This window comes from Mus musculus, chromosome 7, assembly GCF_000001635.26.
Source record: "Mus musculus strain C57BL/6J chromosome 7, GRCm38.p6 C57BL/6J".
In the NCBI taxonomy this organism is placed as follows: domain Eukaryota; kingdom Metazoa; phylum Chordata; class Mammalia; order Rodentia; family Muridae; genus Mus; species Mus musculus.
Window position 1 is genome coordinate 107,004,462 of NC_000073.6, and position 72,089 is coordinate 107,076,550.

Below are 72,089 nucleotides of genomic sequence, written 5' to 3' on the forward strand. Positions count from 1 at the left end.
GCCTCTCATTCGTTCTCCATTCTTTCCACCTAAACAGGAGGCATTTTTAGCATCTAATTGTTTCTAGAGTGATATTTAGTCAGAAATAACTAACCACAAGACTATCCAAAACCTTCCAATAAAGTTTCAATTTTTATTCTCACTTTTCCACCATAGTCCACCATAGTCCATCACTGATTCTTCTTTCTAAGTCTGTCAGGGTGTTCTTCCACTTTGTGACTTGGTACATATACTTTTCTCTGTCAAAAACACTGGTGCTCTCACAAAGAATCTTTATCATTCATGTTTTGTCCCTTATTATCTTCCTAAATTGTCCATATTTGACATAAAAGAATTATACCTCATTGTGCCTGCCTCACCTCTGGGATTTTTTTTGGGGGGGTTGGTTTTTTTGAGACAGGGTTTCTCTGTGTATCCCTGGCTGTCCTGGAACTCACTCTGTAGACCAGGCTGTCCTTGAACTCAGAAATCCGCCTGCCTCTGCCTCCAGAGTGCTGGGATTAAAGGAGTATTTCTTATGTAGGGTGTTTTAGTCAATGATTAACAAAAAGAATATAACTGCTGGATGGAAAATAAAGGTTGATATAACAGGGACAGAACAGGTAAACAGATTGAGGAATAGAATACAATCAGGTCAGGTATGTGAATAATTTGTGTGGAAATGATGATCTACATTTGGAAGTCTACATTGACTGTAGATCTGAGACACTCAGAGAAAACATTTTCACTCATGGGTTTCCCATATACCAGTGGATAGCCTCACACACACACATACACACACACACACACACACACACACACACACACACATGGCAGTACCAATTGGATTTTGTGGATATCAAATAGAAAAAAACCGACATTAAGTTTGGAGGGGAGCATACAGGGATATATATGTTAACTGAAGGAGAAAATGGGTGTGGATATGATTATATTTCATTGTATACCTGTATGAAATTCTTATAAAGAAAAATACAACTTAAAAAAACACAAAATTAGAGTAACCACACTGAAAGAAGACTTTATCTAGATTAAATGTATGATATATAAGTAAACTTACTTTGTAGGAACAGTGTCAATGAGAGAAGATTATGTGATGATTTCTAGAATATGGAAAACATAAAGTAAAAGCAAAGGTCATAGGGTTGAAGAAAGAAAGGTAAGCATATTATATCATAATATGGTAAGAAAGATAAGAAATTACCATCCATAAAGGTGACAGAGGTAGATAATATTAACTGGATTTTGGAGGTTTGTTTAGGTATAGAGAGAAATAGTTAGATAGGTATTCTTTATAGAAATAAATAAATGACAGGAGAATTGAGACTAGCACTACTTACTTTTTCATATATCTTTAACTTATCAGGATTACTTTAAGATATGGACATTTTTGCTAGAAGAGGACTTAGGGAATAAGTGACAAGTCAAGATAACAGGGTAAAAGTGGCTATGGAGACCCCACCTTCTCTTCCATCAGGATCAGGGAACTCTGACAAGCCAGGAAAGATTCCTCTATACACTGCCTCCCTCCTCTAGCCCTGATTCCTCCCTCCTCCTTCTGATGCTTTGGGATGATACTGAGGCAGGAGCCCAAGAGACCAGAAGTATTACAGGATGGAAAACAAAAAGACTAAGATAAATGACATGGAAACAATTTTTTTTTGGCCAACTTGGGAAATAGTTTCACAAGAAAGTTTTATGAAAGAGATGGTGTTTTAATTCTCCCACAAGATGTCTTATAGCTTCTCCCCTGGCCCCTCACTTCATTGCTTTCTTGCTTGATGTATTTCTGCTCAAAAGTTCCAGATGCTGTGATTCTGAGAAACTTCTATCTGTATGCTAATTCATTTGGTTTATGAGTTATCAGAAAAGTATTTAACTCGTTCATATATTGCAGGTGAGCATGCAGATGAACCATGTTAAAGAAATAAGTGCTGAAAGCCGGGCATGTTGGCGCACGCCTTTAATCCCAGCATTCGGGAGGTAGAGGCAGGCAGATTTCTGAGTTTGAGGCCAGCCTGGTCTACAAAGTGAGTTCCAGGACAACCAGGGCTACACAGAGAAACATTGTCTCAAAAAACAAAACAAATAAACAAAAAGAAAAGAGAAAGAAAGGAAGAAAGAAAGAAAGAAGGAAGGAAGGAAGGAAGGAAGGAAAGAAAGAAAGAAAGAAAGAAAGAAAGAAAGAAAGAAAGAAAGAAAGAAAGAAAGTGCTGAATCTAAATGTGCTGATTTAGAGACATAAAATATTAGTTGCAAAACAAAAATGAAAGATAAAAACTTTTTGAGATGCTGAGTGGTATTCTCTAAGTATTTGGGTAACAGTTTTCTGATTCTATAATCATTATATCAGTGATACTCATATATTCTCTCTCTCTCTCTCTCTCTCTCTCTCTCTCATGCACACATGCATGCATACACACACACACACAAGAATAAAGGAAAAACCTCAGAGATCTTGCTTTAAGAAAGTAATCAGTATTAAATACAAATACCAGTGTCAGGTGTGAGATACTTCCCCTTACACCATTGGCAAGGAAAGCACCAGAGATCTCCCTCCCACCCCCACTCCCCACCCCCGAACAGTACAGGTTACGACCATTGCAGCTCATTGCTCTACCAGAACCAGCTGTAAAAGCCCCATTGCTGAATACACTCTATACTTTGGTTGCATGCTATAGAGAGATCAAGCTAGAACTGAGCTAGAAATTTCCTCCTTGGTAGCTAGCTTTCACAGTGTTGGAAGACTGCTGGAAGAGACTAGTCATCTTACCTAAATGTGATCCCATGAGCTACAATAAGACCTGCCAGGGAAGATTTGCTCACTTTGTAATAATAGTATGACTATTTCATAGGTAACCAGATGCTTTCAGATTCAGTTTAAGGCCAGCTCCACATAAGGAAACTCATGCCTAGAACTGAAAACCCAGTCAAGAACTTATAACAGGAAGATCATAGGCCTTAGGAAGGAACCTACTACTATTGCTTTGTTAAATCAACATGTCAAAATACCTTCTAAATACTGGTGTTTATATACATTAATCAGTGCTGCTATTGAATTGCTCAGATAAAATGCCTTGTGCAGTGGACTGTGGTTAAAGCAGAGAGTAATAACTAGTCAAAGTGTTGAGAATAAGGGAGTACAGAATTCTCAGTCCTAATAAAATATCTATGTAAACCCTCTCCAAGACTTGGGAAATATTGGAGTGGGCAGAAAAAAATATAGCCAAAGGAAAGGGAGCAGTGATGAGAGACAGTGCCTTCTGGACGTGGCAAGGCTGCTGCACTCATGAGCTCACTACAGCTATTGATACCTAAATAAGACCTGCACAAAATTGGGCCTATGGCACTACAATATGCATGAAGAAGGCACTCATAAGACCCCACTCACCACTGTGAATCATGGGCAATTAATGGCTGCTGGAGAGGCAGCTATCATTTAGTTGTGTAGCCACTAATAAGTTGTTTGTGCTTTGGTATATAGCCCCTACCTATGCTCTTGAAAGCACCCTATTTAAACAAATGACAAAAATCACATCAAAATAGGAGGGAGATTTGTTAGAAAAAAAAGGCTTCAGCTGGAGAGGGTAATGGGAGGTGGGGGGCGGGGTCAGGTAAAAATGGCCAAAATTTATTTGGTCAAGAATATATATGGGCGTGTATGTGTGTGTGTGTGTGTGTGTGTGTGTACAATTGTCAATTGTTTTACGAAAGAAACTGGCCAAATCAGAGGGAAATGGTACAGCAGCAAGAAAAAGTAAAAACATATAGGATTATCTGAAAAAGTATCTACAGTAAAAACAGAGCTTTAAGCAAAGCACATTATTGGTGTTATATTTAAATACTACATTCTTGATTTAAAAACTATCAACACACCCTTCCTCCTGGTCCTTTCTGCTGGGGCAGACTCTTGGCTGAACCAACCAGAAGATTTCACCTCAGTGATGCTGGTCTCTTCTTAATCACTGCTAATTTCTTAGCTCCAGCTAACCAGCATCAATAGTCCCAGTAATGCAAAAGTTTCACTTTAGTAGTTCTGGTATCTTGTTAATCACAGCTGATTCTTCAGCCCCAGCTAACCAGAACCACAGAATCTTCCAAATCAAAATAACAATGACACTGAAAAGTCTTTAATTTTCCCTCTAAAATTTCACAAGCCAGACCTCCATCTTCTGCACTGTTTTCATCATTATCTTCCAAGCTCCTACACAACATCTGACAGATCTCTTAACAACGAATGGATCTTCAAGCCCAAAGTTCCAAAGTCCTTCCACGGTCTTCCCCAAAACATGGTCAGGTTGTCACAGGAATACCCCACTCTGCTGGTACCAATTTGTCTTAGTCAGGGTTTCTATTCCTGCACAAACATCATGACCAAGAAGCAAGTTGGGGAGGAAAGGGTTTATTCAGCTTACACTTCCATACTGTTGATCATCACCAAAGAAAGTCAGGACTGGAACTCAAGCAGATCAAGGAGCTGATGCAGAGGCCATGGCAGAATGTTCTTTACTGGTTTGCTTTCCCAGGCTTGCTCAGCCTGCTCTCTTATAGAACCCAAGACTACCAGCCCAGAGATGGTCTCATCCACAAGGGGTCCTCCCCCCTTGATCACTAATTGAGAAAATGCCTCACAGCTGGATCTCGAGGAGGCATTTCCCCAACTGAAGCTCCTTTCTCTGTGATAACTGCAGCTTGTGTCAAGTTGACACACAAAACCAGCCAGTACACAATGAAAGCAATGCTAAGTGGAAAGTTCATAGCACTAAGTACCCAGGGAAAGAAACAGGATAGATCTTACACTAACAATTTAACAGGACACCAGAGAGCTCTAGAACAAAAAGAAGTGAACTCACTCAATAGGAGTAGAAGGCAAGAAATAATCAAACTCAGGGCCAAAATCAACCAAATGGAAACAAAGAAAACAATACAAAGAATCAGCAAAACCAGAAGCTGTTTTTTTTTTTTTTTTGAGAGAATCAACAAGATAGATAAACCCCTAGACAAACTAACTAAAGGCAGAGAGGCAGTATCCAAATTAATAAAATCAGAAATGAAAAGGGAGATGTAACAGAAAAGGAAGAAATTTTAAAAATCATCAGATCCTACTATAAAAGCCTATACTCAACAAAACTGGGAAATCTAGATTAAATAAATGGTTTTCTAGACTGATATCACACACCAAAGTTAAATCAAGAGCAGGTAAACTATCTAAACAGGGCCATATTACACAAGGAAATAGAAGAAGACATATAAAACATCCCAATCAAAAAAGCCCAGGACCAGATGGATTTAGTTCAGAATTCTACCAGACCTTCAAAGAAGACCTGATACAAATTTTCCTCAAACTATTCCATTAAACAGAAAGAGAAGAAACACTACCTAGCTCATTCTATGAAGCCACAATAACTCTGATACATAAACCACACAAGGACCCAACCAAAAAAGAGAACTTTAGACCAATCTTGCTTATAAATATACAATGCAAAAACTCAATAAAATTCTTACAAACCAAATCCCAGAACACATCAAAACCATCATTCTCCAAGATCAAGTAGGCATCATCCCAGGGATGCAAGGTTGGTTTAATATAAGAAAACCCATTAACATAATTCACTATATAAACAAACTCAAAGACAAAAATCTCATCATCATCTCCTTAGATGCAGAAAAAGCATTTGACAAAATATAACACCCCTTCATATTAAAAGTATTGGAGAGATCAGAAATTCAAGGCCTATACCTAAACATAATAAAAGCAATTTACTGCACACCAACAACTAATGTCAAATTAAATGGAGACATACTTGAAGCAATCCCACTGAAATTGGGGATAAGACAAGGATGCCCACTCTTCCCATATCTATTCTGTATACTACTTGAAGGGCTACCTAGAACAATAAGACAACAAAAAGAGATCAAGGGGATACAAATTGGCAAAGAAGAAACAAAGATATCACTATTTACAGATGATATGATAGTATACATAAGCAACAACAAAAATTCTACCAGAAAAGTCCCTTCTGGTTGGCGCCAGCACCAGAGCACCTTGGGTGCAGAGTCTGCGGACACCTCCAAAGTCCCCAGAGGACTCTCCACGGGATCTTAGGAACTCTGGTGAGTGGAACACAAGTTCTGCTAGGAGGCAGGTTCGAACGCCAGATATCTGGGCACGTTCCCTGCAAGAGGAGAGCTTGCTTGCAGAGAGTACTCTGATCACTGAAACTCAGGAGAGAGCTAGTCTCCCAGGTCTGCTAATAGAGGCTAACATAATCACTGGAGGAACAAGCTCTAACCAGAGATAACTATAACAACTAACTCCAGAGATTGCCAGATGGTGAAAGGCAAACATAAGAATCTTACTAACAGAAATCAAGACCACTCACCATCATCAGAATGCAGCACTCCCACCCCACCCAGTCCTGGGCACCCCAACACACCCGAAAAACTAGACCCAGATTTAAAAGCATATCTCATGATGATGGTAGAGGACATCAAGAAAGACTTTAATAACTCACTTAAAGAAATACAGGAGAACACTGCTAAAGAGTTACAAGTCCTTAAAGAAAAACACAAAAATACAACCAAACAGGTAGAAGTCCTTATAGAAAAACAGGAAATCACATCCAAACAGGGGATGGAAATGAACAAAACCATACTAGACCTAAAAAGGCAAGTAGACACAATAAAGAAAACTCAAAAACGCTGGAGATAGAAACCTTAGGAAAGAAATCTAGAACCATAGATGTGAGCATCAGCAACAGAATACAAGAGATGGAAGAGAGAATCTCAGGTGCAGAAGATTCCATAGAGAACATCGGCACAACAATCAAAGAAAATGCAAAGTGCAAAAAGATCCTAACTCAAAACATCCAGGAAATCCAGGACACAATGAGAAGACCAAACCTACGGATAATAGGAGTAGATGAGAATGAAGATTTTCAACTTAAAGGGCCAGCAAATATTTTCAACAAAATAATAGAAGAAAACTTCCCAAACCTAAAGAAAGAGATGCCCATGCCATACAAGAAGCCTACAGAACTCTAAAGAGACTGGACCAGAATAATCAGAACAACAAATGCACTAAATAAAGATAGAATATTAAAAGCATTCATCTGGAAAGGCTAAAAAACTCAGAATAGCAAAAACAATTCTTAATAAAAGAACAGCTTGGGGAATTGCTATCCCTGACCTCAAGCTTTACTACAGAGCAGTAGTTATTAAATACTACATGGTATTGGTACAGAGACATACATATAGATCAAGGGAACAGAATTGAAGACCCAGAAACAAAACTACACACTTACAGACACTTGATCTTTGACAAAGAAGCCAAAAATATACAATGGAAAAAAGAAAGCATCTGCAATAAATGGTGCTGATCTAGCTGGCTGGCTGTATGTAGAAAAAATGAAAATAGGCCCATATTTGTTACCTTGCACAAAGCTCAAGTCCAAGTAGATCAAGGACCTCGACATAAAACCAAATATGCTGAATCTAATAGAAGAGAAAGTGGGAAAGAGCCTTGAAGTCATTGGCACAGGGGGAAATTTCCTAAATAGAACTCCAATGGCTCATGCTCTAAGATCAAGAATTAATAAATAGGTCCTCATGAAACTGGGAAGCTTCTGTAAAGCAAAGGACATAGTCGATTAGACAAATCGGCAACATGCAGATTGGGAAAAAGTCTTCACTAACCCCACATTCGATAGAGGGCTAATAACCAAAAGAAGCTAATCACCAAAGCTAATCAAGAAGCTAATCACCAAAAAACAAAACAACCCAATCAAAACATGGAGTATAGAACTGAATGGAGATTTCACAACTAAGGATTCTCAAATGGCTGAGAAGCACATAAAGGCTTGTTCCATGTTCTTGGTGATCAGAAAAATGCAAATCAAAACAACCCTCCAACATGTTGGAGAGGATGTGGAGAAAGAGGAACACTCCTTCGTTGCTGGTGGGATTGCAAACTGGTACAACCACTCTGGATATCAATCTGAAGGTTCCTCAGAAAATTGGAAATAGATCTAACTGAAGACCCAAGAATACCACTCTTGGGAATATACCCAAAAGATGCCCCACCATAACACAGGGACATGTGTTCCTATGTTATATATGTTCTATGCTCATAGAAGCCTTATTTGTGAGAGCCAGAAGCTCGAAACAACCCAGATGTCCCACAGGGAAGAATGGATACAGAAAATGTGGTTCATTTACAGAATTGAATACTACTCAGCTATTAAGAATGAGAACATCCTGAGTTTTGCAGGCAAATGAATGGAACTAGAAAACATCCTGAGTGAGGTAATTCAGACTGAAAAGGACATTCATGGTATTTACTCATTAATAAGTGGATGTTAGCCAAAAAATAAAAATAAAAAATAAAAATTTTTAAAAGGACAGAATACCCAAGAAACAGTCCACAGAACTCAAAAAGGTCAACAAGCTGAATTGAACAAGTGAGGATGCCTCAGTCCCACTTGAGAGAGAGAAGAATGCTATCACAAGCAGGGAGGGAGGGAGGGACCTAAGAGGGAAAGCGGGGGGGGGGGGTGTCAGGGAAAGGGGAACCTGATCTGGTATTGGGTGAAGGAAAAGGACTGAAGCCCTGAGGGCCAGCAGAAAGAATGGAAATAGGCAACCTAGGGAGATAGGAAGTTGGGGTGTCCCTCCAGAATGCACCAGTGACCTGGGAGGTGAGACACTCTCAGGACACATGGGGAGGAACCTTAGATGAAATGCCTGACAGTAAGGAGAGGGAATTTATAGAGCCTACCTCCAGCAGAAAGACAGGGCCTCAAATGGGGGAGGGGGGGGCTTTCCACAGTCACAACTCTGACCCATGATTGTTCCTGTCTGAAAGAAATAAGGGATCGAAATGGAGAGGAACCTGAGGAAAAGAAGGTCCAGTGACAGCCCCAAAGTGGGATCCAGCTCAAGGGGAGGTCCCAAGGCCTGACACTATTACTGAGGCTATGGAGCGCTCACAAAAAGGGAACTAGCGTGACAGCACTCCAGAAGACCCAACAAGCAGCTGAAAGAGTCAGATGCAGATATATGCACCCAACCAATGGACAGAAGCTGCTGACCCCTGTGGTTGAATTAGGGAAGGGCAGAAAGAAGCTGAGAAGGAAGGCAACCCTGTAGGAGGACCAGCAGTCTCAATTAAACTGGACCCCCAAGATCTCTTAAACACTGGACCACCAAACAGGCAGCATACACCAGCTAATATGAGGCCCTCACCACATATACAGCAGAGGACTGCTGAGTCTGTGTTCAATCAGAGATCATTCACCTAACCCTCAAGGGACTGGAGGCCCCAGGGAGTTTAGAGGACAGGTGGGGTGGGGTGGGGGCATACACGTGGAGACAGGGGGTGTGGAGGAGGTATGGAATGTGGAACAGTCAGAGGGTAGATGGGGAGTAGGGGAAATAAAATATGGAGTGTAAAAAATTAATTATTAATTAATTAATTTTAAAAACTATTAACACAAGCAACTAATTGAATTAGAATTTACTTGATGGTGATAGATGCACTGATTAAATGAAGAATGTGTGCAAAACATTACATTTCAGATGAATGCCAATTTTCCTTTATAACAAGATATTCATTGATTGTAGTGATGATTTTCATTCTTACATATAATACATTTTTAGCATGTACACCATCTCTATGTTCTCTCCCATCTTCCTATTTTCCCTGGAATTCTTCTCCTTTTGCTATGCCCATAATTTTGTTTTTTTTTTTAATACTGTCCCAAATAGCATATATTTTCTCTTCATGTGTCCTTTTGAATTTCTCATTTTCTTTAATCATGTGTTTCAATTTTTTTACTTTGTCTTCAAATCCTGATATGTGGACTTCCACATGTTCTGTCTTGTTTGTGAGGTTTACCCTAAGCTTTTTATTAGACATATTGAATTTTAAATATTCTTCTTATTTCTTTGAAAAATGTCATGCAGTGTATTTTGATCATATTCACCAGCTTTACCTAACTTCTCTCAGATCCACCTCCACATCTCTACCCACCCAAACTCATGTTCTTTATCCTTTTTAAGTCGACGAATCCCAGTTTGTATTGCCCTCATTAGTATGGGGCCTGCCCTGGAGTATGATTAACCCACAAACAGTCATATCATTAAAGAAAAAAGACTCTTCCTTCCCAGCAGCTATCAAATACCAATAGGTCCTCAGGTCGGAATAAGACTTTCTGCTCATCTCCTTCCATTCATGATGGGGTTTTGTCTGGCTCAAGCTTGCACAACTATTTACACACTGCTGCCATCACTTGGAGTTCATTTGCACAACTTCCCTGTTGTTTAAAGAAAACGCCACTTCCTTGAAATCATCCACCACTTCTGGTCTTGAAAATCTTTCCACTCTTTTCTTCTATAAAGATCCCTGTATCTTAGCAGAAGATAAGTGATATAAAATGTCAACTGTAGAGCTAAGCCCTCTTCAACCTCTTATTCTCGTCAGGTTGACCAGTTGTGGATCTTTGTGCTAATTGCTATCTAGTATAGGAGTCACTAATCTATGGATATAGCAATGCACATGATTTAGATATGAAAGTATATGCAAAGAAAAACAAAACCTCAATACCAAGAAAATAAGTAAACTAAAAGAGGTTGAATTCTTTGTAAAGTGATGTTTGTAGTAATTTTGGCTCCAAACTTTAGATATTTTTCTGATATCTTTCTGTTATTCATATCTAGTTTTATCCCGTTGTGTTTAGAACATATTTTATATAAGTTCAAGTCTTGTGTGTTGATGATTGTCCTTGGGCCAAGGACATAGTGTATTTTGTTACATTTTTAATTATTTTATTTACATTCCAACTGTTGTCCCACCTCCTGGTCTCTCCTGCCAGAGTTCTTCACTCCACCCCCCCACCCCCTGCTTTGTATCTGAGAGGGTGCACCCCCACCCAACCCCATCCCACACTCAGGGCATTTGCCTTCCCTGGGGCCTCAAGTCTCTAGAGGATTAGGTGCATCTTCTCCCACTGAGGCCAGACAAAGCAGTTCTCTGCTAAATATGTGCCAGAGGGCCACAGACCAGTCCATGCATGCACTTTGGCTAGTCGCTTAGTCTCTGGGAACTCTCAGGTGTCTGGGTTTGTTAACACTGTTGGTCTTCCTATGGAGTTGCAATTCCCTTCAACTCTGTCATTCCTTCAGCCAACACTTCCATAGGAGTCCCTGGCCTCGTTCCAATGGTTGCCTGTGAGTATCTGACAACTGTCTCACTTAGCTACTGGTAAATACTCTCAGGGGACAGCAATGCTAGGCTCCTCTCTACAAGCCCAACATGGCATCAGTAATAGTGTCAGGGTTTGATGCCTGCCCATGGGATGGATCCCAAGTTGGGCCAGTCACTGGATGGCCTTTCCTTCATTCTCTGCTCTACTTTTGTCTCTGCATTTTTGTTTTGTTTTGTTTTGTTTTGTTTTTATCGAGACAGGGTTTCTCTGTGTAGCCCTGGCTGTCCTGGAACTCACTCTGTAGATCAGGATGTCCTCGAACTCAAAAATTCAGCTGCCTCTCCTCCCAAGTACTGGGATTAAAGGCATGCATCGCCTTTAGACTTTCTTTTTTTTTTTTTTAATTAGGTATTTTCCTCGTTTACATTTTCAATGCTATCCCAAAAGTCTGCATACCCACCCCCTCAACCCCTACCCACCCAATCCCCCTTTTTGGCCCTGGGGTTCCCCTGTACTGGGGCATATAAAGTTTGCAAGTCCAATGGGCCTCTCTTTGCAGTGATGGCCGACTAGGCCATCTTTTGATACATATGCAGCTAGAGACAAGAGCTCCGGAGTACTGGTTAGTTCATATTGTTGTTCCACCTATAGGGTTGCAGTTCCCTTTAGCTCCTTGGGTAATATCTCTAGCTCCTGCATTGGGGGCCATGTGACCCATCCAATAGCTGACTGTGATCATCCACTTCTGTGTTTGCTAGGCCCCAGCATAGTCTCACAAGAGACAGCTATATCTGGGTCCTTTCAGCAAAATCTTGCTAGTGTATGCAATGGTGTCAGCATTTGGAAGCTGATTATGGGATGGATCCCTGCATATGGCAATCACTAGATGGTCCATCCTTTCGTCACAGCTCCAAATTTTGTCTCTGTAACTCCTTCCATGGGTGTTTTGTTCCCATTTCTAAGAAGGGGCAAAGTGTCCACATTTTGTCTTCGTTCTTCTTGAATTTCATGTGTTTGGCAAGTTGTATCTTATATCTTGGGTATCCTAAGTTTCTGGGCTAATATCCACTTATCAGTGAGTACATATTGTGTGAGTTCCTTTGTGATTGGGTTACCTCACTCAGGATGATGCCCTCCAGGCCCATCCATTTGCCTAGGAATTTCATAAATCCATTTTTTTTAATAGCTGAGTAGTATTCCATTGTGTAAATGTACCACATTTTCTGTATCCATTCCTCTGTTGAGGGGCATCTGGGTTCTTTCCAGCTTCTGGCTATTATAAGTAAGACTGCTATGAACATAGTGGAGCATGTGTCCTTCTTACCGGTTGGGACATCTTCTGGATATATGCCCAGGAGAGGTATTGCTGGATCCTCCGGTAGTACTATGTCCAATTTTCTGAGGAACCACCAGACTGATTTCCAGAGTGGTTGTACAAGCCTGCAATCCCACCAACAATGGAGGAATGTTCCTCTTTCTCCACATCCTCGCCAGCATCTGCTGTCACCTGAATTTTTGATCTTAGCCATTCTGACTGGAGTGAAGTGGAATCTCAGGGTTGTTTTGATTTGCACTTCCCTGATGATTAAGGATGTTGAACATTTTTTCAGGTGCTTCTCAGCCATTCGGTATTCCTCAGGTGAGAATTCTTTGTTCAGCTCTGAGCCCCATTTTTTAATGGGGTTATTTGATTTTCTGGAGTCCACCTTCTTGAGTTCTTTATATATATTGGATATTAGTCCCCTATCCGATTTGGGATAGGTAAAGATCCTTTTCCAATCTGTTGGTGGCCTTTTTGTCTTATTGACAGTGTCTTTTGCCTTGCAGAAGCTTTGCAATTTTATGAGGTCCAATTTACGAGGCTTTTCCCTACGTTCTCCTCTATAAGTTTCAGTGTCTCTGGTTTTATGTGGACTTCCTTAATCCACTTAGATTTGACCTTAGTACAAGGAGATAGGAATGGATCAATTCGCATTTTTCTACATGATAACTGCCAGTTGTGCCAGCACCATTTGTTGAAAATGCTGTCTTTTTTCCACTGGATGGTTTTAGCTCCCTTGTCAAAGATCAAGTGACCATAGGTGTGTGGTTTCATCTCTGGGTCTTCAATTCTGTTCCATTGGTCTACTTGTCTGTCACTATACCAATACTATGCAGTTTTTATCACAATTGCTCTGTAGTACAGCTTTAGGTCAGGCATGGTGATTCCACCAGAGGTTCTTTTATCCTTGAGAAGAGCTTTTGCTATCCTAGGTTTTTTGTTATTCCAGATGAATCTGCCAATTGCCCTTTCTAATTCGTTGAAGAATTGAGTTGGAATTTTGATGGGGATTGCATTGAATCTGTAGATTGCTTTTGGCAAGATAGCCATTTTTACAATGTTGATCCTGCCAATCCATGAGCATGGGAGATCTTTCCATCTTCTGAGATCTTCTTTAATTTCTTTCTTCAGAGACTTGAAGTTCTTGTCATACAGATCTTTCACTTCCTTAGTTAGAGTCACGCCAAAGTATTTTATATTATTTGTGACTATTGAGAAGGGTGTTGTTTCCCTAATTTCTTTCTCAGCCTGTTTATCCTTTGTGTACAGAAAGGCCATCGACTTGTTTGAGTTAATTTTATATCCAGCTACTTCATTGAAGCTGTTTATCAGGCTTAGGAGTTCTCTGGTGGAAATTTTAGGGTCATTTATATATACTATCATATCATCTGCAAAAAGTGATATTTTGACTTCTTCCTTTCCAATTTGTATCTCCTTGATCTCCTTTTGTTGTCTAATTGCTCTGGCTAGGACTTCAAGTACAATGTTGAATAGGTAGGGCGAGAGTGGTCAGCCTTGTCTAGTCCCTGATTTTAGTGGGATTGTTTCCAGCTTCTCACCATTTACTTTGATGTTGGCTACTGGTTTGCTGTAGATTGCTTTTATCATGTTTAGGTATGGGCCTTGAATTCCTGATCTTTCCAAGACTTTTATCATGAATGGGTGTTGGATTTTGTCAAATGCTTTCTCAGCATCTAATGAGATGATCATGTGTTTTTTTGTCTTTGAGTTTGTTTATATACTGGATTACATTGATGGATTTCCGTATATTGAACCATCCCTGCATCCCTGGGATGAAACCTACTTGGTCAGGATGGATGATTGCTTTAATATGTTCTTGGATTCGGTTAGCGAGAATTTTATTGAGTATTTTTGCATCGATATTCTGTTAGATTCAGTGTATCTGGTTTTATTTTGGGGCCCTTGATCTACTTGAACTTGAGCTTTGTGGTGGCTCAACCAAATCAATAGCCTTCCTTTATACAAGCGATAAACTGAGTGAGAAAGAATTGGGTCAACAGCACTCATCACAATAGCCACAAATAGTATAAATATCTTGGTGTTACTCATACCAAGTAAGTGAAATATTTGTATGATAAGAACTTCAAGTCCCTGAAAAAAGAAATTGAAGAAGACCTCAGAAGATGGAAAGACCTCGCTTCCTCAAGGATCAGTAAGATTAACATAGTAAAAATGGCCATCTCACCAAAAGCAATCTACAGATTCAGTGCAATCCCCATCAAAATTCTAACAGAATTCTTAACAAACATATTTTGTTATAATTTTACAGGTAATTAAAATACTCCCTGGGGCTGGGAAAATGACTCATTTGATAAACTAGCTACTTACTGCACAAGCAGAGTGACCTGAATTTTATCACCCAAATGGTTGTAAAATAAGCCAGGCCTAAAAGTATACCCTAGAAATCCCTGCCCCTCAGAGGCAGAAATGAGCTCATGCTGGTTGCCAGCCTAGTAAATAAATTTTCTGGATTGTTGGAACAGTTGCCATTGATTATCCATATCCTTCTTGAGCCCTAGATTCTTTGCTTCCCTTTCATCTTTTTTTTTAGATTTATTTATTTATTATATGTAAGTACACTGTAGCTGTCTTCAGACACTCCAGAAGAGGGCATCAGATCTTGTTACAGATGGCTGTGAGCCACCATGTGGTTGCTGGGATTTGAACTCTGGACCTTTGGAAGAACAGTCGGGTGCTCTTACCCACTGAGCCATCTCACCAGCCCCCTCCCTTTCATCTTTAACAACCTGAAAACTAAGACCTTTTCAGCAGCCCCATTATCCTCAATGTCTGTCTACTTTTAAGACTACTTTCCCTCTATTATGGCTGTGCTGCTTCTGTTACTCTGTTTTTAACCACCCTGACACGTTTCTTTATTCTCTACATTCTGCTACTGAGATCAAATAGTTAGCTTAATCTATTTATTTTATAGTTCTAAAGATTCTATTTGTAACTTCATTATATATTCCATTTTTTCTGATTTTCTATATTTTCATTTTGTTCAGTGTATTTATAACTTTTCTTTGAAGTGATTTTTGTGAGGACAACTTTAAACTCTCAGTGTTGGTATATATTGGTTGTTTGCTTTCATTCAGTTTGAGTGCCTCCTGATTTTTAATATGTTGAGGAATTTTCTATTAAGCCAAGAGATACTGAATGTTCCCTTACCAACCTGGGATCTAATCTAAACCTTTGAAATTGCTCTAAAATGGAAAGAAGTGCACAGCTAAATGCAGCTAGAAAGCCAGCTTCATTGTTTTCCTTCTACTGACATTAAAATGTGGGATTTTCAAATTATATCTGGGAATGGACATGAATTTCAGATCCTTAATTATCCACTGATAATATCCTCCAAAAGTGAATAGCCTTGTCATTACTAGAAGATACTGGAAGTTCTGAGTCTCCAGAATGCCTCTTGTTATATAACTTAGAATGAAGGAAAAGAGAAGGTACCTCCTTAATGCTGGATGGGGATGGGAGTCAGAGCTCCCCATGTCTCCAGAGACACCTAGTGGAATTGGTCAGGGAAGCTCATTACTTTCCAGTGATGTTGACAGTTTCAAATAAATATAGTGAACAGAGAAGTCTGGACTCCCCACCAAGCCTTTGATGGTAGGAGTGGGGATGAGGTTATCATCTTTCCATTGTCCTATGTTGATGTAGAATGACTATTATCCAACTACTGTCATACTAGAGTGCTCCTTTGTTGGCTGTTGACTAGAAAAAAAGTGTACTTTGTTAAGACTTTCTGGCTGAACATGTTAGCATTGCCAGCTTTCTGGCTTTTCTAACAGCAGACTTAAGATACATCAAGCCACGGCAAACTTAAAGATGGTACAGCTTTACTCTGTGGTTCACAAAGTCCCTCATAAGGAAATTTTCTTTATTCTGTCTTTCATAGTCTCATATTTGTTTTCTGTATAATACTCTAGTTATGGATGGACTTAGTAAAGGTATACAATAATTTTGAGGCAAAATAAATAATTCCCAATGAGGTTTATAGAATATACAATAATAAATTTTTTGAGTTAGCAGAAAAAGCAAAGTCTATTTTTGTAGAAATATTACTTACAGTTAAAAATTATAGTATTACTTCCAGGTTGATTGTTACATATTGAAAATGCATATTATATTCTCCAAAGCAAACATACAAATAAATAATTAAATTATTAACACATAACTCACAGATTACCAAATCTATACCAAAGGAAATGAGATATAGAAACAAACACTGAAAGTGACATACACAGATTCATCTCCAAGGTATAAGATATGTTAATATTTTATGACTATTATCTTCTAGCGACTCTGTGTTTTAATTATTATGAAAAATTTAAATTTTGTTTAGCTAATGTTTTAGAATTTAGTTCATATATCTATGTGTATGTATGTGTGTATATATATATATATATATTTACTATAGGTATATATATGTATATTCCAGGTGTTCAGAAATGAAAGTTATGTAATATTTTCTTTTTCTATATTGGTTAGTTTATTTATTTAATTTCAAACTTTCCCCCCTTCCTAGATTCCCCTCCACAAACCCCCCATGTCCTCCCCCCTGCCCTTCGATTCTATGAGGGTGCTCCCTCACCCAACCCTGACTCCTGCCTCACCGCCCTGGCATTCTCCTACACTGGGGCATCAAGCCTTCACAGGACCAAGGGCCTCTCCTCCCCTTGAAGCCAGATAAGGCCATTCTCTGCTACATAAGCAGCAGGAGCCCTGGGTCCCTCCATGTGTTGCCTTTGATCGGTGGTTTAGTTCTTGGGAGCTTTGGGGAGGGGTGTGTGTTTGTTGGTTGATACTGTTGTTCTTCCTATGGGGTTGCAAACCCCTTCAACTCCTTCAGTCCTTGCCCTAACTCCGCCATTGGGGTTCCCACCCTCAGTCTGATGTTTGGCTGTGTGCATCCAAATCTGTATTGGTCAGGCTCTGGCAGAGCCTCGCAGGGGACTGCTTTATCAGGCTTCTGTCAGCAAGCACTTCTTGGCATCAACAATAGTGTCTGGGTTTGGGGTCTGCAGATGGGATGGATCCTTAGGTGAGGCAGTCTCTGGATGACCTTTCCTTCAGTCTCTTTTCCACTCATTCTCCCTGCATTGCCTTTTGATAGGAGAAATTCTGGATTACTGTTTTTGAGGTGGGTGGGTGGCCTCATTCCTCAACCAGAGGTTGTGCCTATCTACTCAATATGGTCTCTACAGGTTCTCGATCCCCTTTGTTGGGTATTTTGGCTAATTCATCCCGGTTTGGTCCAGGAGACCTCTTGGGTTTCTGGCATCTGGGACTTTTTAGTGGCTACTCCCAGTTTTCCCTTCCCCCCTACTACGCAACTCCTTTTGAAATCCTGACCCACTATACTTCCCAATCTCCTCCCATATGTGAACCAGCCCCCCTTTTCCCCTCCCTCTCCTCACTTCCTCCCAGATACCTCTCTCCCTCTATTTCCCAAGATTGTTTACTTTCCCCTTCTGAGTTGGAGTGTAGCATCCACACTTTGGTGTAGTCTTTTTTCTTGGGATTCATATGGTCTGTGAGTTGTATTGAGTATTCTAAGCTTCTTTTTGGCTAATATCCACTTATCAGTGAGTACATACCATGAGTGTTCTTTTGTGAATGGACTACCTCACTCAGGATGATGTTTTCTAGTTCCATTCATTTCCCTGTGAATTTCATGCAGTCATTGCTTTTAATAGTTGAGTAGTACTCCATTATGTAAACATAACACATTTTCTGTATCCATTCCTCTGTTGAGGGACATCTGGGTTGTTTCCAGCTTCTGGCTATTATAAATAAGGCTCCTATGAACATAGTGGAGCAAGTTCCCTTTTTATATGTTGGAGCATCTTTGGGTATATGCCCAGGAGTGGTATAGCTGGGTCCTCAGGTAGAACTATTTCCAATGTTCTGAGGAATCACCAAATTGATTTCCAGAAAGGTTGTACCAGCTTGCAGTCCCACTAGAAATGGAGGGGTGTTCCTCTTTCTCCACATCCTCACCAGCATCTACTGTCACCTGAGTTTTTGATCTTACCCATTCTGACTGTTGTAATGAGAATATCAGGGTCATTTTGATTTGCATTTCCCTGATGACCAAGGATATAGAACATTTCTTTAAGTGCTTCTCAGCCATTCAAGGTTGCTCAGTTGAGAATTCTCTATTTTGTTCTGTACCCCATTTTGGGGGATATTTTATTTATTTACATTTCAAATGTTATCCCCTTTCCCAGTTTTCCTCCAGAAACAGCCCATCCCATCCTCCCTCCCCTTGCTCCTATGAGGGTGCTCCCCCACCCACTCACCCACTCCTGACTTCCCACCCTGGCATTTCCCTATACTGGAGCATAGAGCTTTCACAGGACCACGGGCCTCTCCTGCCATTAATGCCAGATAAGGCCATCCTCTGCTACATATGCTGCTGGGGCCATAGGTCCCTCTATGCCTTTGGTTGGTAGTTTAGTCCCTGGGAGCTTGGGGTGGTGGTGGGGGGAGTCTGGTTGGTTGGTATTGTTGTTCTTCCCAAGGGGTTGTAAACCTCATTAGCTCCTTCAGTCCTTTCTCTTACTCCTCCATTGGGGACCCCGTGCTCAGTACAATGGTTGGTTGCAAGCATCTGCTTCTGTGTTTGTCAGTCTCTGGCAGAGCCTCTCAGAAGACAGCTATATCAGGCTTCTGTCAGCAAGCACTTCTTGGCATCTGCAATAGTTTCTGGGTTTGGTGTCTGTATATGGGATGGATCTACAGGTGGGGCATCTCTGGATGACCTGTCCTTCAGTCTATGTTCCAGATTTTGCCTCTATCTTTCCTTTAAACAGGAACAATTCTGGGTTAAAAATTTGGAGATGAGTGGGTGGTCCCATCCCCCAACTGGGGGCCTTGCCTAACCTCTGGATATGGTCTCTACAGGTTCTCCCTCGATTTTCTTGGGCATTTCAGCTAATCTCATCCCCTTTGGGACCTGGGAGCCTCTTGCTTTCCTGTTATCTGGGACTTATTAGTGGCTACCCCCAGTTTCCCATGCCCCATTGCTACACACCTCTGTTCAAATTCCTGACCCTCTGTATATCATCCCTGTCTCCTCCCATACCTGATCCTGCCCCTTTTCCTGTCTCCTTCCCTTCTTCTTCCCAAGTCCCTCTCACACTCTACTTCCCATGAGTATTTTGTTCCCCCTTCTAAGAAGGACCGAAACATCCTACTTTGGTCTTACTTCTTCTTGAGCTTCATATGGTCTGTGAATTGTATCTTGGGTATTCCAAACTTTTGAGCTAATATCCACTTATCAGTGAGTGCATACCATTTGTGTTCTTTTGTGACTGAGTTACCTCACTCAGGATGATATTTTCTAGTTCCATCCATTTGCCTAAGAATTTCATGAATTCATTATTTTTAATCAATGAGTAGCACTCCATTGTGTAAGTGAACCACATTTTCTGTATCCATTCCTCTGTTGAAGGACATCTGAGCTCTTCCTTCATTTCTTTCTTCAGAGACTTGAAGTTCTTGTCATACAGATATTTCACTTGCTTGGTTAGAGTCACACCAAGATATTTTATATTATTTGTGATTATTGTGAAGGGTGCCATTTCCCTAATTTTATTTTCAGCCTGTTAATCCTTTGAGTAGAGGAAAGCTGCTGATTTATTTTTAGTTAATTTTATATCCAAACACTTTGCAGAAGTTGTTTATCAGCTGGAGGAATTCACTGGTGGGATTTTTGGAGTCACTTATGTATACCATCATATCATCTGCAAACAGTGATATCTTGACTTCTTCCTTTCCAACTTGTATTCCTTTGGTCTCCTTTTGTTGCCTAATTGCTCTGGCTAGAACTTCAAGTACTATATTGAATAGATAAGGGAAGAGTGAGCAGCCTTGTCTTGTTCCTGATTTTAGTGGGATTGATACTAAGTAACAATAAGCTTTATTTAGATGCCAGGTTGAATGTGTACCTACTAAAGTCTAGGCACCTACAGTAGCACACTAATCACACTGTTGATTCTATTATCAATGCATTTAAGTTTTCTTACTAGACAATAGCTTATAACACAAGGTCAAGGTCCTACAGATTAAAGGTTCATATAGCTTGGTATGGCTTCAGTTCAGGATTATAAATATGAAAAATTAAAATGGGACCATAAAAGTAAATGGAAACAGCTTTTCAAAGGGGATGGGATGATGTTGTGATAACCGGTTATGATTTTGTTCCTTCTGTGTTAAGAAACCTAAAAATGAGCCAGAGGGGAAAACCTACATTTAATACAGGAAGCTACAACAGGAGTCAACATGAAAAGTGACAGATTCCTCATATAATGGGACAGAATGGGGAAATATGGCCATATGAGAAATACAGACAAAATAATTAATAGGAATTAGTGGACAGTTAAATGGAAGAGACAATGGGGTGAATTGTTTATGATTAATTTCACAAAAAGTAACTTATTGCAGTAGTTTTTACTGTCTTTTTTTTTTTTCCTGGACCTAAAATTTTCTTTTCTCTTTTTTAAATCATTCCTTTTGTTTACATCTCAAATGATATCCCACTTTCTGGTTACCCCTCCACAAACCCCCATCTCACATCTGTCCTCTCCTCCCTCCCCTTTGCATCTATGAGGGTGCTCCCTCACCCACCCACCCTCTCCCATACCACCACTCCCACATTCCCCTACACTGGGGCATCAAACCTCTACAGGACCAAGGGCCTCACCTCCCATGCTGTCAGGCAAGGCCATCCTCTGCTAAATATATATCTGGAACCATGGATCCCTTCCTATAACTTCTTGGTTGGTGGTCTAGTCCCTGAGAGCATTGGGTGGTCCAGCCAGCCAATGTTGTTCTTCCAATGGGGTTGCAATCCCCCTCTACTCCTCCAGTCCTTCTGCCAGCTCACCTACTGGAGTCCCTGAGCTCAGTCTGATGGCTGGCTCCAAGCATCCACATTTGCATTGGTCAGTTGCTGGCCAGACTTCCCAAGGAACAGCCACACCAGGTTCCTGTCAGCAAGTGCCTCTTGACAACAGCAACAGTGTCAGGTTTGGCATCTTCAGACATGATGGATTCCCAAGTAGGGCAGTCCCTGGATGGCCCTTCCTTCAATCTGTGCTCCATTTTTGTCCCTGTTCTTCCTTTGGACAGGAACATTTCTGGGTTAAAAACTTTGAGAAGCCCAGAAAGCCTAAGCCCATCCCTCAACCAGGAGTTGTACCTATTGAAGGTGGTCTCTACAGGTTCTACCTTCCCCCTTCTCTGTGCATTTCTGCTAAAGTCATCCCCAGTGGGTCCTGGGAGCCTCTTGTTTCCCTGGTGTCTGGGACCCTCCAATGGCTATCTCCAGTTCCTCATGCCCACATGTTTAATATTTTTATTTGATTTCCTGACCCGATGTTCATTTCTCCCATCCTCCCCAGTAGTTTTCACTGTCTTGACACAACCTAGAATCACCTGGAATGAAAATCTCAGTGAGAGTTTTCCAAGATGGAAGTGTCCTGTAGGCATGCTTCTGGTGGCTTTTTTCTTAATTTAGCTAATTGATATGGGAATACTCTGCCCATTAGGATAGCTCCACAGTTTGGTCTGGGGTCCTGGATTGTATAAGAAGAGAGATGAAAAACCAAACATAGGTATGCATGCATTTACTTCTGATCTTGACTGTGAATATGATGTAAGCACATGCTTTCCTGCCTTGACTTTTGGAAGGACTACAACTTGGAATTGTGAACTAAAACACACCCTTTCTCGTCTAAGTTGCTTTTGTCAGGGTATTTTATCTCAGCAACTGTAATGAAAGTAGAATACTTACCAGGAAGTTTTGTTCAGCCAATATGAGAATTAATAAGTCCCTAAAACAGCAACATACAGAGTACATATGTAAGGCAATCATGTCTTGGTTGTATTACCTAAGAAATACTAAAATAACAGCATCTAAAAACTAATATTACAATATAGATGAAGATCTATTGCCATAATGATATGTAGCTTGCTCAACATCACAAAGTCAGTGGGAGAAATAAGTTTTGAGCTCACATTTTCAGTCAATCAGATTTACCATACAACACTTTCTCTTATTGGAGAAATTAAAGAAAATTACATGAAAATGATTCCCACTTTCTCATCTACCAAAAGTAACTTTTTCATATAATTATACAATGTCTATCTTTGGAATGTGTGTGTCTTAAATACTGTTCTTTTGCTGTAACAAAATGGGTCCAGAAGGTTAAAGTCCATAATGGCAGAACACAGACACAGCAGCATGAACAGCTGAGAGTTCACATATTGATCCACAAGTAGGTGGCAGGAAGAGATGGAGTGCTTTTTTAAAAGCCTTTTCAAAGCCTGCTGACCATGACAAACTTTCTCCAATAAGGCCATTCCTACTAGTCCTTCCTGAAGAGTTCCATAGATTGGGGACTAAGCATTCAAATCTATCAACCTATGAGCGGCATCCATATTCAAACCATGGCAGTTCATAACCTTATCAGTGGCTTTGGATAGAAAAGTCAATTGTATACATGTCAGTTATTGTTTCTATAACTGCTGGCATTTGAAGTGTTTCATGTGTGAAATTTTCAGATTAAATAATATCTATCTGTAGACAATGAGAATAACTTGGAGATGAGACCTATTTTTGAATACAAAATTAATTCATGCTTCATATAGACCTCAAATATATATCCTTATGGTAATTTCATATAATATTTTATGTATTTGCATTTTAATTATGACTTCTCAAGTTTTGACTATTACAAATAGAATTCCTGCATTCCCTGTCTCAAATTTCCATGTCATATCTCTATGTTTCCCTGTATTTTCAAATGCAATTGAATTTGTGCAGTTTGATTGTTTCTTTCTCTTTTTTATAACTTTTATTTTCTTACAGTCCAGTTGTTGCCCCCTTCCTGGTCCACCCTCCCACAGTTCCTCATCCCATTCCTCCTCTCCCTGCCATCTCCAAGAGGATGCCTCCCCACTCCCTGGGGCCTCAAGTCTCTTGAGGGTTGGTTAGGTGTGTCTTCTCCCACTGAGGCCAGACTAGATACTCCTCTGCTGTATATGTGTCAAGGACCTGAGACCAGCTCATGTAGACTTCCTGGTTGATGGTTCAGTGTCTGAGAGATCTCTAGGTTTTTCACAAGCAACATAAAGTTGATTTGGTGTTTTCATTTCAATAAAGGCTCTTCTCTAAACACACACATTTATATAATTTATTTTTTAGCAACAACTTACTTGTTTACAGGTATATTTTTACTATCCCTACATATCTTTGGCATGTTGTCATATATTTTTTCACATTTTTATTTTTTCAGAGTAACACAATATAATTATTTTTGCAGTCTCTAAATCATTTTACTGGAATTTTGGAAAATTAAAATAATGAATTTGTATGTTCAACTTGTATCATGAACTGGAAATTCTACTTTTTGGTTTAAATATCTTCCTTGTGTATAGGTGGTTTCTTCTACAAACAGTATAGAGTTGAGCATCAATCACATATGTTGCATAGATCATTTGTTATAAATGGAAACATTGAAGAAAATACAATAATGTGAAAAGCTATGACAACTGACCAGTTAGTACTAATAGTAGTTATTGCTGGGTGGTCAGAATTTCTGACATAAGCTATTGGACTGATACAGGTTCTCTTGATGGGCACAGGATAGATGGGCATCTGTTGTAGCAGAGGCATAACAACAAGAGAATGTCAATGATTTATTTTCCACTCTCTTTTAAGAGGATGTATGTTTAAACAAATAGATATTAGGAGAATCAGTAAAAACTAGTTATTGAATATAAATAATAGTTGATGAGAAAAAAGACCTACCCCGGTGGAGAGAGGAACAAGTAACATTAAGGCCCTGGGTCCCAGCATAAAATGAATAAAAGCAATACTAATTTAAAAGGCATAAGGAAAAATGGGGAGCCAAAGTTGGAAAGGATGAGTACAATGGGCATCCTAAGACACAAACAGAAAGTTGAAATAATATTCACAAGCCTAAAACATCATGGCACGCTGCAATAAAAAGCATAAACTCTGTAGCAGGTGTCTGGGTCATAAGTCTGTATCTATCATTCTGAGTAACTTTTATGACTCTGAACAAATTACACAGCTATTAGCTTTAGTGTTATCTGTAAACAAAAACATAACACTCATTATATTGCATTGGTGTGAGCTTTAAACACACTAGAACACACACAACAAGCTTGACAGAAATGTTCACTATAGGAATGAATGATTATTAATTTTACTCAAATTTCCATTAACCATACAAATCAATTATCACAGAAAATAATAGCTATAACTATTTCCTTTTTAAGTATTTTTAAAGATGTATTTATCTTCATTTCATATGTATAAAATAAAGTCTTCAGATTTCTTGGAACTGGAATTATGGAAAGTTGTAAGCTACCATATGGAACTGAACATGTGTCCTTGGTAAAAAAAAAAAAAAAAAAAAAAAAAACAGTAACTGTCCTTAACCACTAAACCATGTCTCCAGCCCCTTTATGGCATTTTCATTCATATGTCTCATTATTCTTTATTTTGTTTAATTTATCTCCCTCCCCAATGCCCTCCCCCACCCCATTCTCCTCTTGCTAAATCTCTTGCTTCTTTGTTCCACTCACCTGCTTTATGTCACATATACTGCATTTTCCTTTTTCCCCCTTAAGCTGTCATTTCCTCTATATGGTTCTCCTTTAAGTTCATTCTCTCTCTCTCTCTTTCTCTCTCTCTCTCTCTCTCTCTCTCTCTCTCTCTCTCTCTCACACACACACACACACACACAAACATTCATATACACATGTACACTCACACAGATTCAAATCTAAATTTCACATATTAGATAAAATAAGAAATATTTTTGACTTATTTTACATAAGAATGATTTACAGCTCTACTGATTTTCTTGTTAATGTCATGACCTCATGATTTTTTTTACTGCTGTGTAAAATCCCATTAGTTACAAACATCCAGGCTAATCCACTGATCCACTTCCTAACTACTGTGAATGAGACAGCAGTGACCATGGAAGTAAAAGTATCTCTGTGGTATTTGACTTCCAGTCCACCTGTCTATGCCTAGGAGTGGCATGGCTGAGTTATATGATAATTGTACTTTTAGTCTTATGGAAACTACATACTAATTTCCATGGTGATTGAACTAGCTTAATACATGCAGAGTGTGCATGTTGTTCCTTTTTTGATAAGGAAAAATCAGGAGCCAAGAGGCTTAAGAGGAAGTCTTGGCTATATAGGTCATTGTCCAACCTCCAAATCTTATGCTGTGTATTCTCCAGGTCCCCAGCCTCTTTCTCTTTGCTGTCACATGTTCTCTTGGTCATAATCATTCTGATTGGGGTGAGATAAAATCTCATAGAAATTTTAATTTGCATTTCTTGGATGACTGAGGATGCTAACTACTATTTTAAAATATCTATTAACCATTCGTATTTTTTCATTATAATAGTGGTAACATTACTAAAATTAGAAAATAGAAGATAATTCAGAAAGGAGATAAGGGAGAAGAGTGGTATATGGTACACACTTCAAACATTATATTATATGATATACCCATTTAAAATAGTAAGCATGAGGTAATTATCAGCCATACGCTGCAAGATTCACTGTTGCAGAAATATGAAGAATTTGCAACAAAGGGGTTCCCACAGTAAGATTGAGACTAGCCAGAAGACTAAGACTATTGTCCATGGGCTAAATATTCAAAACAGCATAAAGATACTTCTTCATTTCAGACTCGAAAATTCTGTGTCACAGTAGGTGAGAAGAGTCAGCTGACAATCCAGGGGAAATTTACTGCTTCTCTGCACAACAGTCATTCCCAGAAACTTGTAGGCCAAGGACAATGTGTTCTTGAACTAATCCTTGGCAAGGTAAGTGTATCAAAAGGTAAGTCTTGGCTGCCTGGGTCATTGCCCAACTTCCAGATCTTATGCTGTGTATTCACCTAAGTTTCCCTCCAGGTCCCCAGTGTAGGCCACTGGGATCACTGATCATCTGTGTTATCTAGCATCAGAGTGACTCATTAACAACTTTTTAATGAGGACACAGTAACTGTCCATTAGTACATCATTTAGACTGAAGCCCCAGAGAAAACTGAGTACAAAAATCAATGACAACAGAGTTCAGACCACAAGCAGCATATCGGAGTGAAGAGAGTGGACTTTCTCAGCAGAAGCCACCAGGCTTTTACTGTTGAGTCTCCAGGGTCTTTGCAGGTCCCAGTGGCTATGATTCTGGATATAAAAATAGAGGGACCAGGGGCTTTGTGGGAGGAAAGGACAACTGAGCAGAGTGATCTGAGACCTGCCATAGCTCTCAGCAGAGAGAGACTCTGATGAAATCAGAGGCTCAAGGGCAGTATCTTTTTTTGTTCCTTTAGTTCATTAAATTCTACTTGTCCAGGAAGACAATGCCTTCTTCTCCCCTCTTCCCTGTGTATATCTCACAAACATTCTATCCGTTCTCAGGGTTTTAACAAACCATTCCTGTGGACATGAAACTTGGGCATGGATCAGTGGTGGAGCCTCCTGATTGGCTCCTCTGCCTTCAGTAATGATTCAAATGCACACATAGCTCACTCTATTTAACCCTTCTCAGTGTATCCAGATTTTATTTTAAATTCATTTGAGGCAATCTGTCATTACTAAGCTTAAAATTCTTATGTGTTCCTGCATCTTCAGAGTAAAACACGTTCTCAGTGTGCCGTGTAAGTCCAAAAACTAACTTACTACTCAAAATTCAGTTTTGCCTTCCATGTATCTACTCAATTATACTAATACTGAACATTTTATCCCTTTACAAAATGTATATTTTAGTTTCTCTAAATACTCTGTATTCTCCTTAACAGCATGAAGTTCAAAATGACTGGATTCATGTTCTGTGTGTTATCCTTATTGATCATGCAAGTTCATACAATGGCTCTAAATTTACATCCTGCAGTTATTAAATTTTAAATTTAATATAATAAATTACACAAGTATATTATTCCATTTGTAGTGATATATAATAAATTACACAAGTATATTATTCCATTTGTAGTGATAAAATAAGAGCAATAAAAGCTAACCACTGACTTATGTGAACTCTTGATGAACTGGTTATATAAATATGTTTTATTCTTTGTGGAATTGCCGCAAATGTGGCTTCAAGTTTTTCTCTTGTCTTTTAAATATTGCACAGACATTTTATTCTTATTTAAATGTTAATATAAATATAAAAATACATCAAGGTGAATAATGTAGAAATTATGGAATAAAGAATCAAATTCAATAGCATCATTAAGAGAAATACTAAGATGAATACATTGCAGGTTTGATATTCATAGTTATAATTTTGTATTTTAAAATGAATATATTTGCCTTAAATGAACTGAACTAATCACATGGAATACCTTCTAGAGCTATTAACCTTCATTTATGACATCGTTTTAAATGACTACATGGAAGTCCAAAGAAAATCAATTTATGTTAAATGTTGCTATGTAGTTCCTTCATTCATTCATTAGTTAATATTACATACTATAACAGAAATGAGGAAGCATATTCTAGAAAATAAAAATATCCAAGCTTAATGTAAAACTGTAGAGCATGCATAGTTCAAAATGCTTTAATCATATCATTTAAAACATATTTGGCATTTGACCTATAATGTTTTCCCCTTAACATTTTCATTAGATTATTAATTTATTCACTTTGTTTCCCAATATCTGCCCCACCTTCCCTTGAGTACAATATTTTCCATTATTGAATAATATCCATGACACATATTCAAATATCAGTTCATTGTGTGAACATGAGTTAATTTCTTAATTAATCTATTTCTTATTAATCTATTCTGTTAGTCTTCAAATCTGTCTTTATATCCTTTTGCATGTTTTCCCCCTTTGGAAATTTGCCATATAGCCTTGATAACTTTCTTAGTTTAATTTTCATTCAATTTTTAAGTTAAGTGTTCAAAAATACTTAATTTCATATAGTCTGGTTCACCTTTCTTCTCATGAATGTTACTGTAGAATACTGCTTAGACATCCACATTCTAGGATTAAATCTGAGTGCAGTTTCTTCACAATTGTATACAGCTCAGTTTCACCATTTAAATCATTTTCCATATCAAATGCAATTGTATGCTAAAAGTTGAGAGGTTAGCTAGCTGCACTTTATTGCACTCCCTCTATACTTTCTATTCTTGTACATAAATTCTTGTAGTCAAAGCATGTCTGTACTTCATTCATTTCTACTTTTGGAGTTTGATTTTTTTACTGAAATATTCTCATAATTCCATAAATGCTTTTCATGCCTTTATTTTAGTCAAGTTTATTTTCACAGTGCCTAAAATGTATTAGGTGACTGTGTTAGGTGTCTTTATTCTTCATATGTGCCATTCAAGATACTATATATTTCTTTTATAGTTAATTAAAATAATGGTTTTGAAACTTTTTTAGATTTATTTATTATATATAGTGTTCAACCTACACATGGGCCTGCAGGACAGAAGAGGGCACCAGATCTCATTATACATAGTTATGAGCCACCATGTGGTTTCTGGGAAATGTAGTCAGGACATCTAGAAGAACAGCCAGTGCTCTTAAATTCTGAGCCATCTCTCCAGCCTTAAAATTAGTTTTTTTATTCACAAATGAATAATCTTTTTATTTTTGTCATCTCTACCAATTATTTTATACCTGGCAGTTTAAAATTACTTAGCTCTGTCTTTTGGTAGACTCTAGACTTCAATGATCACTCACATATCATTAGACAAGTTACTCTAAAGGAACTGAATAAATATTGAAATTTCATTTCATTTAGAACCTACCTCCCCCTTCAGGTAGTTGATGAACTATTGATGAATATTTGGCTTTGAAACTTCATGCTTATGTTTCTAAGAAGTGTAAAAAAATTAAGGAATTTGTTATTTGGGAAGTTGCTTGTTTTGTGGGGTACTTGAAGGTTGCAAAGTTTAAATTATTTGAAGCCTATTATACATATTAATTTTCCACTTCCTTATATTAAATTATTTTCAGGATCTTAATTTTGATACACAATGGATTAGGCAACTACCAATAACCAATTGCCAATCTGGGTTCCAATAGACTGAAGAAGAAGTTCCCAGGATTGGCACCCATGAACTGAGTAGGTAAGAAAGTTGGGGTAGCCTGTTGAAGGGGTTTCATTCATCTAATCCCTTAAATGTGTTTTTAGGCATAGCTTCTTCCCTTTCCTCCTATGAATCACCTCAAAAAAAAACCCAAAAAATTTAATAAAATAATGACCTTTTAAAACTCTGTCCTTTGTCAAATTTATAGAAGCATGGGCCCTGAGACAATGATAATGATAACTATTAATTTTGTCAGTAGATGAAAATTGAAACAGTGACACATTTGTTAGGGTAAATATATATAATGTATAAATAGAATCTTTCTGGGTTTTACTTAATCATAGTCCTTTGCCTTAAGATGCTATTCGTGCATCCTAAGTTATAGTTAATAATTAATAGTTAATAAAGTATTAATAATAGTAATAATAATTAATAATTAATAGTTAGTGAAGTATTTTCAGTGTGAAGGAAGCATGGAGCTGCCTAGAAATGCTTGATTTCTTTTATAAAATGAATAATTTTTTAAAGAATGAAATAAAGGGAATGATCCAAGTTTAGGTTGCCAGTGGCCTGCCCCAGTGATGGCCAGGTCACACAGAGGAAATAAGGAGTCAGTGAGGGAGAAGTGAGTCGGGCACAGGGTCTGAGGAATATAATAGCCTGCCTGACCTGCAGTCAGAGTGCTTCTTCATTCATACAGAACTCAGTAGGCATGGATAGATACATGCTGTTCCAGAGCATAGATCATACATTGTTATCCCTCGACATGTGTCTTAACTTCCTCTTGGTCATTAGCTTAATCATCACGGATAAACAGTGACAGAACAGAACTGTCTTTTACAATCATTTTCCCTCATTAACCTCATAACCCAACATTTAAGAATACTGTGATTTCAAGGACACCAGAAAGAAAATCTCCAAGCCAGCCTGGGCAGATTGTCATATTCTGATTAGTCTGTTATTAACTCTTAATGGTCAGAATGCCAATTATCATTGGATAAACGAAAAATCTTCAGGCTGAAGCTGCTGTAATTATTATTAAATTTCTTCCCATGAAATAATATCTATATTTTATTTTATTGTAGAATTTATTTGTATGTCTATTGTTCCTTGGTCATACATCACCATACAGGCACTGTATGAGCTAACATTTCTAAGAAATGGAGTCTTAATACTTTATTCTTTTATCATTTATGCACACCATTCTTTGTCCACCAGTACAAGCTCCTGTGTAGTGAAGAGATAACACGAGCAAATCTACCTTTGTTGTATATTTTTCTCCAAGGATATACCATACGAGGCCCCCAAACTTCTATGCCACATAATGCCTGAGTGAATAGAAGAAGAGGTTTTTAACCTGATCTGCTGCCAACTCCTCTAGCCACTGAATCTTGTTTACCTTTTTAAAGTTTACTTTGTTATGATTATCTTGTTCCTGAGTGAGTACAGGGGCAGATGTTCCAAGAGTATTTTGGAGTTATAGCCTCATAAGGAGATCTCTGTTGTCTTCATCTGAGTCACAACCTCCAGGCCATAAGGAAGACCTTCAAGAAGGCCAAATAAGGATATCTCCCAAAAACCAGGAAGGATTGTAGGTTCATGACTTTCCTTGGGAAGCTTATAAAAAATACTCCTGGAAGAAAGCATTTATTCATAAAAAATTCCATCAATCCAATATTCCAAGTTGGACAAATATTAAAAGAAACTCCAAGCATGCAACATGTGACTATCAAGGCCAAAAGTGGAAGACCACATGACAGTGATTGCATCACTCAGCTTGCTTTACTAAATATTTGTCAAGAAACTACGCTGGCTTTATGACTTCGCTATTCCCATTAGATATGACCGTGCCGTTAGGTATTTGGTCTATACCTTTGTCTTCATTGTTAGACTTCACAAGGTGCTGCTTCTTTGGACAGATGTGGTTTTACCTCTTTCCCTGCCAATTATCAAGGGTCTGAAACATAAACCCAGAATCTGCTTTGTGTGATCAAGAATCTATCTCCATGAGCACACATGTTATTTATGCTCATTCCCATGGCTACAGGAAACCAGACAAGAATAACTGAATTTATCCTCATGAGCTTCTCTTCCCTACCTACTGAAATACAGACCTTACTCTTCCTGGCATTTCTCACCATCTACCTGGTTACTCTGCTGGGAAACAGCCTCATCATTCTGGTGACCTTGGCTGACCCCATGCTGCAAAGCCCCATGTATTTCTTTCTCAGGAACTTATCCTTCTTAGAGATTGGCTTCAATCTAGTCATTGTGCCCAAAATGTTGGGGACTCTGATTGCGCAGGACACAAGCATCTCCTTCCTGGGCTGTGCCACTCAGATGTATTTCTTCTTCTTCTTTGGAGTGGCTGAGTGCTTCCTCCTTGCCACCATGGCATATGACCGCTATGTGGCCATCTGCAGTCCCTTGCATTACCCAGTCATCATGAACCAAGAGACACGTGTCAAACTGGCTGCTGCCTCCTGGTTTCCAGGATTCCCTGTAGCCACCGTGCAGACCACATGGCTCTTCAGTTTTCCATTCTGTGCCACCAACAAAGTGAATCACTTCTTCTGTGACAGCCCACCTGTGCTGAGGCTGGTCTGTGCAGACACAGCACAATTTGAAGTCTATGCCATTGTTGGGACTATTCTGGTTGTCATGATACCCTGCCTGCTGATCCTATGTTCATACACTCTCATTGCGGCTTCCATCCTCAAGATTCCATCAGCTAAAGGGAAGCACAAAGCCTTCTCCACCTGTTCCTCACATCTCCTCGTTGTCTCTCTTTTCTATGTGTCTTCAAGCCTCACTTACTTTAGGCCTAAATCAAATAATTCTCCTGAAAGCAAGAAATTGTTATCGTTGTCCTACACTGTTGTGACTCCCATGTTGAACCCCATCATCTATAGCCTGAGAAATAATGAGGTGAAGAGTGCCCTCAGCAGGACCTTCCACAAGGCCCTGGCCCTCAGAAACCATATCACATAAACATCAAATCCTCTCTCCTCCTTAAATGTCCATTGGAATGACACCAACTTTTTAAATGGATGTTAGGAAGCTCAGGAGAGACAAAAACTCAGATAGGTTATTGATATCCTTCTATATTTCTTTGCCTTTCCATTGTATAAACATTGTTTTTTCTCATCAGAATAATTAGTATTTTGGATGCTTCTATGATTAATTTGTTCAAGGTATTATTTTGCTAATCAGCATGAAAGTGACATAGATTGTGCACTGTATGGAATTCCTAATGTGTACTTGGAGACATACATGAGAAAATACAGTAAAAACCGTCAAAAGTCATCCTGGCCTTTTGTCTGGATTTAGACTAGTTTGAATCCAGGTGCAAAGAAACATCCCATTCTTTATTGCATGTTTCTTTTGTTCTTTCATTTTATTTTTATAGTTTGAGACCTCAAACAGAAGAAGGCAAACTACTAATCCACGTGTATATTTATAGAACATCAATAGCCTCATTGACTTTTTACTCAGGCTCCTTCGGTCAGGTAGAGCAAGCCCAGTCTACAGTTCTTCATTTTAAGGCTCTAAACCTTTGTTTTTAGAAGTTAAAAAATTTATATGCTATCTTCCATGATACTCTCCTCTGATTTCCATGGATCTTTACAGACTCCAGTACAAGTCCTTCTACGAATGCTATTGTATTGCACTCAGTGACTTTGCATCCCAAAGTTACATGCACTGTCAGCATGAAAAGGCAAAAGGGCACCACAATAGAATAACTTAATCAATATTGAGGAGTTCAAATGGAGTTACTTCTAAGAGGAAATGGATTTTATTGCTGAGGAAGTGAAACCAAAGATGCTTAAACAAATATAATTGGAATACAATTCTAAACCCCAAGTTTTTGAATATTAGTTTTGTACTTTTTCACTGCCATATATGAAAATTGTTTAGTTCAGAGTCATGGTAAAACAATATTTTATAAGGGTGGGTTGAGAGAGAAGTAAGTGGGCAAGATTATGTTTGAGAAAAACATAATGAGCATCCATTTAATACACACTTCAACAAAATTAGCAAAATAGAGCTATATCTATAAGAATTCAATACAAATAGCCTCATACTGTGCCATGTTGATCAGACCACATTTGAAACATCCTTCACTTAGATACACATTGATAAACTAAAAAGTTTATACAAAGGTAATCACACTCCTTACATACTTTTAGACTGGAAGGGTTCAAGTGAGGAGAGGAGAGATATTTATAAAAGAGGGTTTGCACAAACATTCACATAAATCAGTAAAGCCACTAGCAGCCAGAAGAGTCATACACTAGAGTGTAGGTGAACACAGCCCAAAAGCCATCACTATGTGCCATAAGTCATATGCAGTGTGATGAAAGGGTTATTTAGAATATACTGGGTAAATATATGTTCAACTAAAGAGACCACAACACACCATGTCAGACATGAAGATTCTATAGAATAAAGTTGCAGATAGCTAAAACTAAGGGGTGAGGGCCAGGTGGAGGACTTGGAAATGGGGTAGAATTGGTGCTTTCCTTCATCTTTTTTAACACAGATTCTCTACCTTAAGTATCCTGTGTCTTATTCACCTTGTTTTTGGTAGCAATCAACATTTTTCTGAAATTATTAAACACTTTGAACTTGTAATAAATACCTTCATTTGAATGGTCCTAAATAAGTGTTCAAGAATTTTCTTTGTAACACGTAGTCTTAAAGTAGAAAACAAAACCACATATTCTGCTAATATCTCATCTTTTGAAAACTTGGTGAGATTTTGTTCCTTGCATTTTACTTTGTGTTTATAACTTGGAGAAATAGTAAATGCCTACATAAGAAAAGAGAGACTAATTATTATTAGTCTCTAGATATATGACTGGCAGAGAATGCATGTTTCATGGTGTTGTTTTCCAAAGTCACACTATAATTAATAGATATAATTAATAGAGTACTATTACAAATAAGTCATTACTTAGTAGGTACTCTTCTATGGCCAACACTCTGGAAAGACAGACTCATCATCAATGTTCTTATTCATGAAGGACGTGGACCATAATTTACACACCCATAATGGAAGTACATAAAATTAAAACTATGTACAGTCAAGGTTAGAAACCAAAGTAGAAGAGTGGGAGAGATGGATCAGTGGTTTAGAGCAGCACCTGGTGCTCTTGCAGAGGACCTGGGTTTGGTGGCAAGCTCCCACAGGCTGTCTCACAGCTGCCTGCAACTCCAGTCCAGGGGATCTCTGAGGACACTGAATGGACATAATGCATATACATACACTCAAGTAAAACACAAATAGATAGATAGATAGATAGATAGATAGATAGATAGATAGATAGATAGATAGATAGACAGACAGATAGCAAGTAAATCTTTATTTAAAAGGAAGCCAAAGGAATATTTTGTTCTAATCACAAAGTTGTTTTACTTATTTTCTTCAATAAAACGATGTATTGACATATGTGATAACATATAAAGTGTACTCTCACTCTGTGTGTCAACTCTATTGATGTCCCAAAATTCAACATTACCTTCCTTTCATGTTCTCTTTTTCTTCAGGATAAATACATGGAATATACACATAATTCTCCCTAACTTCCTTCTTTCCCTCTAATGGTCATTAACTACCTACACCTGATTTAAATTAACAATTAATTTAATATTTATGAGTCTTAATTTAAGAAGTCACTAATTAGATTAGTTGTTGGGAGCCCACTCTTAGCAGAAAGCAGCTATCATCTCTGCAGCCATCTCGGGCTATTTACTTACAGTTGGTACTTTTCCACCCTAACGAGAGACTTGTTTTCCTAGCATAATGTTTTTGCAAGAAGCCCACCACAGCCGAACACACTCTGATAACATCTTGTTTTTCTCCTATACATCCTGGACCTGTGGTTAAGTGTCTCCAGCTGCACTCTCCAACAAGTGCATATATACCTATAGTTGCCTTTCAATAAATGAGACTTGAGACTGGAGACATGAGACTTGAGGCTTGAACCTTGAGCAGATAGCCTGTGTTGTCTCTATTCTTCACTTCTCTTGCCCCTCAGTCCCCAATCTCTCTCTCTTTCTTGTGGACCCTGTTGACTGACCTGTGGACTGGGTCAATTAGTTATGTTACATAGTCAAAATAACACAATTAGGGAAAAGCTGAACTGTAAAAGAAGAAGAAAAATAAAGCACTAAATTTTTATTACCCTGGGACAAACAATGATTACATTCTGTTGTACATAGATCCATTATCTCTGACCGTTGCAACTTTATCATATGTAAATTTTATTATGCATTTTATTACTCAATATCATATCTAGAGTCCCAAGATTTGGATAACCACCAAGTTGTTACATTAAAAACAAAGATAAGCATGATAATTTGCACTTAGAATTGTAACATTTGAGTTGAATGATCAATATGAAGAAAGGTCTAAACCCTAATTATAACATATTTTTCATCTCCTGTAAATATTTTTAAAAATAGGAAACAACTGTTATACAAAATATGAAGCAAATTAACATATATAACTGTCATTGTTTAATTCATTCAGTTACCTATTGTCTGTAATCCAATTGGATTATTTGGAAGTCAAATATAAACAGTAAAGAGATTAATGTTTTTGTAGATTGACATTTTAAATCATATGCAATGAAATTCCAATTAATTGACCAAAATACATGAAAGATCATATTTTAATTATTTCGTTTTGCATATACTTACTATATGCCAAGCACTATAGTTATTAGTATTTTCATGATAAACATGAAATTTTCTGGTTGATAAAGGGGTTAACTTTATAAAAAAGGCATAATCAATTAAATGTATATTCACTTAATATGAGAGCTTCAAGATATGAAGGAAAATTCATAGAACTGAAATAAAAAATGGGCAAATTTTTAAATATTGTGGAATGATTTCTTAATTCACGTCTTAAAAATCTGTAAGCAGAACAACATAGGCTGGCCTAACCACCCAGTTCTCCCAGAGACTAAGCCACCAACCAAGGAGTGTACCTAAAGGGATCTTTGGCTCCAGATACATATGTAGCAGAGGATAGCCTTTCCAGACAGCAAAGGGAGGAGAGGCCCTTGGTCCAGGGGAGTTTCGATGCCCCACTGTAGGGGGGATGCTGGATGCTGAGGCAGAAGAGTGTGGGTGGATGGGGGAGCACTCCCATACAGGCAAAAGGGAGGGAGTGGGCAGATGTTGGATGAGGGTGGTGGTGGAGGTGTAACCGGAAAGTGGAATATCATGGGATTGGGGAGGCGGTGGAGAGGGTAACCTGAAAGTGGGATATCATTTGAGATGTAAACGAATGGAATGATTAATATTAATAAAAAAATTAAAAGAAATCTGTAAGCAAAGAAAAAAATAGCAAGCTTATGAAAAAGTCTTGAGCAAGAAAACATAAATTTCCCCCAAATACCATTAAGGAAAGACACCAGAAGCTGAAGAAATATCTCAGCTGTTAAATGTGCTCACTGTTCTTTCAGAAAAACCAGAATTCAGTCCCCAGCCCTGAAGCAGGCTAACTCCCATCCACAGGCACCTCCACCCATGTGCAGAGAAAACTAAGATGCTTCAAGCTTTTAAAAAATATTTCTAAGGAACTTAACATTTATTACTATGAAAATAAAATAAGAATTGATCACCTATAACCTCACAAAAATCTTCAAAAGCTATTAAAGCATTTAAAATGTACACAGCCAGACTCCTAAACTTCACAAATGTATCTGTAATATCAGCACTGAGGTTTGGGGTAGGGAGACCAGAAGTTCAAGGTCACGCTCAGCAAATCAGGACGGCCTCAACTACATAAAATTCACCTCTACAACAACTACAATTTAGTTTATTAAATTTCCACAATGGAGGAGTAATTAGCAGACGAATAAAAAAAAAAACTACTTTGTGTGATGATGTAAGCTAAATTAAAAGAACAAAACCACAAAATCACTAGGTAAAGAAGTTACTCTGTGAAAATACAAGAAAAACTATGTTTCAAATTTTTATAAGTGTTGCTGTTTTCCCTCCATCTATGTCTGTGCACCACATGCATGCAGTATCTGCAGAGGTCAGAGAAGGGCATAGAATCCCCTGGGACAAGCATTACAGGTAATCGTCCCATATGTGTGCTGGGACTCAAACTCATGTACTCTGAAACCAGTGCTCTTAAACACTAAGCCACCTATCCAGTCCCAAAATCCTTTCTTTCTTTTTTTTTTTTCTGAAATTTTGTAAATTGGAGAAGTTTTATTTAAAAAAAAAAAAAGTTGATACATAGAGATCAACATAAAAGGAAATTTAATTGTCATGTTAATGATTTTGGAGTTTAATCTGTACTCAATAAGTAAAGTTTAAAACATTTACATCCGGACAGTGACTGCAGAGCACATATTGGAAATAGAGAAAGCAGAAATACAGAAACTGGTGTGATAAGTGGCCTTGTTTACAACAGTGGCACTAGAAACACTTCAGATTCTAAATCCATCTTAATATAAAACTCACTAGCAAGATTTTGCTGAAAGGACCCAGATAGAGCTGTCTCTTGTGAGACTATGCCAGGGCCTAGCAAACACAGAAGTGGATGCTCACAGTCAGCTATTGAATGGACCACAGGGCCCCCAATGGAGGAACTAGAGAAAGCACCCAAGGAACTAAAGGGAACTGCAACCCTATAGGTGGAACAACAATATGAACTAAGCAGTACCCCGGAGCTCTTGTCTCTAGCTGCATATGTATCAAAAGATGGCCTAGTCGGCCATCACTGCAAAGAGAGGCCCATTGGACTTGCAAACTTTATATGCCCCAGTACAGGGGAACACCAGGGCCAAAAAGGGGGAGTGGGTGGGTAGGGGAGTGGGGGGGGGGGGTATGGGGGACTTTTGGTATAGCATTGGAAATGTAAATGAGCTAAATACCTAATAAAAATAGAAAAAAACTCACAAGGTTAGTTAAACTAGACTCTGACATCTGGGAAGAGTGGGCAGCACAGACTCCACCCACAATTCTGAAGTAAGCAAACAACATCATGCTGCCCTCTTCTTCAAGACTGAAAAGGAAAGAAGAAGAGCCCATGTGCTGGGGAAGGGGAAGGCATGGAGAGAGGAATCAGAGAATTTGGTTTCCAGATTATGAGGACTCAGCTTTGTGGTTGCACCTGACCAGCACCGTGCTTAATTTGGCAAAATAGATGGAGGTGTGGTTCACCCAGATGGGAAGCGTGAGCAAGTCCTCACAATCTGATTGCCTTAAATATTGACATTTCCACAAGTGCAAAGTTTCCTAACTGAATTGTCTCATGCTCTCTCCACAGTCTTTCTCCACAGTTTATGACACTTTAATGGAGCTCTTATAGAGTTGTACTGGTGCCCCGATTTTATTGAATATTGTTCTTAACTGTACTCACACAATGGCTAATTTTTCAATAACTTTAAATGTAGCTTGAACTCTTTCATTAAAAAGTGTTTTGTATCAGTAATATCACTCAGCTAATCAAGAGTTGCAGGAAACAATAAAAATAATTTTTCTGGCTGAAAGGAGTTTTTGTTCTTATATCTCTAGTTCTCCAAGGATCCATGCCTATCAAAATGCAGCCTTTTATTTGGACTCAGTTTGGTTTTTTCAATTAATCACGGCTTATTTAATTTACTGATACAGCCAGTGCCCTGGGAGTCAAGTCCAGGACCATCTATGCAGGAGAAAAGCACTTGACTCTTCCATCTCATTGGATAACAAAGTGGTCCTGATGTCACTGCACCCTGATAAGTGGCATTTAAACTCCACTCTCTGGTGTTTGTCATGACATGTGCCCAAACAATAAAACAGAATATATAAAATACTGGTGAACAGAGTTATGCACAGCACTGAAAACATTGACAAGTAATGACCAATGACACTGTGGTTCTCAGCACTCAAGCAGCAGATGACAGAAACACAAATAGACAAACTTTCAAAGACACTCGGCCTTTATAGAATCAGAACAGCCATAATACACAAACACATGAGTGATATATATCTGAGCACGTCCATGCACACACACACATGAATATATATGCAGTTAAATGGTGGGGATAATTAAGATATTAAGTCAATATGATATGAAACAAAAATGATACGAAATTGAATGTCAGCACTGAGAAACGGGATGATTAGTTTACAGCCACACTCCTGTGTTTGTGCAGTATGGCTGCTCTGACTCTATAAAGGCAAAGCTGAGTAGCTTTGACATTTTGTCATGATTAGCTGAATGGTATTACTGGTGCAAAAGACTTTCTAATGAAAGAGTAGAAGGTGAATTTAAAGTTTTTGAAAATTAGCCATTAAACAGAATAAAGTTAGGAATAATATTCAATAAATTTGGAACACTGGTACAACTTGATAAGAACCCCATTAAAATGTCATAACCCATGGAGTAAGAATGTGGAGAAAGCATGAGTCACACACACACACACACACACACACACACACACACACACACACACACTTTGAGGAACTGTCAGTGAGTGAAAGGGAACACCCGGAGTCTCAGATTCAGGAAGTAAATCACAAACCAGTTAATGTAAAAGAAACTTACCACTACATATACCAACCCAAAACTACTGAACCAAAGAGAAAAGGAAATACTAAGCAATGCTCAGAAAGGCCAGATACTGCCCATCCTATACAGAAGAGGCAGGGAAGCCAACAGTGTGTTTCTTAGCATACAACGATGGAAGCTAGAAGACAATTGAATGGATTGGGGATGTAAATACACACACTCACATTGAAAACGCCATGTATGTCATTTGTTGAGAAATTTATTGCTCTGATAAAAAAACATAAAATATGTGAGGGCTGGTTACAGTTATTGATGTTAAAACCCCATACATTGACCTATAATTTCAATCTACTGCAATTTTATATACTGTAAAATGGAAAGCTTCTACTAGCACGTATTGTATAAAACAATGGATTTCATGCCCCATTTCCTCATGTATATGCATCATACTCTTATCACATGCACCCCATTATTCTCTTGCCCACTGTGAATCTTCGAAAGATTCTGCCTCTCTAATAGTTTCTAACTCATCCTCTCTGATAGCTTCTTCTTGCTTTTCCGTCATACTTTTTTCTGTTGCACATATGAGCAATGTTGACATTTATATTTCCAGATCTGTTTTTTTTTTATTCCATTTTTCTGCAAACAGCAAGATTTTATTCTTCTTGCTGGAGAGATGGCTCAGCAGGTAAGAGCACTGGCTGATCTTCCAGAGGTTGTGGGTTCAATTCCTAGCACCCACATGGCAGCTCACAAATGTCTGTAGCTCCAGCTCCAGAGGATCTGATACCCTTACACAGACATACATGCAGGCAAAACACCCCAATGCGCATAAAATAAAAATAAATAAATCTTTAAAAAAAAAAAGCCAGGCGGTGGTGGTACACGCCTTTAATCCCAGCACTCGGGAGGCAGAGGCAGGTGGATTTCTGAGTTCGAGGCCAGTCTGGTCTACAAAGTGAGTTTCAGGACAGCCAGGGCTACACAGAGAAACCCTGTCTCGAAACGCCCCCCCCCCAAAAAAAAAGATTTCATTCTTCTCTACTGATAAGTAATACTCTTTTCTTCCAACACACCAAACTTCCTGTCTGTTTATTCACTGACAGACACCTCGGCTGACTTATTAACTTATTCATAAATAACGTGTCAATAATTTTTGAGTCATCATTACCAGCGTTTGTCTGGCTTTTTCCTTTGTTGTTCTAAAGGATTACTGGTTAGTGTTTTCTTTTATTCATAATTTGGTAAGTATTTGACTTGAGTAATAGTTGTTAAATCGTCCAGCCTATCTTTACACAAACTTGACAGAAATTTTAAAATGACTTCAGTGTTACAGCTTCAAGATTTTAAATGAAGCTGTACTGCCATCTTGTGGCAGAGAAGTTTATTACGTTCCTTACCCCACTTAGCATACAAAGTAAAGGGCTTCAGAATCTCATTTCCATTTACACCTTGTACTCTGTTGAAGGGTCAGGAGTGAGATGGGTTCTCTCTGTCGTTTGATTTGCATTTCCTTAGTAGCAAGCACGATGAATCGTTTTTTCCTTCCTTTGTGAACATCATTTGCCTACTTATTAATTGATTCTTTAGATGTCAACATTTCTAGTTCTCTGTAAGTTCCAGATATCAACCTCGTCGTGGAAAATACTGCCAAAGGCTGCTCCCGTCTTCTGGACTCTCTTTTCTGTTATTTTCTTGCTATTCAGGAGCTTGGGAACTTATTGTAACACTGCTTGTTGCTTCTTCCTATTACTTCCTAGGCTGTGCCTATATCTTGAGTGTCCCTCAATCTTATCCTCTACTACTTTCAGATATGAAGATTTTTACATTAAGAGTATTGATTTTTTTAACTGAATTTTATAGGAAATGAGAGAAATCTAGTTTAATTTTTTTTTACATGGAGACAAGGCACTGTCTTCTCTTCAGCATAGGTACTTTTATACCTTTTACAAATTTATTGACTATCAGATGCATTTTGTTGTGTGGATTTACTTCTGGGACTTCTAATCTACTTGTGTATGTGTCTATTCTTATGCCAAAACTGTGATTTTCTTACTCTGACAGCAGTGTGTTTTGACACCAGGTGTTTTGATCTGCCCAACATTGCTGTTGTTGCTCAGGAAAGCTTAAGGTATTTGGGGTCACTTAGGGGTGGGTTCTTTATAGATTGTTTTCTCTGTTTCTGCAAAGAACTGGTCGCTGGTAGTCTGATGGAGAGCTCATTGAATTTGTAGTTTGGTTTTAGTAACATAGCCATTATAACAATATTACCAATTGTTATATATGAGCACAGACAATATAACAATCTGTCAATCTGTGAATAATAAGCCTGTTTTTATAGACAATATGAAGACTGGTGGAGGTTTGAATTTCCTTCATGAGCTATAGTTTTCAAATATCTTGCTAAAAGCATAGATGCCAAAACAAAAATACCTAGGCTTTAATACTGATCTTGTCACTTATCAGCAAGTCTTAGTCTCTTCTTTCATAAAGAATGACACTCATAACCCTACTTAACAGCTTGATTGGGAGCATTTTTGAGCCACTGTGGATAAATCACTAAAGAGTGATTCGGGGCACATTGTAATTTCTATAGAAATATAAGCATGATTGTAATGTGATGACAGTGTTTAAAGAGTAGGGTGGTAACAGTGATAAATGTTAAGGCATGACAGAGAAACGATTGTGAGATGGTAGCAAAGAAACAAAATTGAAAAGGATTCTCTGCTAATTTGTTTGAACAGAAATTTGTGAGCTATAAGCAATCAATTTTAAGGTATTAGGACAAAATAATTAGATCTGTATCTTTTAAACTAGGCAGTCACAAAAAGATCAGGTATCAAGTGGAACCAGCTTGTAAGACAAACCAATCAAAAGTCTTTTACAATGGAGCAGGATTAACTGCAAAGAGGGTCACTTAACCTTAGAGGTTGAAGTCTCCCATCAATACAAGCTATCATATGTGGTTCAAAGCAAAGTTGACAGCCCAGAGGAAATCCTCTGGCTAACAGCCATTCACTAAACTTGCAAGCAGCAGGGACTTGTGATTTGGAGGTGGCCCCTTGCCAAGATAAGCTCATCAGGAGATATAGTTCTGCTTCCTGGACCATTACCCTCTCTCAGCTCCGATCCTGCCTGCACAACTAAGGTTCCCCCCAGGTCCCATTGGAGGCCACTGGGAGCCTCCATCATCCTCGCTCCCTGTGCAGCAGAGTAGCTCATTAACAACTTTTTAATGAAGTCGCAGACAGTGACTGCTCATTAATAAATTTATTAGTCTGCAGCCCCAGAGATTAAAGAAACTGAAAACAGAAGTCAGTGACAACAGTGTTTAGCCAGAGTAGCTGCATCAGAGTGAAAAGAGGGAACTTCTCTTGGCAGACTCCGAAACTTTTACTGTTGGACCTCTAGGGTCCTTGCAGGTCCCAGAAACTGTAATTCTGAAAATAGAAACCTGGGGGGACTAAGAACTTGATGGGATGAAGGAAAAACAGAGCCAAATGATCCCAGGCTTGGGACTTCTCTGGGTCTACTAAGAAATACTCTTGAGGAAGTCAGATGCTCCTGGGCTTCCTGAGATGTTATGGAAATGAGACATTGCTCTTGGAACTGCTTGCCATCTTCTCTTTGGTATCTGTGGATACCCTATTGTTTCTCCAAGAGCAAATTCTTTGTTTTCTAAGACCTTTTAGATTATTTTTCTAGGGATCCACTAGCCTTTTCCTCTCCCACCTTTGTGCATCTTTCAGACACCCCATCCATTCCCAGGTTTACAGTGGATCATCCATATGGAGATAAATCTCAGGCACTGCCTTGTACTTTCTACAAGGATCAGGGATGGAGCCTACTAATTGACCTCCCTGCAATAATGTGCAGGTTTAAACATACCTTAATCCACTCTCCTTAGCTATCCTAAATGCTTTCTAAATTTACATCTATCTGTCATTAACATGCATAAGTCCATTATCACTCTCTTAATCTTCAGAATAAAACTAATGTTCTCACTCTGTCACAAAATGTACTCACAGTTTGGCTCTCCCTTCTTTCCCATTACATTTCTCACTGCATCCAACCATTACTTGAATGAGCAGTCAATTATTGTGATTCCTTTTTACCCTCATCCATTTTTGCAGCCAAAAATACTGTGTTTTTCTATATAGTTTAATCTGCTTTAATATACAAAGAAAACAGGGAGAACGAAAGAAAATGCTTGATATGGAATTTCAAAAGTCCTTGGGTGTGACAAAAAATAAAATGTACTGGCACCATTAAATATATAAATGAACTCTTAAGGTGTACAAAGAATTATTTCCCTGGGATTATTTTTTTAACCTTCTATTTATTTCAATTTCTTATTAGATATTTTATTCATTGATATTTCAAATGCTATCCAGAAAGTCCCCTTTAATCTCCCCTGGCTCTGCTTCCCTACCCACCTACTCCCACTTCTTGACCTGGCATTGCCTTGTACTGAAGCATATAAAGTTTGCAAGAACAAGAGGCCTCTCTTCCCAATGATGGCTGACTAGGATACTTCATTCCTCCTTAGAATAGGGAACAAATACCCATGGAAGGAGTTACAGAGAGAAAGTTTGGTGCTGAGATGAAAGGATGGACCATCCAGATACATATGCAGCTACAGAAAAGAGCTCTGGTGGTACTGGTTAGTTTATATTGTTGTTCCACCTAGAGGGTTGCAGATCCCTTTAGCTACTTGGGTACTTTCTCTAGCTCCTCCATTGGGGGCCCTGTGCTCCATCCAATAGATGACTGTTAGCATCTACTTCTGTATTTGCCAGGCACTTGCATAGGCTCACAAGACATAGCTATATCAGGGTCCTTTCAGCAAAATCTTGCTGGCATATGCAATAGTGACTATGTTTGGTGGCTGATTATGGGATGGATCCCCAGGTAGGGAAGTCTCTGGATGGTCCATCCTTTCATCTCCGCACCAAACTTCCTCTCTGTAACTCCTTCCATGGGTATTTTGTTCCCTATTCTAAGGAGGAATGAAGTATCCATGCTTTGGTCTTCCTTCTTCTTGATTTTCTTGTGTTTTGCAAATTGAATCTTGGGTATTCTAAGTTTCTGGGCTAATAACCACTCATCAGTGAGTGCATATCATGTGAGTTCTTTTGTGACTGGGTTACCTCACTCCGGATGATATCCTCCAGATACATGCATTTGCCTAAGAATTTTATAAATTCATTATTTTTAATAGCTGAATAGCACTCCATTGTGTAAATGTACCACATTTTCTGTATCCATTCCTCTGTTGAGGGGCATCTGGGTTCTTTCCATCTTCTGGCTATTATAAATAAGGCTGCTATGAACATAGTGGAGCATGTGTCCTTCTTACCAGTTGGGACATCTTCTGGATATATGCCCAGGAGAGGTATTGCTGGATCCTCCGGTAGTACTATGTCCAATTTTCTGAGGAACTGCCAGACTGATTTCCAGAGTGGTTATAAAAGCTTGCAATCCCACCAACAATGGAGGAGTGTTCCTCTTTCTCCACATCTTCCCCAGCATCTGCTGTCACCTGAATTTTTGATCTTAAGGATTCTGACTGGTGTGAGGTGGAATCTCAGGGTTGTTTTGATTTGCATTTCCCTGATGATTAAGGATGTTGAACATTTTTTCAGGTGCTTCTGAATTTGAGCCTTGATCAGAATCTGTCTTGGTTCCATCTCTCTCTCGTCTGTCTAGTTTCCCTCCACTTTTTCAGCTCCAGGCTGCCTCCCAGGCTTGAACCCAGACATGAGAGCTGCAGGCCAACCCCAACAGATGGATATCTGTATATTAAATTATCCTTGCATCCCTGGGATGAACCATACTTGGTAATAATTGATGATCGTTTTGATGTGTTACTGGATTCAGTTTGGGAGGATTTTATTGAGTATGTTTGCATCGATATTCAAAGGGAAATTGGTCTGAAATTCTCCTTCTGTATTGGATCTTTGTGTGGTTTAGGTATCAGAGTAATTGTGGCTTCATAGAATAAATTGGGTAGAGTACCTTCTGTTTCTATTTTGTGGAACAGATTGAGGAGAGTTGGAATTAGGTCTTCTTTGAAGGTCTGATAGAACTCTGCATTAAACGCATCTGGTCCTGGGCTTTTTTTGGTTGGGAGACTATTGATGACTACTTCTATTTCTTTACAGGAAATGGGACTGTTTAGATCATTAATCTGATCCTGAGTTAACTTTGGTACCTGGTATCTGTCTAAGAAGTTGTCCATTTCATCCATGTTTTCCAGTTTTGTTGAGTATAGCCTTTTGTAGTAGGATCTGATGATGATTTGGATTTCCTCAGGTTCTGTTGTTATGTCTCCTTTTTCATTTCTGATTTTTGTTAATTAGAATACTGTCCCTGTGCCCTCTAGTTAGTCTAGCTAAGGGTTTATCTATCTTGTTGATTTTCTCAAAGAACTAGTTCCTGGTTTGGTTGATTCTTTGAATAGTTCATTTTGTTTCCACTTGGTTGATTTCAACCCTATGTTTGATTATTTCTTGTGGTCTATTTTTCTTGGGTGAATTTGCTTCCTTAAGTTCTAGAGCTTCTAGGTGTGCTGTCAGGCTTCTAGTGTATTCTCTCTCTAGTTTCTTTTTGGAGGCACTCGGGGCTATACATTTACCCCTTAGGACTGCTTTCATTGTGTCCCATAAGTTTGGGTATGTTGTGGCTTCATTTTCATTAAACTCTAAAAAGTCTTTAAATTCTTTCTTTATTTCATCCTTGACCAAGGTATTGTTGAGTAGAGTGTTGTTCAGTTTCCACGTGAATGTTGGCTTTCTATTATTTATGCTGTTTTTGAAGATCAGCCTTAGTTCGTGGTGATCTGATATGATGAATGGGATAATTTCAATATTTTTGTATTTGTTGAGGCCTGTTTTGTGACTGATTATATGGTCAATTTTGGCGGAGGTACCATGTAGTTCTGAGAAGAAGGTATATCCTTTTGTTTTAGGATAAAATGTTCTGTAGATATCTATTAAATCCATTTGTTTCATAATTTCTGTTAGTGTCCATGTGTCTCTGTTTTCTTTCTGTTTCCAGGATCTGTCCATTGGTGAGTGTGGGGTGTTGAAGTCTCCCAGTATTATTGTGTGAGGTGCAATGTGTGCTTTGAGCTTTACTAAAGTTTCTTTAATGAATGTGGCTGCCCTTGTATTTGGAGCATAGATATTCAGAATTGAGAGTTCATCTTGGAGGATTTTATGTTTGATGAGTATGAAGTGCCCCTCCTTGCCTTTTTTGATAACTTTGGGTTGGAAGTCGATTTTATCCGATATTAAAATGGCTACTCCAGCTTGTTTCTTCAGACCATTTGCTTGGAAAATTGTTTTCCAGCCTTTCACACTGAGGTAGTGTCTGTCTTTTTCCCTGAGGTGGGTTTCCTGTAAGCAGCAGAATGTTGGGTCCTGTTTGTGTAGCCAGTCTGTTAGTCTATGTCTTTTTATTGGGGAATTGAGTCCATTGATATTAAGAGATATTCAGGAAAAGTAATTGTTGCTTCCTATTATTTTTGTTTTTAGAGTTAGCATTCTCTTTTTGTGGCTGTCTTCTTTTTGATTTGTTGAGGGATTACTTTCTTGCTTTTTCTAGGGCATGATTTCTGTCCTTATATTGTTTTTTTTTTTTCTGTTATTATCCTTTGAAGGGCTGGATTCGTGGAAAGATAATGTGTGAATTTTGTTTTGTCGTGGAATACTTTGGTTTCTCCATCGATGGTAATTGAGAGTTTGGCTGGGTATAGTAGTCTGGGCTGGCATTTGTGTTTTCTTTGTGTCTGTATAACATCTGTCCAAGCTCTTCTAGCTTTCATAGTCTCTGGTGAAAAGTCTGGTGTAATTCTGATAGGCCTGCCTTTATATGTTACTTGACCTTTCTCCCTTACTGCTTTTAATATTCTCTCTTTATTTAGTGCATTTGTTGATCTGATTATTATGTGTCGGGAGGAATTTCTTTTCTGGTCCAGTCTATTTGGAGTTCTGTAGGCTTCTTATATGTTCATGGGCATGTCATTCTTTAGGTTTGGGAAGTTTTCTTCTATAATTTTGTTGAATATATTTGCTGGCCCTTTAAGTTGAAAATCTTCATTCTCATCAACTCCTATTATCCGTAGGTTTGGTCTTCTCATTGTGTCCTGGATTTCCTGGATGTTTTGAGTTAGGATCTTTTTGCATTTTGTATTATCTTTGATTGTTGTGCCAATGTTCTCTATGGAATATTCTCTCTTCCATCTCTTGTAATCTGTTGCTGATGCTCGCATCTATGGTTCCAGATTTCTTTCCTAGGGTTTCTATCTCCAGTGTTGCCACACTTTGGGTTTTCTTTATTGTGTCTACTTCTCTTTTTAGGTCTAGTATGGTTTTGTTCATTTCCATCACCTGTTTGGATGTGTTTTCCTGTTTTTCTATAAGGACTTCTACGTGTTTGGTTGGGTTTTCCTGTTTTTCTTTAAGGACTTGTAACTTTTTAGCAGTGTTCTCCTGTATTTCTTTAAGTGAGTTATTAAAGTCCTTCTTGATGTCCTCTACCATCATCATGAGATATGCTTCTAAATCCGGGTCTAGCTTTTCGGTTGTGTTGGGGTGCCCAGGACTAGGTGGGGTGGGAGTGCTGCGTTCTGATGATGGTGAGTGGTCTTGATTTCTGTTATTAGGATCTTACGTTTGCCTTTCGCCATCTGGTATTCTCTGGAGCTAGTTGTTATAGTTGTCTCTGGTTAGAGCTTGTTCCTCAGGTGATTATGTTAGCCTCTATCAGCAGACCTGGGAGACTAGCTCTATCCTTAGTTTCAGTGGTCAGAGTACTCTCTGCAGGCAAGCTCTCCTCTTGCAGGGAAGGTGCCCAGATATCTGGTGTTTGAACCTGCCTCCTGGCAGAAGTTGTGTTCCACTCACCAGAGGTTTTAAGATCCCATGGAGGATCCTGTGGGGGTCCTTGCGGGTGTCCGGAGACTCTGCGGGCAAGGAACCCCGGTGCTGGCATTGACCGGAAGGGACTTATGACCCTGATCAGGCCGGGTTTTCTGTTTCCCTAATTAATGCAGTCTCAGGTTCCGCGAGATTGGATTGGAGCAGGCACTGTGTTCCACTCACCAGAGGTCTTAGGATCCTGTGGCGGATCCTGTGTGGGTCCTGTCGGGTGTCTGGAGACTCCCCGGGCCAGGGACCCTGGTGCTGCAGTGGGCCAGAAGGCTCTTTCAGCCGTTTTTAAGGGAAGGTTACTATCCTGGTTGTGATATTGTATTCCAGCTTTCAAGGTTATTACCATACTTCTCTACACTATTTTCTGAGACTGAATGCAAAACTAAACTTCAGGAAGTAATATAAGAACTATTGAGTTGTATCTTTAAAGTAAAAGTCATATTTTAACAAATAGAAAGAAGTAGCTTTGTAAAGGAATCCTTTATGATGAGGGAGCAATTGGATGTTTGGAAATACCTCCATTATATCAGTTTGTTATAATTGGTTATGTGTTCCACAAACCATCATATTTATCCATATACATCAGAATTTTATAGCAAATTAAAAAATCTGCCAGATTCAGAATGTCAGTGAGCTTCAATTGCATTTCAAAAGAGGCACTGTGTAATAGAACCCATTACTTTGAATGTTAACTGAAAGTTAATAACAAGGCAATGGTAATAATGAAGACATGATAAATGGCAATATTTTACAATTATTGAGAGAGGTTTTATTTAAGAAGAGTGGGGAGTCCTTTAAAATCTCTGCATATTTGTTGGTCAGAATCATAAAATCAGTGAGGAAACAGTAATAGACATTCCATTTGTCTTCCTTCCTAACTATTTACCAATACTCCTTTCTTTACACTTAGTAATGTTAAGTGAAACACACTGGCCTTACTGAAGCAGACTGAAGAAACTGCTAAGAGATGCATCTGCACTGAACTTGACAGGAACAGAGGAAGCTGAAGCAGATAACAGAAAACCGTTAGTTGTCTTCAGCTGTGTCTCTCTTGTCCTTGGAGTCAGATGAAGATAGAGAACCTTTATTTTCCAGGTGTTAGTAGATTTTCTTTTATTCCCCATGGGACCTGCCCTTTCTTGAATCTATTGTCCTTCGAGGCCATGATGAAGTTCCAATACCAGCAGGATAAACCTCAAGAAAGACCAAACACTAGTAAAGGGAAGCATCATCACCATGCATAGTAACATATTGAGAGTCTGAAGCGGAGTGACTTAAATTTAACCCCAGCTCTGGTCTCTCTGCTTGTGATGCTCACTAGTTTTGTTAAACTCTCTGAGCTTCAGTTTCCATTTTCTAAAGTCTGGTTCTATTTATTTATTTATTAAATTGTTTTATTTATTTATATTCCAAATGTTGCCCCCTTTCTGGTCCCCCTCTAAGAATTCTTCCCCCTCCCCTTTGCCTTTGAGAGGATACTCTCCCATCCACCCCACCAACCCCAGCCTCCCCAGCCACCCCTCACCTACCCTCATATCCCTTGTGCATTTCAACAACCCCTCCCACATATCCCCATTCCTTAGGGTATCAGTTCTCTAAAGAACTAGGTGCATCCTCTCCCACTGAGGCCAGGCAGTCTTCTCTACACATGTGCCTTGGGCCATGGGAGAGCCCATGTATGCCCTTTGGTTGGTATCTTAGTCTCTGGGAGCTCCCAGGGGTCCGGGTTAGTTAATATGTTAGTATTACTATGGTGTTGTAATCCTTCCTTTGGGATCCTAACCTCAGTCCAATGGTTGGATGTAAATATCTGCATCTGTTTCAGTCAACTGCTGGTATATTCTCTCAGAGGACAGCCATGATAGGCTCTTGTCTGCAAATACAACATGGCATCAGTAATAGTGTCAGGGTTTAGGTTTGGTGACCACCCATGAGGGATGGATTCCAAGTTGTGCCAGTCATAAGATAGCCTTTCCTTCAATCTCGGCTCCATTTTTGTACCTGCATTTCTTTTAGACAGGAACAATTATAGGTCAAAAAATTTGAAGGTAGGTTGGTGACCCAATCCCTCCACTGGGGGCCCTGTCTATCTACTGGAGACAGTCTCTTCAGATTCCATCTCCCCACAGCTGGGCATTTTGGCTAAGGTCATCCTCATCGAGTCCTGTGAGCCTCTCACATTTGAGATCTTTGGAACTTTCTAGAGGTTTTTCTCCACCCCTGGCATCTGCTTATCTCCATTAATTCTCTCCTGTCTCCCCCCATACCTGATCCAGCCCCCTCTTCCATCCCACTCTTCTCTCCCACCTAGGACCCTCCCTCTCTCTGCCTCTCATGATAATTTTGTTCCCCCTTCATAGTGGGTTTGAAGCATCCTCACTTGGGTCTTTATTTTATTTATTTATTTGTTTGTTTATTTATTTATTTATTTTGGTATGGTGGTGAAAACTTTTTTTCTTTTCTTTTTCCTTTTTTTAAAAATTAAATATTTTCTTTATTTACATTTCAAATGTTATCCCGAAAGTCCCCAAATACGATCCCCTCCACCCTGCTCCCCAACCCACCCACTCCCACTTCCTGACCCTGGCATTCCCCTGTATTGGGGCATATGATCTTCGAAAGACCAAGGGCCACTCCTCCCACTGATGGCTGACTAGGCCATCTGATCAAGGCTGAATTGGGCTGCCGACTGTAAGTCATCAATAAATTCCTTTACTATCTAGAGACTATCCATAAGTTCTGTGACTCTAGAGAACCCTGACTAATACAGAAGTTGGTACCAGGAGTGGTTCTAGAGTAACAGAAGTACAAGGATGAATCTTTTAAAATACTGGAATTGGCTTGTTGATCCACCAGCACTTTCAAATATTGAAACCTCTCCAGATTCTCTCCCTCCTGGGAGCTCAGAGAATTTTGAAGACCCATGGTTGAAACTATATTCCGAACTTAAAGAAGCTAATGCCCTTGATTTTCTTAATGAATTAGGTGATTCAGTGCACAAAGCTTTCTACAAGATGGGGAAAAAATCGGAAAATGATTTTACTGGCTGGCTGCTCTTAGTATCTGTGGAAAAAATGATGAATGAAAGGAAGGAGTTGTGTGATAAAATCGAAAGGCTCCAGACACAAGTAAATGATCTAAAAGTTGCTAAGTGTGTCCTTGAAGAGAATCTTCTCGCTTGTAGCAATAGAGCTCAAGTTGCAGAAAATCAAACTGAAACCTTCATTGTAAGGTTGGCTAAACTACAGCGAAAATTCAAGTCTCAGCCTCAGAGTGTGTCGACAGTTAAAGTAAGGGCTCTAATTGGCAAAGAATGGGATCCTACAACATGGGACGGGGATGTGTGGGAAGACCATGTTGAAGCTGAGAATTTTGAATCTTCAGATTCTCAAGGGTTTGCCCCACCTGAGGAAGTAGTACCCTCAGCCCCACCCCTTGAAATAATGCCTTCCGCACATGAGGAAATTAATTTTGCAGAGTCTGATAAACCAGCAATGACTTTCACTACTGATGTTTCTCAAGGCCCACCAATAGTTTCTTCTAGACCTGTAACCAGACTCAAAGCAAAACAGGCTCCTAGAGGGGAGGTAGAAAGTGTAGTCCATGAGGAAATTCGCTACACTACTAAGGAGCTTAATGAGTTTGCTAATTCATTCAAGCAGAAACCTGGTGAATATGTGTGGGAATGGATTTTAAGGGTGTGGAATAAGGGTGGAAGGAACATAAAACTAGAGCAGGCTGAGTTTATTGACATGGGTCCTCTGAGTAGAGATTCTAGGTTTAATACGGAAGCTCGCATAGTTAAAAAAGGTGTCAAAAGTTTGTTTGAATGGTTGGCTGAGGTGTTTATCAAAAGATGGCCTACTGGAAATGACTTGGAGATGCCTGACATTCCGTGGCTTAGTGTTGATGAAGGGATTTTAAGACTTAGGGAAATTGCAATGCTAGAGTGGATATATTGTGTAAAGCCTAATTGTCCACAATGGGAAGGTCCAGAAGATATGCCCTTCACCAGCTCTATAAGACGCAAATTGGTGAGAGGGGCACCAGCACATTTGAAGGGTTTTGTTCTTTCCCTTTTCCTTGTGCCAGATCTTAGCATTGGAGATGCTTCTGCTCAATTAGATGAATTAAATTCACTGGGTTTAGTTGGATTCCGAGGTAACAAGGGCCAGGTGGCAGCATTGAATCGCCGGAGACAAGGTGATCCTAGTTATTATAATGGACAGCGTAGACAAAAGAATGTTTATAATAACATACCCAGTAATGGTCAGCACAGGAGAGGTGAAATTTATAATGGCATGACTCGCTTGGACCTTTGGTACTGGCTAATCAATCATGGTGTTTCCAGGAATGAAATACATAGGAAGCCTACTGCATATTTGTTTGATCTGTATAAGCAGAAAAATTCTCAAACAAATGAAAGAAAGGCTACATTAGATCGTGGTAAACAGCAATCTTGGCCAGTGAATCAATTTCCAGACATGAGCCAGTTTGCAGATCCGGAACCCCTTGAATGAAGGGGTGGCCAGGTTCCGCTGAGGAAGGATCTTGATAAGACACCCAAAGGTTTTGCTGTTACCCTTTCTCCAGTTCTTCCCCAGAGGGACCTACGGCCTTTTACAAGGGTAACTGTACACTGGGGAAAAGGAAATAATCAGACTTTTCGGGGTCTGCTGGATACTGGTTCTGAGTTGACACTGATCCCAGGGGATCCCAAGAAACATTGTGGCCCTCCAGTTAAAGTAGGGGCTTATGGAGGGCAGGTGATTAATGGAGTTTTGACTGATGTCCGACTCACAGTAGGTCCAGTAGGTCCCCAGACACATCCTGTGGTGATTTCCCCAGTTCCAGAATGTATAATTGGGATAGATACACTCAGAAATTGGCAGAATTCTCATATTGGTTCCCTGAACTGTAAAGTGAGGGCTATTATGGTTGGAAAGGCCAAATGGAAGCCTTTAGAGTTGCCTCTGCCAAAGAAAATAGTGAATCAAAAACAGTATCGTATTCCTGGAGGAATTGCAGAAATTACTGCCACTATCAAAGACTTGAAAGATGCAGGGGTGGTGGTTCCCGCCACATCTCTGTTTAACTCTCCTATCTGGCCAGTGCAGAAAACAGATGGATCATGGAGAATGACAGTTGATTATCGAAAACTAAATCAGGTAGTAACTCCAATTGCAGCTGCTGTACTAGATGTAGTTTCATTACTTGAACAAATTAACACATCTCCTGGCACCTGGTATGCGGCTATTGATCTGGCAAATGCCTTCTTCTCAGTACCTGTCCATAAGGACCACCAGAAGCAATTTGCTTTCAGTTGGCAAGGCCAACAGTACACCTTCACAGTTTTGCCTCAAGGATATATTAACTCTCCTGCCCTGTGTCATAATTTAGTTAGAAGGGATCTTGATCGCTTGGATCTTCCACAAAATATCACATTGGTGCACTATATTGATGACATTATGCTGATTGGACCAAGTGAGCAGGAAGTAGCAACCACTTTGGACTCATTGGTAACACATATGCGTATCAGAGGATGGGAAATAAATCCAACCAAAATTCAAGGACCATCTACCTCAGTGAAATTCTTAGGAGTCCAGCGGTGTGGGGCATGCAGAGATATTCCTTCTAAAGTGAAAGATAAGTTATTGCACCTGGCCTCTCCTACAACCAAGAAAGAAGCACAACGTTTAGTGGGTCTATTTGGATTCTGGAGACAACACATCCCTCACTTGGGTGTGTTACTTAGGCCTATTTACCAAGTGACTCGGAAAGCTGCTAGCTTTGTGTGGGGCCTGGAACAGGAGAAGGCCCTTCAACAGGTCCAGGCTGCTGTGCAGGCTGCTCTACCACTTGGACCATATGACCCAGCAGACCCGATGGTACTTGAGGTGTCTGTGGCTGATAGAGATGCTGTTTGGAGCCTCTGGCAGGCCCCTGTAGGTGAATCACAGAAAAGACCTTTGGGATTTTGGAGCAAAGCTCTACCATCATCTGCAGACAACTATTCTCCCTTTGAAAAACAGCTCTTGGCCTGCTATTGGGCCTTAGTGGAAACTGAACGTTTGACAATAGGACACCAAGTTACTATGCAACCTGAACTACCCATCATGAGCTGGTTACTATCAGACCCTGCAAGTCATAAAGTGGGAAGCGCACAGCAGCAGTCTATTATCAAATGGAAGTGGAATATACGTGATCGGGCCAGAGCAGGTCCTGAAGGCACAAGCAAGTTACATGAAGAAGTTGCTCAAATGCCTATGGTTTCTACTCCTGTTACAATGCCATCTGCTGCCAAGCATGTGCCTATAGCCTCATGGGGTGTTCCCTATGATCGACTGACCGAAGAGGAGAAGACTAGAGCCTGGTTTACTGATGGCTCTGCACGTTATGCAGGCAATAACCACTCTGGAAATCAGTATGGCAGTTCCTCAGAAAATTGGACATAGTACTACCAGAAGATCCAGCAATACCTCTCCTAGGCATATACCCAGAATATGTTCCAACTGGTAATAAAGACACATGCTCCACTATGTTCATAGCAGCCTTATTTATAATAGCCAGAAGCTGGAAAGAACCTAGATGTCCCTCAACAGAAGAATGGATACAGAAAATGTGGTACATTTATACAATGGTGTACTACTCAGCAATTAAAAACAATGAATTTATGAAATTCTTAGGCAAATGGATGTATCTGGAGGATATCATCCTTAGTGAAGTAACCCAATCACAAAAGAAGTCACTTGATATGCACTCACTGATAAGTGGATATTAGCCCAGAAACTTAGAATACCCAAGATACAATTTCCAAAACACAAGAAAATCAAGAGGAAGACCAACGTTTGGATACTTCATTCCTCCATAGAATAGGGAACAAAAAACCCATGGAAGGAGTTACAGAGACAAAGTTTGGAGCTAAGATGAAACGATGGACCACCCAGAGACTACCTTACCCTGGGATCCATCCCATAATCAGCCACGAAACACAGACACTATTGCATATACCAGCAAGATTTTGCTCAAAAGACCCTGATATAGCTGCCTCGTGTGAGGCTATACCAATGCCTGGCAAATACAGAAGTGGATGCTCACAGTCATCTATAGGATGGAACACAGGGCTCCCAATGGAGGAGCTAGAGAAAGTACCCAAGGAGCTGAAGGGGTCTGCAACCCTATAGGTGGAACAACAATATGAACTAACCAGTACCCCACCAGAGCTCACGTCTCTAGCTGCATATGTAGCAGAAGATGGCCTAGTCAGCCATCATTGGGAAGAGAGGCCCCTTGGTCTTGCAAATTTTAGATGCCACAGTACAGGGGAATGCCAGGGTCAAGAAGTGGGAGTGGGTTGGTAGGGGAGCAGAGCGGAGGGAGGGTATAGGGAATTTTTGAGATAGCACTTGAAATGTAAATAAAGAAAATATCTAATAAAAATATTAAATTTAAAAAAAGAATACAAACATCTAAATTACACATACATGAATTGTGTTTTTTATTTATATATTCCTGGAGACTCCTTTTGTTGCCAATCTGTAAAATTAATGTTAATTAATTAATTAATTAATTAAAATTAATATTATACCAAAACTGTGATACAAATGTAAAGATTAAATAAAACTTAAATAAGAAATTTGCATTATTCCAGGAAACTGCATTAAAGAAATGGCCATAATGATAGTGAAGATATGATCTTAATTAATTAATTAATTGTTAACTATATCTCTGTTATCCATGAAAAGACGTCTGCAAGTCTGGACACTGTCTCTAAAGGGATTTACAATAAATCATTATATCTTTTGTGCCCTAGTAACACTGCAAGAAAGCTTTTCCACATGTCCTGTCAGTTTTCTCATGTAACTCACTAGATATGATTAGCCTCAAACTCATGACTCTCTTTCCTTCTCTAGTAATGGGATTATAGGCATGTGTCACCATACATGATTCTAGATGTCTTTATTTTGTTACTGGTCCATTTGTTCTTTGATAAGGTCATACATGTGTATCTTAATGACTCTTACACAGCCACACAGCTGCACACATGAGACTTCTCCATTCACACGGTCTACCAGCAGCATTTGTTTAAAATCTATTTTACACACACACACACACACACACACACACACACACACAACACATCATCATTCAATATACACTAACACAGGATGCACATAGTCTTTTATATAGCATCTTTCACCATATCAGAGTAAGTACTGACCAAGGCTGAGCCATGCAGCAACCATTAGGCCTGTTGTGTCTGAGAGGAATATTTAAGCATTAAGTTAAAGTTTGATGTATCAGAGTAGGGTTGTTACCTCTTCTGCACTAGGAGGACCATTTTGGTTGTAATTGGACTCTCTTCTTCATAGTGTCATCAGGGGATTGGAACCAGCAATGTTGATTTATTCATAACTCCTATACACAGAGCAATGCTTAAGAGAAACAAGCATGTTCTTGATGAGTTCCCCAAACCAATTTTTTTATTATTAGATATTTTCTTTATTTACACTTCAAATGTTATCCCCTTTCCTAGTTTCCCCTCTGAAAATCCCCATCCCCTCCCCCCTCCTCCTGCTCCCCAACCCACCCACTCCCATTCCTGGTTCTGGCATTCCCCTATACTGGGGCGTAGAGCCTTCACAGGACCAAGGGCCTCTCCTCCCATTGATGACAGACTAGGCCATCCTCTGCTACAAATATAGCTAGAGCTACAAGTTCCACCATATGTTTTCTTTGATTGGTGGTGTAGTTCCAAGGAGCTCTGAAGGTACTGGTTAGTTCATATTGAAGTTCCTTCTATGGGGCTTCAGTCACCTGTAGCTCCCTGGGTATTTCTCTGGCTCCTTCATTGGGGACCCTGTGCTCCATCCAATGGATGGCTGTAAGCATCCACTTCTGTATTTGCCAGGCACTGGCAGATCCTCACAGGAGACAGCTATATCTGGCTCATGTCAGCAGGCTCTTGTTGGCATCTACCTAGTGTCTGGGTTTGGTGGTTGTTTATGGGGTGGATCCCCAAGTGGGGCAGTCTCTGGATGGTCATTCCTTCAGGCTCCTCTCTGAACTTTGTCTATGTAACTCCTTCCATGGGTTTTTTGTTCCGCATTCTAAGAAGGAACGAAGTATCCACACTTTGGTCTTCGTTCTTCTTGAGTTTCATGTGTTTTGCAAATTGTATCTTGGGTACTCTAAGTTTCTGGGCTAACATCCACTTATCAGTGAATGCATATCATGTGTGTTCTTTTGAGATTGGGTTACCTCACTCAGAATGATATCCTCCAGATGCATCCATTTGCCTAAGAATTTCATAAATTCATTGTTTTTAATGCCTGAGTAAAATCATGTAAATGTACCACATTTTCTGTATCCATTCCTCTGTTGAGGGACAGCTGGGATCTTTCTAGCTTCTGGCTTAATAGCCAGAAATAAATAAGGCTGCTATGAGCATAGTAAGCATGTGCCCTTATTACCAATTGGAATATCTTCTAGGTATATGCCTAGGAGAGGTATTGCTGGATCTTCCAGTAGTACTATGTTCAATTTTCTGAGGAACTGCCAGAGTGGTTGTCCCAGCTTGCAATCCCACCAACAATGGAGGAGTGTTTCTCCTTCTCCACATCCTCACCAGCATCTGCTGTCACCTGAGTTTTTGATCTTAGCCATTCTGACTGGTGTCAGGTGGAATCTCAGGGTTGCCAAACCAATATTTTTAGTGTCCTTGCAACTCCCGCTGTATTAATATGCCACCCATAAAGGGAGATCATGGGATTTATACAAACCTAAGGAAACAATGAAAAGCTGGAGGCTGATAGCTGAACAAGGAGAGAGCCAGGCAGAGCTGCCTTCCACACCAAAGGGAGAGCAATACTGGAAGGCATGGCCTCTGGGTCTTTGTGGTCCCTAGGGGCTAAGCTTCATCCCTGAAGAGGAAAGTTTACATTCCAGTTTTCAAACTGGGATTTTGGAGAAGAATGGGAAAAGAATTTTTGCCTGGGAGCCTAATAAGAAAAACTATGAGTGGGTAGGAGGGCCAATAACACAGCCAATCTTCCACCCCAATCTCCAGCCAACCCTACAGAATTGATCGGACTAGACCTATTAGCAGCTTCCCCTCTCTGACCTCAGTGCAGACATGGAGCAGAAAGAGTGTTGGAAGTGTCGTCCATGAAGGAGCCTAGGACCTAGCATGAGGGAGACACTTAAAGGACAGCACTGGCTTCTGGGAAAAGTTTCTCAAAGCCCATACTGATCTTAGGAGTTTTATCTTTATCCTAATTATGCCTTTCTGCTTTACTTCACTGAGTGCAAGCTCCAAGTTTCTTAGGTCTTGCTTCTAAATATTTTCCTTTGAGGAACTATTTAAAGGTGAGTTCCTGTGGGTTGTGTAAACAGGGGATTCCCTCGTGCTTTGAGAGTCCTTAGCATATTACCTTTCTGTCCTTTACAGCAACACTCTGGGACAATTGGTGTTGTAATTAAAACCACAGGCTAAATTTGCCAAATCACACGTATCTGTCTTTCTTTCATATCTTGTATAAATTTTTCTTAAAATAGCATCAGAAGATGATATGGTTTGGGTTTCAGAAAGCCATCTGACTTCTGATTTTGTTAATACAGTAATTGAACTCAAGATGAGCATGTCTTGGATACCTGAGTTATGGCTTTACAGTTTAGGAATTTAACTTGATTTCTGGGTTTGCACTTTCCATTCAGATTTTTGCAGGTTTTGGCACCTAAAGTATACAAAAGACCACCTAAAATAACAAGAATTTAATTTTCTTATTTTTGCTCTAATGTTAGCATGGCATTGAGGATTTCCAATGTGTTGCTTATTAAAGTTAAATACTTCTATTGGGCTAAAGACAAAGTTTTGTTCATAGGTATAATTTACAAGACAAATGTGTATGTGCACACACACACACACACAGAGACACACACACGAGATTGCATGTGCACATGTGTACATGTGCCACATGTGAAGCCAGAGGATAACTTGTAAAAATCAGTTGTCTCATTCTACTATGTGGACTTCAGGAACTGAACTCAGGTCAGTAGGCTTGATAGTAAGTAGGTGCTGTTAGCTGCTAACACTAGCCCCAAGTTGGACAATTTTAAGAACAAGACTTCACATTCTTTTATTTTAAAAAAGGAGGAGATATTATTTTATCAAGTTTATTAGATTTTGAGGATTCATGCAATGCATTTTGCCTATATGTACCTGTTATCCTCCAGCTCCTACCAGATCCAACCCCTCTTCCCTACCCATCCATCTTTGTGTCCCTTTTTTAAAAATAAACCTATTGAAGTTTCATTTGTGCTGACCATATATTATTCTTGGCAGGGGGGTAGCAATTCCTGGTGCTTGTTAGACTTGCCAAGGGTCATACTAACAAATAAAGAACAACAACAAAACTGACTCTCCTTCCAGCAGCTATCAATTGCCAATAGCTGCACAGCTAGAGGTCTGACTTCATTCCATCTCCCATGTCCCCTCTCAGTGCTAGTTTGGTTTGGTTTGGTTTGGTTTGGTTGTGTCTGGCTTGTACTTATGCAGGTCTTGGGCATGGGGTTGCAACCACTGTGAGCTGATAAGTGTAACTACCCTGTTGAACTGTGAAACAAACACTGTTTCCTTTTATTCAGCTTCATCTCTTAGCCCTATAATCTTTCTGCCTCTCTCCTTCAGTATCCCTGAGCTTTGGGAGGTGGGAGTGTGATGTCGCCTTTGGATGCGCATTCTGCAATCTCTTCTGTGCATCTTGCCCAGCTGAAGATTTCTATGTTAATCAATATCTACTGCGAAAAGAAGCTTCTCTGATGAGGTCTGAGAGATATACTTATCTATTGGTACGAAAAATATGACAAAAGTTTATAGAATGTCCCTTTAGTGGAATCATAGTTGTAGGTTCTCCTCTAGGGCCTATAACTTGTCCAGCCACAGGTTCTTGGCCCTCCAAACCATACCAGGTTTGGAATCTATACTATACCCACACTTCCCAAGGCTCAGAGATCACTTCTCTTTCAACTCTGTCCATAATTATCCTCAATGATGGCAAATACCAGATTCATCTTTTATTGACTCTTTGTGAACATCACATCATGTACCCTATTCTCATTCATCTCCCTACCCCCTCATATCTGCTTTCTGCCTTTGCAGACTCCCCCACAAAAGAAAATACAAAACAAACAAATAATAAAACAAAACAAAGCATAAAAAATATATCATCATGGAGGCTGTAGTATGTCACATTATCACACAGTATACCCTTCTGCCCACACATCTTCACTTACAAATGTTCATTGCAATGAGTCACTGGTCTGGTTCAAGACCTCTGGCTTCTGCTACACCATCAATACTGGGTCCTCACTGGTACTCCTCCAAGTTATCCTGTTGTGGTCCTGTGTTATGGATCCTGCAGCTTTGGGTGGGCCAACTCAAAGACCTGGATCTGGGCCTGGGTGTTAACTGTGTTGATCAGGCGACAGGCTCTCCCTTATCTGCACCACTGGAGGAAGCTCTCCAGCACTGCTATGGCCCACCCAATACTGCCACCAGCAGAAAACAGGATCAGCTCTCCCACCCTCATGTTCTAGGGGCCAGCTCACTAGCACCCACCTCTCTTGAGCCACTTCCACTGTGCTGTTCAGTCAAGGTGCAAGATCCATTCTCCAAAGCGCTGTAGCCTGTGAGGACCTGGGCCAGTTCTCCCACTCTCATAACCTCAGAGCTGGCTCACCTATGCCCTCCTCTCATCGTGCCAGTTCTACTGTGTTGCCCAGGCAGGGCATGGGACTCATTCTCCTGAGTGCTATATCTGATGAGAAGCAGGGATAGCTTTTCTATTCTCATGACCTCAGGGCCAGCTCTCCCAACCACTGCAAGATGCAAGAGAAGAAGTGGGAAGGGCATCACCACTGAACCTCTGCCACCTTCCAACAGAGGAGTGGTGGAGCCAGCTCTCTCTCACCCTCAGCTGGCTCACCCGTGTCCCTACCACTAAGTCCAACTCTACTGTGCTGACCAGGTAAGGCAACAAGACCATCTCTGTCAAGCATGGTCTGTCAAGACCATGCTACTGCCAGTGAAAGACAGAGCATGTTCTCCCAAACTCTTGACCCTGTGGCCAGATCTTCTGACTGCATCTGGTGGTAAGAGCCAAGAACATTACTTCTTAGCCCATTTCACCTCACAGCATAGGAGTAGTAGGGTCAGGATTCCTGGACTCTCATCCTCCAGGCCCTCTCACCTCTGCTGTGCTATCTAGGTAAGGTGCAGGGCCCTCTCTGCCTGTACTGCAGCCTACAAGGGGAAGAGTCAGCTCTCCCTCTCTCATGAACCAGGGGATAGCTTTCCCAACTGCTGCAGGTGGCAAGCGGTAGGGTAGGGGGAAGACATCACCTCTATGCCATCGCCACCCAATGGCAGACAGGTGACAGGGTCAGCTCTCCTGTGCTCTCTCCTTCAGGGTCAGATTACCTATGCCCTTGCCACTAGGTCCCGTTCTACTGTGCTGCCCAGGTAAAGTACAGGGACCACTCTTCCCAGTGCTGCAGCCACTGAGGGGCAGGGACTGCTCTCCTGCTTTCAAGACCTTGTGGCCAGCTCTTCCAACAGCCACATGTGGTGAAGGACGAGGCAGAGAGAGCATCACTTACACTCCCACCACCTCGCAGTAGAAGCGTCTCAGGGCCCACACTCCTGTGTTCTCACTCTTACGGACAGCTCAGCCACGTTCCCATCACCAGGGGCCAGCTCTGCTGTCCAGGCGAGGTACAGGGCCCACTCTTCTGGGTGCTGCAGCCAGTGAGAAATGGGGCCAGCTCTGCAAAGCACCACACCCAGTGATGGCTAGGGCCAGTTCTGCTCAGCTCTTGGACATCCACATGGACCCTGGCAGTTGCCCAGACCAGGAACATCCTTGTAATCTCTAGTGGCAATATGTGTCACAGACATCTACACTGATCCCTGCCACTGAATAATCATAGACATAAGCACAGCCCTCATTAGCAACATAGGTTGTGGCTTCACCATGCCCTCAGGTGGTGGGGCTGTCTACTCACAATAGTCTGTTCCTCTCCACTCCCAAGTCCCTAGTTCCAACTTTCTTCATAATACTGAAGCTGTTCCACATCTTTTTCTCCCCCATCTATTCTGTAATGGTACCTGCTGCAGGCAAGCCAGACAACTGGTAGACCTCTGGGTGATCTGGGTCTGTGCTGTGTAGCAGGGTGGAGAGTAAGCCTTTTAGGTGTTTACAGCCTACCCATGTGACATGGTAGTGGGCATGTCTGTGGAAGGCAGGAGTACAAGCCTCTCCACCCCCACCCCTCACCCTCACCATCACTATCCATTGGGTTCTATTTATACTCCCTCCAAACATCATATGTCCTTCTATGGGTCTTGCCTCACCATGTGAGTCTGTCTTAGCAAAACTCCACGAGAGTCTGTATCAGCTGACATCAGTCAGCCAAGGAGGCATTAAGAAGCCACCAGAACACCACTAGTAGTTTTGTGGTGCATTTCTCTCCATGGAGTCACCACAAACAGATCTCAGCAATGCAATGTAAGGCAAACCATGTCATTAGTGAAGAATCCATCATATGTCCTTTCGTGTGCTTGTTTTAGCAAAATATCCTCTCACTGTGTCCACCTCGGGGAAACACTCCTTCACATGTCTGCCCCAGCAAAACACAATCCGACCACAACTGACTTTCTAAAGAAACCATAAGTTTCCACTTCACAGGGGTCTGTGTGTCTACTGTCCACCTATGATGTGTGTTAAGGGACAGGACTGTGGGCTTCTTTCTCTACCTGGGCCATGTGGCATGGCACTCAGCAGGTGTCTGTCTGGTTTGCTCGTCTGTGCAGCAGCTCTCATAAATTATAATTTATAAAGGCTCCTATTGGTGGGTTTAAGGTAGTTTCTATATTGTTTGGTAATTTAATTATGCATTTAAATGGTATTAAATTTTAAAAACACAATTAGGATTTTTGCTTTCTCTAGTAAAAGGACTTTAAAAGCCTCAACTGAATAATTTAATTCTGCCTCCCTTGGTAAACATCAAATGGCAGAAAACACTAGTGTAGCAAGAGGCTCTGGAGGACAGACAGTGGCTACTGAAAAGGCCTTCTGGGCCATGGACCCTGTCTATGCCTAGCCAGACAGAAAATGCTGGGCTTTACAGAGGCAAGGCCAAAGGAATGGATTCCCATCACCAAGCTTGCCCACACAGACAAGGACATGAAGACCAAGGGCCTGCCCTAAGTGCCAATCAAGGAATCTGAGATCATTGACTTTTTCCTCTGAGTCTTCCTCCAGGATGAGATTTTTAAGTAAACTCATGTCAGCCAGAAGACTGGGTTCAATGCCTTTGTTGTCATGGGGGCTGCAAGGGTATTACTGAGTACTATATGTTCGTAGGAGGTCATCACCTCCATGTGAAAGGTCTCCTTGGCCAAGCTCTCTGTGTCCCTGTGCAGAGAGACTAGTGAGGGGAGAATGTAAAATAAGTACCACACTTTCCCTTCAAGGTGATAGTACATTGTGCCTCTGTGCAGATAAACCACATCAAGGACCTACAGGCACTGGCAACACAGATACTGCTAATGGCCAGTACTGATGCCTCCTCACTTCAGCTAAATGCTGTATTGCCACACTGGGCAACTTTATCAAGACTCTTATGCCATCCGCACAACTATAGCTAACTACCTCTTAAAACATGGACACCAAAGATTTCTGTCAGAAATTCATGCACCGACTCTTATGGAAGACTAGGAGGAAGGATTGTGGGTATTGAATGGGATTGGAACTCCACACACAGGAAGACCAACAGAGTCAACTAACCTGGACCCTTGGGGTTCTCAGAATCTCATTCACAAATCAAAGAATATACACGGGCTGGGCCTGGGCCTCCCCACAAAAATGTAGCAGATATGCAGCTTGGTCGTCATGTGGGTATTGAACAATTGGAGTAGGGATATCCTAAAAGGTGTTGCCTGCACATGGGATATGTTCTTCTAGCTGGGCTTCCCTATCTGGCCTCAGTGAGAGAGGAAGCGCCTTACCTTGCAGAATCTTGAAGTGCCATTGTTGGGGGATATACAATGGGCCACCACCCACTCAGAGAAGAAGGGGAGGGGAAATGGAGAAAGGGTTACGGGAGGAGGTGATCAGGAGGTGGGTCAGTAAGTGGAATGTAAAGTGAGTAAGTAAAAAATTAAATTAAATTTAAAACAAAAAAGGCATTTATCCACCATCTTGTAAAACACACACTAATGTCACTGAGCACAAGATCCAAGCTCCAGTATAGCTTTAACCAAATTTTTTTTGGCTTATACCAAAAAAAATTAATTACACTTGTTAAAAAGTAATAATCTAATTCCATTCTATTTCTGTCTTGAACAGCTGATTGGATCCTTCAAAAACAAATAGCATCAAGTCACCTGAACAATTATGGACAAGGAGTGTGTCTCCTCCTTATACAATTTCTTAGAGAATGATCAGCATAGAACATGATAACTAAAGATGATAAATCTAATACTAAGATCTATGTGTTTTGGACCACCCCCATAGTGTTATATTTCTGGCCTCCTGGATTTTTAGAGACAATAGAGTCTTATTTAATGCTAGTCTTCTTGGAAATACCACTAAATATGAAGTAAGATTTGGGCTGGGGATGTAGCTCTGTTGGTGCTTGCATAGCATACATAAAGTTCTGGTTCAACATGCTGCACTACATTGGGGATGCTCCTCTACACAGATCTCAGTAACTGGTAAGTCAAGGCAGGAGGGCTAGAATTTCAAAGTCATCCTCAGCTACATAGTGAATGCAAGACCATCCTGTATTATGAGAACCCATCTCTAAGAAAAAAAAATATATATATATATGCCATATAAGAACAGGAACTGTATCTGTTTTTTTTTTTTACTTGTATAATTGAATGCACAAAAGAATGCCTCCTCTGTGGTAGTATGTAACATGAATATTTGTTAAATTGATAAATGATAGCTGTTTTTTAACATATATAAGCCAATTTATTTTATCATAGCATCAATTGTCTTTAAACAAGTTTGGAAACTGAGACTCAGAGAGTTTAACAAAACTAGTGAGCATCACAAGCAGAGAGACCCAGAGCTGGGGTTTAAGTCACTCCGCTTCAGACTCAGTATGTTCCTATGCGTGATGATGATGCTTCCCTTTACTAGCATTTGATCCTTCTTGAGGTTTATCCTGCTAGTATTGGAACTTCATCATGTTCTCAAAGGACAATAGATTCAAGAAAGGGCAGGTCCCATGGGGAATAAAAGAAAATCTATTAACACCTGGGAAAATAAAGGCTCTTTCTTTCCATCTGACTCAAAGGAAAAGAGAGACACAGTTACACAGTTGAGGACAACTAAAGGTTTTCTGTCATTGGCTTCAGCTTCCTCTGCTCCTGTCAAGCTCAGTGCAGATGCATCTTCAGCAGTTTCTTCAGCTTGCTCCAGCAAGACCAGTGTGTCTCACTTAATATTACTAAGTACAAAGAGAAGGAGCATTGGTAAAAAGATAGGAAGGAAGACAAATGGAATGTTTCTACTGTTTATGCTACTTAAATGTTCTCACTGATTCTATGGTTCTAACCAACAAATTTGCAGAGATTTTTAAAGAAATTTCTAATCTTAAAGATTCCTCTCTCATTATTTGTAAGACATTTATGTCTTCACTATTACCATTGTCTTATTATTAACTTTTAGTTAGCATTCAAAGTAATGGGTTCCATTACACAGTCCCTCTTTTGAAATGCATTCAAAGCTCATTGACATCCTAATTCTGACAGATTTTTTAATTTGCTATAAAATTCTGTTCATGATTTTATGTGAGTAAATATGGTAATTTTGGGGAGGGCATAACCAATTATGAAAACCAAGTGATATGATGAAGGTATTTCCAATTGTCCTCATCATAAATGATTCCTTTACAAAGCTACTTCTTTCCATTTGTTAAAGCATGACCTTTACTTTAAAGATACAACTTAAAATACTTCTTATATTACTTCTTGAAATAAGTTCATTGTTATATACAGTTGCAGGAAGTAGAGCAGGAAAGTCTGGTATATCCCCTCTCCCAATGTGAATACCTGTAAAACTACCTTACAGTATGAATCACAGAATGCTACCATTTCCTTTAAAAATTGATGTTGGTAAGCAATTTTCTTTCTTCCCCCTCCAAGTTGTGGTTTATAAGGGTATTTTTATTTATTTTGCATTGTTGAATTATTTTTCTAATCAGAAAACAATAAATGTTCCTTATTACTCCCCCAATTTAAAGTAAAACAAGATACAAATCAGTTCATTATAAAAGTCACTGTACATCTTTTTTAATTCATAGCTTGTATGACAGAGCTTATGTTGCCTTTCAGTGACAGTAAAAATGTTTCTACTTGAAAGTTTCTGCTGCATTATTGATCCTTTTACTGTTTTGTGCAACTTTATTAGAAAACTCAAGATATTACATGCTTCAGGAAAATCTTTGATCAATTTGACCATAGTCATTCTGTTATAACAATCCCCTGTTCCTTGATAGAGCTTTGGGATTTTTAAAGGTAGCCTTGATAGTCACATTGTTTATTAATAATATTGAGCTTTCGTTAATAAATTTTCTCTTGCTTCAGAATTGGTTGGTAGTGAATACTCCTGTGAAAGCTGAGCCTACAACCTGGTCTCCTTGTTTATGGGCACACAGCTCTCATCCCTCTCCTTCACTCATATTATACCACCTGGCCTCATAATTTGCATATAATTTGTCTACATGAAAGGTATGAATATGTCATTCCAGTGCCCCAATGTTCACATGGTTTCTTCTTCTACAAAACAAAGTCCAAATTCATTAGCAAGAGATAAAAATCTAAGAATGTAAAATATCTAACACCAACTTTTTTTTTTGCTTCTTACTGTATAAATGTAGATATGTTGGATTTTTTTAATGGTTTATTTGTTTAGCTTGTTTTTTGAGGCAAGCCTTATTCTCTAATGCAGGCTGGCCTGGTCCTCACTAGAGCTCCAGATTTACCTGGAACCCATGGCCATCACCTGCCTCAGCCTCCCAAACGCTGGGATTATAGGTATGACCAGTTACATCCAGAATCTAAATTTCTGTCTTTCAATTTTCATAATTTTTTTTCTTTTTTATGTTTTTCTTATGTTGATTCCCTAAACATATATAGTTTACTACATTTCATTTTCCAACTTTATCTTATCATTTTTCTTAGAATTCGATATTATAGATTGCAGCAGTGATGCTAAGTGCTTGTTGATAATCAACAAAATTATAGCAAAATAATAAACATAGGATTCAATTACATGTGAGGAACTTCCTGAACTGGTTGATTTTAATGATATATGTTCCCTTCATTATCTTTTCCACTATGTTTACTGCAATTTGTACTAGAAATTTCATTAATTCTCTGAAACATAGAGGAACAAGTTCTCAGATAAAGTAGAATTCTGTAAGATATGATTTAGTAGAAATCAGGATTTGCCATTCAGCAGGTATTTAAAAATCTGCTACATGACAAGAGTGGTGGTGCACACTTTTACTCCCAGCACTAAAGAGGTGGAGGCAGAGGCAGGAGGATTGAGGGTGCAAGGGCAAACAGGGCAATACAGTGCAACCCTAAATCTCAGTATGGAAAAGAAAATACATGTTCTTTCTTGATTTTCCACCCTTAGGCTGAGGTCAAAGTGTTCACACAGAAAATAGAATTTTCAGGAGAAGAGAGAATGTAAACTATTTTCAATAGCTGCTAGTCCATCACTCACCTCTCAAAGTGAAGACTGAAAAGAAATAGAAAAAAAAATCATTAGTTGTCCTAACTACTGTTATTTTATTTCTACAATCTTGATAATTACTTATTGGGTACATTTTTTTGTAAATTACTAACATTGGATATATTTCTCAAAAGTTTGGGTGCATTCAGGACCATCACTTCTCCAAAAATATATCCTTCAACACTCATTCTACAAACTCAGAGATCTGACTATGCTTGGCCTTTCTAGAAGTTCATGTACAAAATAGGGGGGGAAATCAACTTCAGAAGTTCACTCAGGAATGTCTCTGCTTATGCACTAGGATTGGTCCTCTTCTTCCAAAGGATCCTGGCTTTGGCTCTTTCCCTGAATCAGTAATCTGGAGGGAAAGAATCCAGACTCTGATTTCTGTACTCAAGAATCTGTCTTTATAACCACAGGAGATTTGGGGGTATATGCATGGCTGCAGGAAACCAGACAAGAATAGCTGAATTTATCCTCATGGGCTTCTCTTCCCTACCTACTGAGATACAGACCTTGCTCTTCCTGGCATTTCTCACCATCTACCTGGTTACTCTGCTGGGAAACAGCCTCATCATTCTGGTGACCTTGGCTGACCCCATGCTGCAAAGCCCCATGTATTTCTTTCTCAGGAACTTATCCTTCATGGAGATCGGCTTCAACCTAGTCATTCTGCCCAAAATGTTGAGGACTCTGATTGCCCAGGACACAAGCATCTCCTTCCTGGGCTGTGCCACTCAGATGTATTTCTTCTTCTTCTTTGGAGTGGCCGAGTGCTTCCTCCTCGCCACCATGGCATATGACCGCTATGTGGCCATCTGCAGTCCCTTGCATTACCCAATCATCATGAACCAAGGGACACGTGCCAGACTGGCTGCTGCCTCCTGGTTTCCAGGGTTTCCTGTAGCCACTGTGCAGACCACATGGCTCTTCAGTTTTCCATTCTGTGCCAACAACAAGGTGAATCACTTCTTCTGTGACAGCCCACCTGTGCTGAGGCTGGTCTGTGCAGACACAGCCCGGTTTGAGGTCTATGCCATTGTTGGGACTATTCTGGTTGTCATGATACCCTGCCTGCTGATCCTATGTTCATACACTCTCATTGCAGCTTCCATCCTCAAGATTCCATCAGCTAAAGGGAAACACAAAGCCTTCTCCACCTGTTCCTCACATCTCGTCGTTGTCTCTCTTTTCTATGTGTCGTTAAGCCTCACTTACTTTAGACCTAAATCAAAGAATTCTCCTGAAAGCAAGAAATTGTTATCACTGTCCTACACTGTTGTGACTCCTCTGTTGAACCCCATTATCTATAGTCTGAGAAATAATGAAGTGAAAAATGCACTCAGCAGAACTTTCCACAAGGCCCTGGCCCTCAGAAAATTTATCCTGTAGATATTAAAAGGTAAGGTTAATATTTGTTAAATGGAGAGCATATATTTGTTGTTCATATCTACCCATTGATCTCTATTGTAATGAATTCCAGCTCCCAATGTTGGTTTTGGAGATGTCTATAGAAGAAAAAAAAACGACTAATGTAGTTTAGACATATTATTGCGATCTACACAAAATCTACTCTATTTGCTAACTATATACTCAAAAAACTGTATCTTTAACTGTGTTATTTAGTTTCTATTCATAGTCATGAACTTAACTCTTAAACCACCTACCTAGACTTTGAGGTGAATAAAGAACAAAAGGAACCCAGAGAACCATAGTGAGATGAATCATGAGTAGTGTGGATGATTGAGATGGCACTCTTTTGAAGGATTGAGTGGTGGTTAAGATATCCACAGGGCAGAGGTATTAGGGCCGCCCACGATGACATTCTTGTCATTCCAAGTTTGTCATGCTTCCAAACTGTCCATGCTTTTCACCTTTCCAATGAACACATTTTTGTCATCCATCCATTTTCATCATGGTAAGGCAGATAAAACTTGGAACTATTTGTGTTTGATCCAGAATTCTCTATGGACAAAATACCAGGGCCTATATGCTTCAGGATGAAGTTATCAACTTCAGATTTCTCCCTGTTGATGGACTTGCTGACAGTGTGAGTATGGTATGTGCAGTACCACCTTGCTGGATGAATCTTGGAACAATTCTGTGAATAGGGAAAGCTTTATAACCAAGTCCTTTCTCTACAGTGCTCAGAGTATGACAGATTTCTTCTGGAACTTTGTTTGCAAACATCTCAAAGGAGATGCAGCCCACGGGTTCAACATCAAACACAATATCAAAGAGGACTGGGCTTGATCAAAGTTCAATGGGCTGCAGGGAAAAACAGCATCTTCAAAGCTTTTATTCCTTTATGTTATGGCTCTGTTGGCATTTCAACAGTTCAGTGACAAGGATTTCAAGATTATTTTACTTCTGTGCAACACACACATTGTCCACTATAAAATAGCTAGTAATTTTAACATTGGATCATACGTAGAAAGAGAGGGAAAGCCCATCCTGAATCATAGTCATTTCCTCTTCCTTTGTGTAATTCAAACCATTTATCAAATTTTAAATTTCTGATCTCTCCCCCTAGCATCAGTCTCCTCCTTGTCATGCCCTTGAGGCATTGTTGGGTTTTCTAAGCTAACTAGGATGTAGCACAGAACATTAGCTCCATAGCCCTCATGAGTATGCCTGCAAAACCTCAATGGCCACTTCCTTCCCACTGAGTTCTTCACAGGAAAATCGTCCTGAGATTCTGTGAGCACCCTGGCTCACATGTAGGTCCTTATGCCTTGTTGAGGTGATATTATAAATGTCAATCATGGTGCTACTTCCATCAGAGCATGAATTACAGACTAGCTGGTACCAAGAGATCTTTTTTAATTCTAGTATTCCTTTCATAACCTCATGGCACTTTATTTTATAGCTGAGTCATTTATTTAATCATTTACTGTTACAAACCATGCTGTCAAGATCAGTCTTTTGTATGACTTTTATTTCTAATGGTATATGTGACAGATGTAAATCTAGAAAATGAATTTGTAGGTCAAAAGATATAGAATAGTATTACATAATGAAATATATCAAGCCATTTAAACTTCTACCAACAGTTTTTCAATATGCTTATTTCATTGATACTTCATCAAGAATATTTGTTATGATAAAGTTAATATAAGCAGGGCGTGGTGGTGCATGCCTTTAATCCCAGCACTTGGG

At 39.7% G+C, this 72,089-nt stretch overlaps 2 protein-coding genes and 1 pseudogene across 2 annotated transcripts; all 3 read left to right on the forward strand.

Moving 5' to 3' along the window:
- Nucleotides 1–31,674: 31,674 nt before the first annotated feature.
- Nucleotides 31,675–32,649, forward strand: Olfr713 (olfactory receptor 713). Its single transcript, NM_147034.2, has one exon. The coding sequence runs from the start codon at nucleotides 31,675–31,677 to the stop codon at nucleotides 32,647–32,649; it is 975 nt and encodes a 324-aa protein (NP_667245.1).
- Nucleotides 64,213–64,831, forward strand: Gm17991 (predicted gene, 17991; annotated as a pseudogene).
- Olfr714 (olfactory receptor 714) lies at nucleotides 69,369–70,322 on the forward strand. The gene has a single exon (NM_147033.2). The coding sequence runs from the start codon at nucleotides 69,369–69,371 to the stop codon at nucleotides 70,320–70,322; it is 954 nt and encodes a 317-aa protein (NP_667244.2).
- Nucleotides 70,323–72,089: the final 1,767 nt, after the last annotated feature.

Bases quoted from the DNA above. Each gene is read 5' to 3' on its own strand.
- Olfr713 (NM_147034.2), top strand. From the start codon at position 31,675: ATGTTATTTATGCTCATTCCCATGGCTACAGGAAACCAGACAAGAATA.
- Olfr714 (NM_147033.2), top strand. From the start codon at position 69,369: ATGGCTGCAGGAAACCAGACAAGAATAGCTGAATTTATCCTCATGGGC.